At 36.6% G+C, this 72089-nt stretch overlaps 2 protein-coding genes and 1 non-coding gene across 8 annotated transcripts; 1 reads left to right on the top strand and 2 right to left on the bottom strand.

Moving 5' to 3' along the window:
- Window positions 1–13170: 13170 nt before the first annotated feature.
- EMB2753 (tetratricopeptide repeat (TPR)-containing protein) lies at window positions 13171–41658 on the top strand. Of its 6 annotated transcripts, none has more exons than XR_016056342.1 (26): window positions 13171–13297; window positions 14119–14197; window positions 17357–17439; window positions 17556–17705; window positions 18041–18156; window positions 20064–20169; window positions 21212–21283; window positions 21382–21497; window positions 21966–22098; window positions 23113–23190; window positions 23410–23463; window positions 23594–23664; window positions 26765–26819; window positions 26928–27023; window positions 30143–30271; window positions 30437–30519; window positions 30613–30843; window positions 36648–36780; window positions 36862–36978; window positions 37146–37277; window positions 38820–38876; window positions 39854–39951; window positions 40047–40105; window positions 40256–40367; window positions 40458–40558; window positions 40876–41658. XR_016056342.1 is itself a non-coding variant. In XM_006844338.4 (26 exons), exons 1-26 carry the CDS (start codon window positions 13247–13249, stop codon window positions 41070–41072), a joined length of 2706 nt encoding a protein of 901 aa, XP_006844401.1. In that variant the 5' UTR covers window positions 13171–13246; the 3' UTR covers window positions 41073–41658. The 6 variants fall into 6 exon arrangements, 4 of the variants coding, with proteins under 4 accessions (XP_006844401.1, XP_088724106.1, XP_088724105.1 ...); XM_006844338.4 differs by having other exon boundaries at window positions 36865–36978; XM_088867980.1 differs by having other exon boundaries at window positions 23594–23678; window positions 36865–36978.
- A 7470-nt stretch (window positions 41659–49128) lies between these two features.
- LOC18434265 (uncharacterized) lies at window positions 49129–65272 on the bottom strand. The gene is made up of 5 exons (XM_011625078.3): window positions 65115–65272; window positions 54760–56488; window positions 51655–51775; window positions 50660–50719; window positions 49129–50523 (listed from the first exon to the last, which is right to left on the bottom strand). The coding sequence occupies exons 2-5, from the start codon at window positions 56427–56429 to the stop codon at window positions 49411–49413; spliced, it is 2964 nt and encodes a 987-aa protein (XP_011623380.1). The 5' UTR covers window positions 56430–56488; window positions 65115–65272; the 3' UTR covers window positions 49129–49410.
- LOC148782115 (small nucleolar RNA snoR77) lies at window positions 62513–62646 on the bottom strand. The gene has a single exon (XR_016056740.1). It is a non-coding gene; the product is annotated as a small nucleolar RNA snoR77 (small nucleolar RNA).
- Window positions 65273–72089: the final 6817 nt, after the last annotated feature.

Here is a 72089-nt window from a genome sequence, read left to right as displayed (position 1 = left end):
TCAGGAGTATGTACACTATATATTTCTTGTCCTTCAGTTGTATAATAAGCTTGATATTGATTTTCTATAGAATTGAGATAAGTTTCAGGGATCATAATGTCTTTTTCTCTTAATGTAGGCTTAAGCCAGTCAAAGAAATTTATATTTTGCCTATTTTGCTTTATGAATTTATTAAATCTTTTATGCAGGGCATCTAGCAATTCTTGTGGGAACTCAGCTAAGTACCATTTTCGGATATTTTTATTTTCCTCAGATAGGTAATCATTTTTTATTGCTTCTATGTCGATTTTGAACTTTTCTTCCTTTTGGAGGGTAAGTATATTAAAGTCCAAGTTTGATTTTGTAGGTTCATTATTATTATTATCAGATGACCTTGATTCATACATTTTATAGACTGGCTTATGAATATCTCTATTTGTCCATGTGAGTCCATCTATTATAGTCTTTGAAGCAGCATTTAAAAAATCGCCGAGTCGAACCGGACTCGCCCGGTTCGACTCGGAATTCACGAAAATGGTATCGGATCGGTTCAAAAACCGAGAATCGTCCGGTTCTAGAGAGAACCGGACGATTCCGCACAATGACTCGCCGATTCACTGTGCGGAATCGGCGAGTCCGTGAAGAACACGGGTTGCACAGTGTTCTTCACGGATTTTTTCAAATTTGTCATTTTTTGATCATTTTTTTTGTTTTTTTCGGCATGTGATCTGTTTTGCAGGCTGTAAACAGCTTTATTCAGTTTTTTCAGGGATTAAATGGTGGAAAAATTGGTTGTTTTTTGATCAAGAAAAATTCGGGGTTTAGGGTTTCCGCCATTTCTGAACTTTCATGCCAAATAGGGCATGAATCTTTCAAAATTTGTAGGCATATTGATCTTAAAGCTGTGAATCAAAAGCTTTTGTTACTAATTTGTGATAATCGTTGAGAAAAACATAGTTTTTTGGAGATTGAAGGTTTCGGTTCACAAAAACAGGTAAGAACTTTGGGTTTTTTTTTTTTTCCACCATTTGATTTATTTCACGGCATATTTTGAACAAAACGAGTTCAATAATTAGGGTTTTTAATCTTTATTGTGTCTAGTATGATTTAAAATTTTCAATTTTACGTAATCTGATCAATTACAGCAAGAAATTTGATATGAACAGTGAGATGTCTGCGGAACCAAATTCCGCTGTTTTTTTTTTTTTTCCGCCTTTTGATTTTGTTTTCATGATATATTTGAAATAATGTGTTAAAAATTTAGGTTTTTGATTCCTTATATTGTTGTTTATCAGAAAATATAGCCAATTGGATGTAATTTATTCACTTGGAGGTGAATTTTTGAGTTAAAATCACTTATGTAAAACGACTCTGTGACGAACAATTTTTTTTTTTTTTTTTTTTTTGTGTGTAGCCCATGATATAATTTTTTGTAATCTATGATCGAATTTTTTGTAATCCATGATCAAAATGTTTGTTTTTTTTTCTTGTAATCCATGATCGAATTTTATTTTTTATTTTTTATTTTTGTAACCCATGATAGAATTTTTTGTAATCCATGATCGAATGTTTTGTAATCCATGATCGAAATGTTTGTTTTTTTTTTGTAATCCATGATCGAATTTTTTGTTTTTTGTTTTTTATGTAACCCATGATAGAGTTTTTTGTAATCTATGATTGAATTTTTTGTTATCCATGATGTAATTGTTTTTTTCTTTTTTTGTAATCCACGATCGAATTTTTTGTTTTTTTTTGTTTTTTTTTTTTGTAATGCATGATCGAATTTTATGTAATCCATGAACGAATTTTTTGTAATCCATGATAGAATTTTCTGTAATCCATGATCGACTCTTTTGTAATCCATGATCGAATTTTATGTAATCCATGATCGAATTTTTTGTAATCCATGATAGAATTTTCTGTAATCCATGATCGACTTTTTTGTAATCCATGATCGAAATGTTTGTTTTTTTTACTTGTAATCCATGATCGAATTTTTTGTGTTTTTTTTTTTTTTGTAACCCATGATTGAATTTTTTGTAATCCATGATCGAATTGTTTTTTTTTGTTCTTGTAATCGACGATCGAATTTTTTGTTTTTTTATGTTTTTTTTTTTTTTTGTAATCCATGATCGAATTTTATGTAATCCATGATCGAATTTTATGTAATCCATGAGCGAATTTTTTGTAATCCATGATCGAATTTTTTGTAATCCATGATCGAATTTTTAGAAAATTTATGATTTTTTTTTTTTAATCCATGATCGAACTTTTTGAAAATTTGTTACTTTTTTTTTTTAATCTATGATCGAATTTTTTGAAAGTTTGCTATACTTTTTTTTTTATTTCTTTGTATCCATGATCGAATTTTTTGAAAAATGATGATTTTTCGAAAAGATGTGAAAACCGTGATAAAGTTTTGATTATCATGATGTATTAAACATTTAAACCCAATTTTTAATTTTTATTGTTTGAGTTTGCTGTAATTTTTTTTTTTTTTTTTTCAAGATCGAATTTTTTGAAAATTGATGATTTTCCGAAAAGATGTGAAAATCGTGACAAGGTTTTAATTATCATGAGGTATTAAACCATATTTTAAATTTTTATTGTTAAAGTTTTTGTTGAAAAAATTGTATGTTGATGGATTATTTATGCAAAAAAATGTATGTTATTATATTTTCAATACAAAACTGTATTTTTTTTATCTGTTGTTCATGGATTTTTTAGTTGGAAATTTGGAATGACTGATGTTAGCCGGCTCTTTGAAGAATTGTTTTTATTATTAATTTTTTAATGCAAAAAATGTATGTTTTTGATAATTGAGTTGTAGCCATGTTTGGAGCTTGCATTTTGTATTATTCTAAATGTTTGTAATTGATATGTACGAAAATATTATTGTCCTTTTGCAATAACAAATAACAACGAATATGACTACATGAACTACCGCAACATATTATCACTACATATGGTGATTATTTTTCTGTTTGAACTGTCAGGTTAATTTAAACTTTTTACATCTTAATTTAGATCATATGTTACTAATTTTATGCTTTATTGTAGTCCATGTATGTTGATATACTTATTCCATGATAATTCTATGTTTATCCTTTTGTGTGATGTAAATTAAATGTTGAATGGCGGTTCATGCAGGGGAAGAACATATCAATATTCGCATATTCATTCAAAAACATGAAAATTCTTAATGGAGTACCTTCATTTTTTATTGAATTCCTAAAAAACAATATTTATAATGAATTTTAATAATTTTTTCAGATTTTTTTGAAGCTTTATTCTGACCGATTCACCCGATTCCGATCCGGATCGCCGATTCGCCGATCCGGATGGCCGATTCACCGATCCGGATCGGTTTTTGAAAAGCCCGATCCGGGTCACCGATCCGGTTTTTAAACCATTGCTTTGAAGTATAGACGATGTAGAATGTCTAGAGGGAGTTGTTATCCTAGATGGGGTACGAACAGGGTCTTCTATAAGGTTTATTCTTGTTCGTCTACGAGAGTTAAATTGGATTTTTATGTCACCATCTGGATATTCAATAATTTGACCAGGTTCTTTATTTATTGGGGTCCTATATTGTTGATTTTTCATTATGTAAGGACCAATTTTCAGGAAGGATTATTTGAGACCAACTTATAGATTTAGGTATAACAGTATTAGATTTTTCCATATTTGTTCGAAAAATATTGTTTGACCCTTAGTATCCATTTGCAGAGCATTAGGGCATAAGGTATTCATTACTTTATAGCATATTCTATATATTAAGCTATATTTTGTGATCCAGAGTTCATATCAAACCCCTGGGTTTTTATATTTAAGGTTAGTACTTTCATAAGATTAGGGTTGACTAAAGAGACCGAGAAATTTGGGAAACAATTGAAATATATGAGATCATTACAAAGACTAGATTCTACTATTCCTAATAAAGATTTTGAAAACTTATTATGACCGCTATATCTTAAGCACGACAAGACAGAATTATTTAGTCCAAGACGAGTTAAAAATTTTATTGCTACCTGTATTAATCCTATATGTAAATATTTATACTCTTTATTTTTATGGTGTTGAATCATTCGTTCAGATAGGAGTTGGAAGGTTTCTTGCTCATTGGTAATAGACGCACTTTGTTATACTGTTTTGATAGCATAGCTAGTTTTAAATTCAAATGTACGTTTTTTGTATATATCAGTTATGGGAACTCTTGGGATGTTCTAGTTTTGTATTTGTTTTTCAATATTGTCAATAATTATTTCCTCCTTATTTTTTATTCGCAATGTATTGTTAGATGAAGAGACCGTTCTATAGGATAACGTTCTAATAAAATTTTCCATTCCAAGATAACAGATGAATACTTCGAGTCAGTCGGAAACAGTCCATGCGCCTTCCGCAGCTCTTTCTGGCCTTTTTGGCAGTACGGGTCACGGCGACTTATGAGTTTCAACTCTCGGACTTATCTTGAATGACAAATTTTATTAAGCTTTTAGCCTTAGAACAGTATTTTCAGCTACAGTTTATCATTGTGAAATTGTTTTTCTGGCTCTGATACCAAACTACCCAAGATCTATTTTTAAGCACTTATTTTTGCAACTATTCTAAATATTTAATAAAAGATCTTAACAGTTCTAATTAATACATAAACCAATAAACACAGAAGAAGTAAACAAGGGGAAATATCAATGACAAACCAGTTAATATAAGTGGTAGTTCTAAGCTTTAAACAAACTATGAATTTAACTTGCATAAATAACTTTATTTGAGTATAGGGCAATACTTATATTACACACTTGCAGTAACTTGTAAACAGTTTCCACTCCTCTAGATAATAACTAAGTAAGGTTGATAAATTACAATCACACATATACAAAACCTCACCTTTTCCCTCAGAAAGAAGTCGGTGTGGCTAAATACACCACCCGATATACAATGTACAGGGAAGAGAAAAATACAGAGGAAAATAGAGAGAGAGTAATGGAGAAGACTCACAGTGAAGGATTTTAGCAGGATTACAGAAAACAGGGTAAAGACTGAAGTGGTCTCTTAGAGTATCAGTGACTAATGGCTTGAGAGTATAGAGTATAGATTATGGTTTAGTGTATGAAGGGTACTGATATAGCAGAAGGAAAAGGGGCTTAGAGGGTGTTGAAAGCTTTGAAAGAGAGAGTAGAAGGCTCAAAAAGTAAACAGGGAGCTCAGAAAGAACATGGTACATAAGATCTTTGACGGAAAACCAGAACAGTTCAAATATCACGTGAGGACTTTTCCTAATAAAGGATTCAGTCTTCAGAGAAGCTTCAAGAGAGAGAGTGTGGTGTTTCAGAATGAGAGCAGAGTTTTCGAGTAGCTTAGGAGAGAGAGACAATACTCTTGTATAGAGTTTTAGAGAGAAAGAAGGATAGAAGTAGAAGGCACTGGGGGAGAACAAGCTCTGCCTCCCTTCTTCTAATGAGCCTCCTTTTATAACCTTCAGATTCCAAATGGAATTAATTCCATTTCATAGGTCCATTTGCCAGCTCAGGAGATTCGGTTGTAGCACAGTGTGTGAGTCGACCAAAGTTGAGGAATAGTGACTAGGTGTTGACTGATGGCATCTGGTAATAGTAAAAAGGTGTCGGTGGCTTTTGACAGGTGGACAGTTGGTATCTGACAATAGTAAAAGCTGTCGGTGGAGTAGCATCTGGCTATAGTGAGTGTCGGTAACCTTTTGGATATTTTGTCGGTAGTGTCGGCATAATATTATTTGGTATTATTTGCTGGTGGCTTTCTATTTGGGCTACACTTTTTGGGCTTCACTTGAAATCGAGCCTTGGCTGATGAAGTTCACAGTCTTCATTTTCTTGAGCGTAATCTTCTTCATTTTGGGTAGAAGTAGACATTGCCTCTTCTTCTTCATCGAATAATTGTAATAGCTTCTTTTTTAATTCTTCTTTTGTAGCCGTTGAGTTCTGTTGTCTTATCTTGTTTATGTAGTCAACCATATTTTTGACTTCTGGTTCTGGTTTTGGGGTTGGAATTTTTCTCATTTTTATATTCTCAGGTTCTATAGATTTATTTTCGTATACGTCCCACCATTTTATATATACTTGCTTTCCTAACTTCGGAATATATTCCCAATCATGGGTATAGTTATCAGATATATAATAGGACCATTTTATGATCCAAGGTATTTGATAAGATGTCATGAAGTACATATGGAGGTCTATTTTGGTGTTATTGTTATTATATTCGGCAAATTTGGTTTGTGAGGTCTGTATTTTTTATGGCAATATCTCAGTCTCAGACGCCCATACCTGGAACCAATTCTTAACTCATCTATCATTGATATTTTTATTTGTAAAAACCAAGTATGAGAATGATTGCGATTTTGAAAAGAGAAAACTTTATGCCAGGCATCAATATATTTAGTACATCTATAATATTTGTTGTTGAACCCCTCTGCCTGTAGTTTCCTTGTCTTTATTGGATCCATTCCCCAATCCTTATATGATACTATTTTTCAGACTTGGAATTTGGATTAAGCAATCATATTTGTATTCTTTTTATAAAAGTGGACCAAAGTTATTGATCCAGTCTCTAGGAGAATAGCTTCATACCATTCCCTGGTCTTATTACTATTAGAAGGGTATAAACTATTATTTAGGTAAATATTTGCTATTTCTTCTGGAGGTTTATCCATATGGATGTCTTTTATAATTATCTCAGATATAAAGGTAGTTTCAACAAACCTGGATTTTTCTGCTCTTGGAGTATTTATTGATATTGGTTCAGGAGATGATACTATTTCTTGGGCCTGTCTTTCTATTAACTGAATCGAGGTAAAAGGGGAAGATACCAGACTTTTATATAATGATGATTATATTACTATTTCTATTTTTTCTTTCCTTTTATTCCCTGTATTGGGTAATATTCTTCTCCTGTCCTGGTCCCCCCTGCAAAAATTCACGAGTTAAAAAGTCAGGAAGGGAATTTGTATGTCCATTTATATGCTCGATGTCGAATTCAAATGAAGAGAGTATTGCTTGCCATCTTGCAAAGATTTGCTTCGAGACAAGATTTTCAACGTCTTTATTGAGGATGTCTAGCTGCTTTACAATCAGCTCGAATAATAAATTTTTGGTTAAGAAGGTCACTTTGGAATTTTGTAACACAATATACTAGGCCAAAACTTATTTTTTAACCGTGGAATAGTTTGCTAAGTTGGATTCCATGCTTTTGAAGTGAAACGAACTAATTGCTCTTTTTGTGATATTTTTTGTTTTAAAATTCCTCCTAATCCTAAATCAGATGCATCACATTGCACTATTTTGAATGCTTTAGGATTAGAGAGTGTATGACAAGGTCTACAATATAATTGAAACATCCCAAAAATCTTTGTCATTCATTTTTATCTAAAATAATATTTGGGAATTTGTCAGCAAATTCGATTGCTCTATCAATAGGAATGATACTTCCTTGAAATATATTATGACCCAAAAATCTTATTTTGGTTTGGCAGAGGTTGATCTTCCTGAAAGATACAATCAATTATGCTGCCTTTATGGCTTTTATAAAAACATTTATGTGTTTAAAATGTTGTTCTATATTTTCATAAAAGATACGAACATCATCTATGTAAACAATCATGAATTTGATATAGGGATTATATATATATATATATATATATATATATATATATATATATATATATATATATATATATATATATATATATACTACATACTACCCAAAAAGTAACAATCCATTTGCAGGTAATGTAGTACACCAATAATATATTTCACAGACAATATATTTCAAGGTATCCAAACGGACATATCCTAGCAAAATGAATATTCCCCAATGTATCATTAACAAGTTAAAAAATCGTACCTAATTTGCAAATAACAAATACCATATTGCCATTCATGTTCCGAGTTGCGCAATGAGAAAATATTAGACAGCTAAAAAGTCTTTATCTAGGCTCCACGTTGATCGATTTCCTCAAGTTCCAAAATTACCTCCTTAAAAGGAAGATAAATTTTATGCAGAAACAAAAAAAAGTTAAGATTTTATTACAAAATACATATTTTGGAATATATTATGGTGAAGTCCTTATTTTCCTTTGAGTTTTTTATTCTTATTACACCTTCAATTCCAAAGTTAGATTTTTTAATAGACCTAAACATGAGTAATGATCCTATGAGCCCCTCACATACGTGCGTTTGTGTAGGACCCCCCTCTATCACCGTTAGATCTCTGTCCATATTTCGATGACGCATCGGGGTGCCGAGTTACCTTGTAATAAATAAGACGTCACTTGGAGAGAGAGAGTGAGAGAGAGAGCTTATTTTACAAAACAAGCTCTCTCTCCCTTAAGTGCAATATTGGATTTTTATAGAGATTCTCCATTGCTTTCTTATCTGAAATTAAAAAAAAATCAAAGAGACAATAGGTTTTTGGAGTAAGCTTGCTTTTTCTCTACTTAGGAACATTAAGAGAAATGGGTTGAAGGAGTTTGGGAGGATTTCTTTAATTTTGGGGATATGGGGTGAGAGAGAAATTCAAAAGATTTGGGTTCTAGATAGAGAGAGCTCTCCCCTCTAGAAAAAACATAGAAAATCCACAAAGATTTGGGTTTTAGAGGGAGAGAGCTATCTCTCTCTAGAAAAAACATAGAAGATAGGTCTTTTGCAGTTTTGCAAGATTGGTTTTTTATAGAGATTCTATATGTTGCTTCTCTATCTGAGAGAGACAAAAACAGGAGTAAGCGGTGCTTTGTGGGTTTATTTTAGGAAGAGAGAGAGTGAGCAGGGGAGATATTTTAGGAGGTATCAAGAAATGGGTGGTTGTGGAGATAGTCACGAGCTTATTTCTCTCTCAATTACTCTTTATCTGTTTCTCTCTCTCTCTCTGAGAGAGAGATTCATGGAGGCAAAAAGTTTATTTTTTATTTATTTGCAAAGAGTTTGGGTTGGGATGGCACAAAATTTTGCCTTATTACTTTATTTTCACCATGCAAACCGGTTTATGCTTATTTCTTTACCGAGTGATTTGGCAACTGATATGTCATTGAAATAGGGACATAGATCTAAGGGTGATAGATATGCAGCTTGTGTGTGTAAGGGGCTCATAGGATCATTATTCACGTAAACATATTAAATAGTTCAAATGTGCAACTTTCAAACTGACCAAAACTTGATCCCCATGTGATTTACAGTCAGGAAGAGAAGGGAAATTAGCTTAGGAAGCAAGGTAAGATACATGTGAGTGGGAAGAAGAAGAAGGGAGAACATGGTAAGGAGAAGGCATGAGAGTTTGGTTAAAGATACAATGAGAAGAGGATAAGTCATGGTGCAGAGGAACCATGGGTGATGGAGAAGGGGACATAAGGTTGGGGGTGTGGACTTTTCCATGGGTGTCAGGGTTCATCTCCTCTATATCAAACACCCATAAAATCCTAAAGATGACATATCAAAATATCTCAACTACAAATATATTTGACCAAATTTGATTAATCTTTATAGCTCAAGATTTGATCCCTGATATTTTGGATTTGTATCAACCTGTAAATTACGCAATGTCTGCTCCTATAACATTTGTTTAATATTTGTAGTGAATCCAATCCAAAAAAATGACTTCAAAATAACTTATCAAAGTTATTATTTTCTTTTTTTACCTTAAAGTAATATGAAAAATTGGATTTTAGATGTTTTTCTAGTTTAAAGATTGCTAAGATAGCAATTTGGAGAGAGGGGGTTAGGAGTGATATAAAATGGGGGAAGTGACAATTTTGTTCGAGGAGTGGTTTTATTTCTTCCTTGGGCCATGGGTAGCTCTAGGTGCACACTCAACTCTGAGCAATGAGGCTAGGCCCTCATACCACCTGAAGGTGCAACCTAGGCACCTAAGGCATTCACTTTTAAGAAATTTAGAGGGATACAATGACTTAAGAATGACATACCAAGATTTATGCAACCGACCTTAATTACTTGGAAAAAGACTTTGACAATGATGATGAACAAAATGCATTATTTCTTCTCAGCTAAATGCACAATTTTGCCCACAAGATACAAAATGAACTAAAACTAGACAATGATTAATAATGTAAGACCATAATATCACAATCTTGTAAGTTATATATGGGTTCTATTAACTTGTGCATTGAATTGTTGTTGTGTAATAATCTAACCTTATTTAACATCACACTAAATTTCATGTCATATGTGTTTCAGGAGTATTGAACATTCATCTTAATAAAATACTTTTAAGTGTCATTGTATTTCATGTAAGAGATATACATATATATATTGAGTTTGTTATGTAGTGCTTTTGTTCTCTCAATTATGACTGATTGTTGTTACAATCTCCCATGGGACCAAATATCCATTCGACTCCCCCTAGAAAAATCTTACCTAGGAGTAGTTTTGGACCCAGATTTTAGGGATGTAACCTCAATTGAAAAAAATTCCAAACACATTTTGTATGTGCTTGAAAAAATATATCTTAAGATTAATCAGAGATCATCTGGTTTTCGGACAGCCATGTCCAAATGTTTAATAACCTTTTTTTTTTGTTTTTTGAAAACAGTCTTCTAGTGATTCTAAAGTTGATCCCTAAAACTTTATATCAAAAAAGTCCTTATGAGTAGCTCTTTTCCATCCCATGGAGTAAATTTACAATAATGCTCCTATGGGAATACTGTACGTGTGCATTTTTTTGTTTGATTGCTTATGCATACTTCGTTGAAATGAATGTACAAAATATGTGCTTCTGTTTTTTGGGTTGGGGGTTTTTCGGCCCTTTTATTATTGTTTTTTTTTTTTTGTTTTGTTTTGTAGGATGGTGCAACATACTAGTTGTGAGGGAAAGGAATATCAATATTAAATGAACTTGTTCATGTTTGCTAGACTTATGTTTCTCCTCATGAGATGAAGCACAACAATCCAATCTACAAACTGGAAAGAAGTTTGTATCAAGGATTTTTTTTTGACCTGTAATTTTGAGATCCATTTTAGAATCCCCAATGAGAATTCCCAATAAAAAAAAAAATATTTTTAGTTTCTGAACATTTAAATTTTTTGGGTAAATATCTAAACATTAAATTTGACTTTAGAAAAGTAGATGATCTCGATTCTACTACATGACACTATTTCTATATAGGCATTAACAAAGTGCATATTTAAAACATTTTATTCTCAAATTTAATTGCTAAGTTGAGGAGGCTACACCTTGTTAACAAAAATAATATAGATTAAAGGGAGTTAATAGACGATATCCACCGCTGAGAGCGTATACTCTTTTGGCTTTATAATTAGGTCTAGGGACGGCAACGGGTAGGGAACGGGACCAGAAAAAGTGACATGAACCTGGACCCAGACCCGATCGGGCCCTAATTCATTGGACCCAGACCTGAAAATATAGTATGGGACCCGAACAAGACCCAAAAATTCAAATATCTATGTACTTAATATTAAATATATTTCATAAATTAGGACGCAAAAAATAGTATCGAACCCAAACCTAAATAGTGTTCGGGTCCCATTTTTTAACCTATATATACCCAGAGTCTACCCTTTGGTTATTGAGTCGGGTTGCAGCCCCTAATTAGGTATTTGCCTGGTACCAGAAAGGCACAAACAACATTTGAGGCACACACCAATATTCTACTTGTTACTATTACCATATTTGGAGTGTTATTAGATTTTGTTCCAAACATGTCCATGGGATTCACATAAAAATCACATGCAATTCTTTTTGGCCATTTATTTTTTTGAAAATCATCATTGTACAATCATCTTTCCAATGATTGAGATTCGATAAGGCCCAATCTAATGGCCAAAAATTACTTTCACATTTCATTTTTTATTTTTTATGTTTATTTAAATATAATATTTATTTGAATTACGGGATGTAGGTTTATTTTCATTAGATAACTAAAAAAAAATGATTAACAAAATGTTTTTAAAATAACCAAAATACCCCTAATTTTATTTTGATCAATATTTTTTATTCAAAATATTATCTATTAATTTTATTCAATTCTACTTATAAAAAAGCTAGAACCCAAATTTATGCTTAATATTATTTAAAATAAAAATAAAAAATAAATTCATTTTTGGCCGTTGGATGAGGTTAGTTAAATCTGAACCATTCATCATAACCATGTGAGGGCAATACCGACCTGAAATCATTTATACAGATCTGGTTATCTCAAAGTCATCATCAACACAAGACATTGGGCTTTCATGCAAGGAAATACCCCATACAGCTTAGGGGCCAAAGGCACATTTATGGCATTAACAACTATCCACCGTTCGTCCATATCAATGGGTTGTGATGGTTAACCAATGTGCATTTTAGAAGATGTCGAGGGTTTTTGCACATCGGGAAGTTGCTATAATCCGTTGACCCACAAGGGATACATTCCATTAGATCAATAGCTTGGGCCACGACGTGGCGATGGAGAGAAAAAGTTGGACCGACCGCCAAAATAACATCATGTTTTTGACACCCACTACTCTCCATCACTGTTCAGCTTATCAATTGGACGGTGATGATATTCATATATACACATTCTTGTGATCATGAGGACCACCATGCGTAGGGTGGCAATAGGTCCTGTCCGACTGGACCTAGACCCGAACCCGAATAGTATTCAGGTCAATATTTTGGACCCAGACCTAGACCACAGACCCGACTCGACCTATCGAGTCTAAAAATTGGACCCACATCCGTATCCGTCTAGTCCCAGTTTTTTTTTTTTTTTTATCCTTTTTTACCATTATATACCCATATTATTGGTAACAAGGTCGCGACTATCGGCTATTGAATTTCAAACGGTTACTCTGATTTGTCGTTTGGTAGTCCTTAATATACCCAAAGGAACAACAGTTTACACGTACAGGTGTCGGCCGGACCAGACTTGAACCCAAATAATGTTTGAGTCTAAGTTTTTACCCGACCCGTAAGTTCAAAAAATTAGACTCATATCCAAACTCGAAGTCGGGTCTACTTGTCTGATCCCAAGTTTGGCTGGGTCCATTGCCATACGTACTCCGTTCTCTTAATTGCTAAAAACCTAGGACCCAATAGTCATTTTTCTAGTAAATGCCCCTCGTACTTATTTGTCTATAAAAGAACGCAGAGGGTATCACCTGTCATTTATCTCAGTATAAATAAGCTGATCTCGAAACCCAGTTGCTCGATAAGTATTCTGGACTCCAATCTTCCGTTTTCAAAGCCCTAATCTGTCCCCTCTCTCTCTCTGCAACTCTTCGCCATGGGAACTTCACTTCCCTCAAAAGAAGCCAATCTATTCAAGCTCATTGTTGTAAGCTCTTTATTTCATCGTTCTCTCTTATTTTCAGCATTGTTCTTCTTTCAATGCTGTCATTTGTTGTGCTTCTTCGGATTGGCTTTGAGGCATTTGGATTCATTTTTTTCTGAATTACTTGGTTTGAGCTTACTGTGGATTCAATGCCGATGAAATGGCCAGGTGTTTGTTAAATTCTGGCGTGTTTATGATTTTTGTGTAACGACAAGTTTTTGTGGTTAGCTGTAATTGGTCGAGCCAAGAAATTGAGGACGTGTGCATCGAATTTTTAGAAAAAAAAAAGAAGCAAAAACACGAACTCGACCTTTAGCATGCATGGATCATTATAAATGCATGGATCAATTTATAATGGTTACTGAACATAATGGGAATTTTAACATTTCTGTTTGGAGATAACAGAAATGGAACAGAAATTTAAAGCTTGCACAAATCGAACAGAAATTTATCCTTCATTGAAAATTCTGAGCTTATTTTTAAATGTTTGTTCTTGCAATTAATTAAAAGTACTGTTAAACAATGTTGATTGTAATGAAAGAAAGATAACGAGTTTTATTGATACTCTGATGTTCCCCAGTGGATGCTTCTCCATGGGACAAAGTTTAGGGTGCATTGTGTTTTGCAGGGGAGAGGCAGTTTCATGATAATGTATTGTGTTATCTTTGGGTATTCTTTATCATGTTGGAAATTATCTTTCCCTTGTAAATGAGTGCATTTATGTTCTTGGGGTTAGATTGAATTTTAGTGGTGTGCCTTAGAATTTATATCTAAGATGTGGTTCTTGTGGTGTTTAATTCTAAGCATTTTTTTTTTTGGTGCAGAAATCTTATGAAACCAAGCAGTACAAGAAAGGGCTGAAGGCCGCTGATTCCATTCTAAAAAAGTTCCCTGACCATGGAGGTAAGCATAAACTGTGATTTTTGTTTTCTTTTCATGTACTTCCATTTGTCATACTCTGGTTTTCGCAATCTACTTCTCTGGGTTGCATAATCTACTAATTTGTTTAGTTGGTCTGTCCTCAAAATATATCATATTTATATTATTAGGGTAGGTATTAATTTATATCATCGCTATAATTTTTTTTTTGTAGGCAAGGAAACTTTTGATGTTCTTACAATAAATAGAATAGAAGAGTACTAGTTTTAAAAAAAGATAGAATGGAAGAGTACTAGTAGGACAACTAGAAGGAATTCAAGAAATGTTACATCTGCTACAACTCTAAGAACTTTGGATTGTGGAATGCAACTCTGAACTTTCCAAAATGTATCCTGTTTAGACAATCGCCTTCCTATATTAGTGGGATCCAGGAGGGCTGCATACTACTCTAATTCTGACAAGAAGGATTTCACTTCAGCCATTGTGGAATCACAAGTCCCCAAGTGATCTGTGTGGGATATGAACATAAATCCTTGATAATTTATCAACACATGGCCAAACCCTGGTGGTTCTCTGAGGCTCTCTGCGGCATTCTTAATGCCGCTTGTTGAGGTGAGTCTTTTAGTGTCACATGGTGGCAATCAAAAGAGTCTAATCTCCCTAGGTGATTGGTGGACAGCATCACAAAGATATTCTTTTTGATTGACCTTAGAGGGTGCACGGTTCACCTCAACTACAGAGAGGCCAGTAATATGGTGGGTGAACTTGCAAAGGAGTGGGCCTTGAGTCTCTACAGATCCCCTCTGCTTCTTCTATTTGTCCACCCTTCTCATTTCTCGTACTTCTTTCTTTTTGTTTCATTCTCCCTCTCCAAGTGCTGTACATCTCTGTTTGTGTGTACTTTTGAGTACAAATATTGGTATCCAATACCCGTCAAGTGACCTTGCTCAACAGACCTCTGACCTATTGGGGGAAAAACTTGATGAAGCAACTTCTCTCCAGTTGCTTAGAAGGTTAGCCACGTGTAACCATTTGAAAACAGGAGAGTCCACTTTCCATGAAATCACCATTAAAATAGTACTATCCTCAATTCGGCAACGGTCTTCCATTCACTTCTTAAATTTGACTGTTCTTCTCACTCATACCCCACATACTCTCAAAATGGTTAGTTTCCATGTCATTGATCTCTTGTTTGCAAAGGTTCTGAACTCCATCACAAACTCAAGGTGGCAACTAAATCTGGCATTGCCTAGTGAGAACCAAGCAAACATATTGAACCAAATGATGATTCTCAGGGTCAATGAATTAGTAGATGGTCAACAGTCTCCCCATCATATTTACACATAATACTCATGTTCCGGATGCTCCAGTCTGGTTTAGTAGTTGATTGATAGTAAGAATCTCCTCCCGACAAGCTAGCAGCCTGAACGTTTTGATATTGGGAGGGGACAAGACGTTTGGAATGAATTGCAGGGAAAGGAATGTCTCTACCAGTCCCCTAGTGGCATAGAATATTATGATTTCAGTGTAAACATTACCTCTGCTGTTCTCTGAGCCACACTTCCCCTTGATAGAAAATTGCTTCCGACATTCTTATTAGAGAGAGAAGTTGGGTCCATTTCTTATCTTCGAATCCCTTTCTTGAGCCACGACCACCCATACCACTTGCCCAGCTATAATTGTAGCAGTTGTTGGGACTGAAACAGCCTATATAACTCTCATAGTGCATCCTGAAGATGGAAGTGCCCCCTCAAACATATTCCCAAATTACATCAGAGTTGTTTTTTTTTTGTTATGTTTTGTTGTTTTTGACGCAATTGCCTTTCTCATCTGGTTACTTCTTTTTTGGCGTTCCTGAAATTTTCTATAGTTTCTAGTGTATTTTACGTTCCAACTATTAATCTGATTGTACGCCTTCCTAGCTATGATCAATGCAATTGTGGTCCGACTCTCAAAAAAACTTGGAAAACTATTGAGTGATGCACTATGGTCTTGAATGAAATATAATAATAGGTTGATGGACTTTTTACTATTAATATGATATGGGTTGTGTATTCAGTATAATAGATTTTTGGTATGAGCATTTGGATGGTTTTATTTTTGCTATTATAGTCAACTATCGCCCAGGCAGTAAAATGATGATGTCGTATTTAGTAGTAGCCTTTTCTTTGTAGGGATTCTGAAAATAATTGTTATGCTAATTTAGCGATCCTTTTGGAGTACATCGATACCTAATGTAGGCATTGCAAAGAGGTATATAAACTACATAATCAATTTGTGAAGAAGTATGAAAACTGTCTATCTTATTAGTTTATACATTTAGCGCATTTTTTCTGTATTATATGACTGTTAGGCTCTAATCTCCGCCCCCCCACCCCCCCCAACACACACACACAAAAAAAAAAAAAAATTACAAAATACTCATAAGTGGGTATGTGCTGGCGGTCTTCACTACAGCATTATAGAGGACCTTTTTATGTTATTTTACATTTTAGAATAAGCCAGTCTGGAAAACAGAACATTTTATCATTAAAATGAACCAGTGACTTAACAAGTAGTGAATAACAAGTTGGATTTCTCTGCTTAGGAGTGAATGGGAGTGCAAGGGAAGGAGTTTCACTTTCTAATGCAAGTGTTCTGATGCCACTATGATCTTCCATTTTCTGTTTACATCCCTTGATTGCTTCCTTTATGCGGCTTGTCTCATTCTCAATATCTGCTATTCTTTATGTTATTTGTCAACAAAACAAACCAATAATATCCTTGTAAGTTCTTCTGTATCGAGTCCTATAAATGGAATAGTTGTTTTGTATTGATATTATTCTAATATTCATAAAATGGTTGGATTTGTTCAATATGGTTCTTGTCTGGATTCATGGGCTAAGATGATGCTGTGACTCTAGCAGTAATTCTCTGGATTCATGGGTAGCTTAAGTGATAATCAGTCTTCCTGGTATTGTGATCCACCTTGTAAAGTTACTATGATATGGGTATTATTGGCAAATATCTATGAGAGTTCTTTATTCTACTTTGTGTTTCTTGCTTTCCTGAGATTCCAAATTTGGTTAGTAGTTTTCTAATGGTCAGCAATGTTCTGGTTGCCTTTCTTTTCTCTTTTCCTGTTTCGAGGGCTAAGCCACTATCCTTCTTAACCATTACTTAACTATTTGGTCATTCTTCTAGAGACTTTGTCAATGAAGGGATTGACACTGAATTGCATGGACCGCAAACCCGAGGCTTATGAACTTGTCAGGCGTGGACTAAAGGTTCGTCATTTCCTGTTTTGTTGGGATTATTGTAATCACTGGCTGTTTATTGTTGCTGCTGATGCATCTGAGTCTGTGGCATGCATCTTTAACTTGACTTGTTTGACTTTGTGCAGAACGACTTGAAAAGTCATGTTTGTTGGCACGTGTATGGCCTTCTTTATCGGTCTGATAGGGAATACAGAGAAGCCATTAAATGTTACCGAAATGCTTTGAGGATAGACCCTGACAATATTGAAATTCTTCGTGATCTCTCTCTGCTACAGGTGAATATTTTGGTCTTCAATGCAAAGTTTACTGTAGTACTGCCTCACTGGATGTGTGGCGTGTTCCTTTTAGTGGTTCTGCTGGTTCCTCTTATTTCCTACTGACAAAGATGGTTATACTTGGAGTTTCTATTATCCATGACACTCTCTAGGTCTTGTGCATTAGCACATCGTTTTTATGCATGGCCTTCAGTTACAGTTTAAGTATATGGATAACTAGCTAACATGAAAAATTGGAGTATGAGTTACAGTATAGGGCAATTTAATTTGCTTGTTTGATATGAGCCTACATTTTACATGCGTCTTTACTTTTTCTCAATTATTATGAAATGCAGGCTCAAATGCGAGACTTGGCTGGATTTGTTGAAACGAGGCAGCAACTCTTGACTTTGAAACCTAATCATCGAATGAATTGGATTGGTTTTGCTGTTGCTCATCATTTAAACTCAAAGTGAGTTGGCTCCTTATGTGTAGCTGTGAATTGTAAGAGATCATATTTTGTGAAGTTCCATGTAATTCAAAGGCCTCTTTTGCAAGGAGAGAGTTGCAATGAATTCTATTTGTGTAGAATATGATGATGCTTGCATTTACAGATTTGATGCAAAATTGGTTTTCATATGGCTCATTGCATGGTTTCTAATTAGTATGCTTTTATGGCTTGCTTGATATATTGCCATTAATATATCTGATGTTTGCATATTCTCCCTATAATTCTTTGATAAATGAAAGTTACATGAATGAACTCCTTGGTTTCCCTGAAAAGTATGTGCTGTTCTTTGGGAACTAAATGAATTTTTGGAATCTTGTGTTAGGTAGCAAGCCACTAAGAACCGTAATCTACCTCCAAAACAAATTGCTAAAAGCCCAATTGATGTTATATAATTTAAAAACACTTCATTTGTGTTCCCAAGGCATGGGGAATACTGTATTCTATTAGTCTTTTGTTTTATTTTATTTATAATACAATGGCGGAGAGATCATCCCTGTACCAATTCTATCCTTTAAGTTTGTCAGCTGGTTAAGCTGAATTCCTGTTGATTCTCATGAATGTTACATTATGCTTCCACACAAGTCCGATCAACAGCGAGAGAGAGAGAGAGAGAGAGAGAGAGAGAGAGAGGGAGGGAGGGAGGGAGGGAGGGAGGGAAGGCGCTAATTCGATGTATGAAAACATGAACACTTGTTACTTATAAAACCAGAATCATATTGCTGCAATTTATCAATAATTGAAATGTTCTTCTTAAAGTTCGATGTATGAAAACATGAACACTTGTTACTTATAAAACCAGAATCATATTGCTGCAATTTATCAATAATTGAAATGTTCTTCTTAAAGCCACTAAAAAGAAAATCAAATCTTAAGTTGGATACTGCCTTAGTTTCATTGAAAAGAAAAATTAGGGCCTTTTTTCCTTAATCATTTTTGTCATTATTGAGGTGGACGCTTATGATTGATAGTTTGGTTACAATTGAAATACAAAAATGACATTGTATATTCTATTTCTTTTAGAGCTGGGTGGGTGAAGTAGAGATGTGCTATTGGAGTTTTATGTGATTGCCACATACCAATAAAGCTGAAGGGGAAGTTCTATAGGATTGCTGTGAGACCAGATTTGCTTTATAGGACATAATATTGGGTGGTCAAGAAACAACACACCTATTATGTAACTGAGATGAGGATGTTGAAATGAATGAATGGCAATACAAGAAGGGATATAATTTGAAATGCATACATTTGGGAGAACTTAGGCGTGATTCCAATAGGCGATAATATGAGAGAAAGTAGACTTAGGTGGACTGGCCATGTGCAATGTAGATCTAGTACATTACCTATTAGGAGGTGCGAGTTGGTTCAAGTGGAAGGCTAAAAAAGGGCAAAGGGTAGCCTAAAAGGACATGGTTGGAAGTAGTGAGAAAAGATATTGGGACTAATGGCCTCATTGAGGGTACAACCCTAGATATAGCATAATAGCGGACTAGGACTCGTGTAGCCAAAAGCCAAATAGTTGGGAAAAGGTTCTGATAATGATGATGATATTCTTATTCTTTTACTTTGGGGCTGTCAATAACTGAATTAGCTCATGAAAAATTTGAATAGCTCCCTTCTTTTTCATCATATAGAAAATCATGTGTATGATTCATTTTCAATTCTCTTTCCCTTATCAATTTGCTACTTTTTCTCAATGTATGAGTTTAGTTTTTCCTAATAATTTATTTTGTTTAAAGTAGATATTGACCCCTTAATTGATGCTCATGGTCTTCAGTTTGAATTGGGCATGGGTTGTCTGTTTTTATAGTTTATTGTAGATGATTGCTTTTGCTAAATTACTCTTATGTATATGATTTTCTTTTGTCTAGTGCATCAAAAGCTGTAGAAATTTTGGAGGCATACGAAGGGACATTAGAGGATGATTATCCCCCAGATAATGAACGTTGTGAACATGGAGAAATGCTTTTGTACAAAGTAAATTTTCTTTCTTTTCTCTATTTTGATGATTTAGTGACATAATAGTGCTTGCAGATGCATTTCTAGTGCTTGTGCTATGCATATTTTTCACCAATAAAAAATGGTTAAATGCATGTTTATCTCTCATTTTGAAGTATAATAATGGATATCTTTTTATCTAGGAATATTAATTTCTTATCAGTCCCCACTCTTTCTTTTTGTTAGATGACAAATCCTAAGGTTGGGCACCCACATTGTTTAAAAAAGCAGACCGCCCAGCGCTTGGGCGGCCTCCTAGGTGGATTTTCCTGGGCGCCCACCTGAACCTGCCTAGGCGGCCGCCCAGGGCCTACGCCCCACCCAGGGGCGGAACTGCATCTCCTTGAGGGTATTTTCATTGTTTTAATACTAAAGAGGCAAAATTGTGGGTTTTAGGTTCATTTGAAACCTAAAACCCATTAGAGGCTATTTTAGAGAGAGAAAACCCAAAAAAAAAAAAATTCTACTGGGCCGCCCAGTTTCTGGGTGCCCGCATGGGTGCCCGCCTAGGTGCTGGGCAGCCTAGACCCCCCCGACCGCCTAGGAGCTGCCTAGCACTTATTGAAATACTGGGTACCCAAGAATATAATTTGAAGAGTAGCTACAGTTCTTTTGCATCATTTAATCTTTCCAATGGGTGAAGCCTATGAAAGTTCTAAAATCGGCAGAAGCATTTTCCTGCTAGATCCCCTGTATTCATGTATAACAATTAAGAACCTAATGTCAAGATGCTTGGGCAACCATGGGGCATAACCTTGAAAGTACATGGAAAAGAATGACGTGGAGAAGGTTGAATCATAACATCGAAGAAGAGTATTAGATGAAACTATGGATGCATTGAAGTTTTCTTGCTTGTAATGTGAAAGTCCTCATCAGAAGGCTTGGTGAAATTGTGAATTGTATGATTCACATAAGGGACTTCTCCTTTTGTTATGCTTTCATGTTAACGTGTGTCCTGCATAGCATTTAGCCAATTCCAACCTCTCCTGTATGACCTTACCTAAGCTTGTCTTTTGTGTAGATTTCTCTTTTAGAAGAATGTGGGGTTTTTGAGAGAGCACTTGAAGAGTTGCAGAAGAAAGAGGCTAAAGTTGTAAGCAATGTTTTGGCTATCCATGGAAGTTGTGTAGTTTTCAGTCAAGTATTGGATTTTGCTGGTACTTGGATATGTACTTATTAGTATGTTTCCAGGTTGATAAGTTGGCGTACAAGGAGCAGCTTGTCTCCTTACGGATAAAGCTTGGACATTTGGCTGACGGGGAGAAAATTTATAGGGCTTTGCTTGCTATGAATCCTGACAATTACCGGTAGTTATTTTAATTTGAAGTTCATGTTTAATAGACTTCTTGCACTTGCTGAAGAGTTTTTTCAGAGTTTTCTCCTCTCTATAGAATGTGGGCATGTGTAATGCTTCCCAGCATGCTATATGTCTTGTTGAGGTGCTCTTATCATGCTTGTGTTCGTTTTTTATTGCATGACCATGCTTTTTAGCACCATTGAATTGAAGATTGAGATGAGATTTTGATAATTTCCCTGAGGAGTCTCTTGGAACTGATAAATCAAATCAATATAGTGATCTGTATGTTCCCTGTTTGGTCTGTGTGGCCCACACTCGCAGTCATTACTGTACTGCCCCAAAATCATTGATGCGTGCAAAAATCTCATGCTTCATATTTCATTAAGTGATACAGTATTCTATTTCTCCTTCAAAGAGAAAAAACCAAAAAGTTTCACGTATTAATGATTTGCTCCTTTGGAAATTTTCTTGTATATAGATATTATGAAGGGCTCCAAAAATGCTTAGGCCTTCATCGGGATGATGGGGAGTACACATCTGATGAAGTCAATCACATGTGTGACTTATACAAATCTTTGAGGGAGCAGTATACATGGTCATCTGCTGTGAAGGTATATTACTCTTGACTAATTCAAGGGGTATCTTCCAACTTAAATCTCTCATTTATGTTTGGGTTTCAGCGGGTCTCACTTATGTCGCGCTTATCACATATTCCATCGTATTTTGTTTGAGATCATTGTGCTGCCCACTGTATGCCGTTAAGCATAAGTTGAACAACATTTGTAAATAAAATATGCTTGAGTAATTTGTTGTACGCTTCTGCAAAAATTATTTTGACATTCCTACTTTCTTGGCCATGTACAGAACTTTGTTTTTTGTTGCTGCCATGTCCCGCGGGCCCAATGTTGCTATTGGGTTCCAAGGGAAGCCCGCGGCATCTGCAACTTTCTTTCCCTTTATTTTTCTCGGTCTTCTTGAGTTTGTCTTTTTGCGCTGTAGCATAGTCCTCATCTGTGTACTTTCTTGTACTTTCTTTTCTCATAAAGTTAATTGCCTATTAGCAGAAACCTTTTATCTCTGATCTCCAATGTTTGGATTGATATTGTTATGAACTGTAGTGTCAATGGCTTTTTTGTTTCTGGGTGATACACTATTATACAGTATCGATTAGAAAGGAGGGAAAAAATCATTTTATGCGGTGGATCTTTGGTGTAAGAGCAATAAGCTGAGAATTTTTTATGCTCATATTACTGTTGTAACTGAGGATGATTATATGTTCTTAATTTTGTTGAAATTGGGGAAGGTCTGTCCACCTTGCTCTTTATGAGTTTTATCAGGAGGGTTTACTTGGTTTTTTATTCATATTATTTTCTGGATTCCTTTATACCATGCATTCTTTGTTTTTTGTAGTTCATTAATCTGATGCATTTGCCAATTGCCTCTTTGCTTCACTGAAGTCATCTTTCTACGACTTTAATTTAATGTTTGGTTTAGCACACCATAAATGCAAATATCTTTGGAGTTAACCTTTACCTCAGATTAAGAAAAATGGCAAATACCTATATTCGATTAGTATTGCTAAGAGGAACTAACATGCGGTAGAATTTGATTCACTTTCTGCTCAGCGAATCCCTCTTGATTTTCTAAAAGGTGAAAAGTTCTGTGAGGAAGCAGAGAACTATATTAAGCCTCTCTTGACTAAGGTATCCAGTCCTTTTTTTTGATCCTTTCTTGCTTGTCTTGGTGACTCTGCAGCACTCTATTTCTTGCATTTCTATTTAAATGGCTGATGCTATCTCTTATTATGTACAGACTTTTATTACACTTAGGATGCCACTAATCTGGAAAAAAAAGATTTATTGTTAGAATTGGAATTTTATTCAGTCTCCAAACTAACGACGATTTCTCTTGCTGGGCACTAGGGTGTTCCATCCTTGTTCTCTGATCTAAGCCCTTTGTATGATCATCCTGGCAAGGTAGGCTCCTCAATTTCATTGTAAAGTTTTGTGTGTTTTACTTCTTGTACAGGTATTTCTGGTGTATGTTGGTAAATGCAGCATGTCTTTTTGTTTCTCTTTTATGAAATCATGCCATATGGTGATACAGGCTGATATTCTTGAACAATTAATTCTTGAGCTGGAGAATTCAATCCGAACCACTGGAAGTTTCCCTGGGAGGTAATTCATGAAGTGTAAGCTTTGCATACTGGAATTCCTTCTTTACATCTGATAGGATCTTTGATATAAATTTTCTGGGTTTGAGTATTTTCTTGCTGAAAGCATGCATCAGGTTATGTCTTGTGCGACATGCATGATGCTACAACTGGAAGTTCGGTGTTCCTTTGCTTCTGCTTTTCCTTTTGCTGAATTGTTCTGCTTATGATTTACGGGTGCCGAGGTTCTCAAAATGCTCTCCTTGTGAGGAGTTTTAGACAAGGGAAACGTCAAATGCCTCGGCTATGGTGTCATAAAGGTGATAGAAGTTGAATGCCACCTTAGGTTTGATAAGATTGCCCAGAAGCAACTGGAACATTCTTGGTAAAAAGATATTATGTTCCTGATATGAGAGAGGAGTTGTATTGTTTGAAAGGACAAAGACGGGATGATACAAGTTAAGACAGTTATAATGGCTGCAGTAATAACTGAGATGATGGAATTACTTTTAAGAAAAGACAACAAAAGGTTAATGAATATCTTTCTCCCTGGAGTTGCGTGCAAAAGGGGAAGTTGCAATCAAATAACTCTAGAAAGCTTATACCAGGTATCTTACTGGGGTTGGTCTGAAAGTTTGAGGAGCAATTACAAGCATGAACTTCAAGATTTTCCCATGGGAGGCTTCTTTAGGCCTAGATGATCCGATGTTCCATCATGATATGGTTCTGATATAGGATTATATGTGTGTGGTAATAATTGTTGCATGAAGATTAAACTGTACATATGCTTAATCCTACACAATTAAATGTTTCTTTAAGGGAAATGCTGTTGACCCCCATATTTTAGCCATCCCCACCCAAAAGTTTTGGTCTAGATATAGGATTATATGTGTGGTAATAATTGTTCCATCAAGATTAAACTGTACATATACTTAATCCTACACATTTAAATGTTTCCTTAAGGGAAATGCTGTTGACCCCCATATTTTAGCTATCTCCACGCAAAAGTTTTGGTCTAGATACTGGCCTGCAAAATGTTTGCATTGTTCTTACTGACTTTTTGATGTAAAGAGCACCTGGTCTGTAGGCTGCCAACAGCCACATCTTGTGGTGTGTGTGTGTGTGTGTGTGTGTGTGTGTGTGTGTCTGTGTGTCTGTGTCTGTGTCTGTGTCTGTGTCTGTGTCTGTGTGTGTGTGTGTGTCATGTCACCTATTCTAAAAACATCTTATGCGTTGCTCAATGATATATTTCCGCACTTCATTCAAACATTAAATATTCTAAATAGGAATTCTTGTAAAAGTCCTGAATAATTTCGTTATTTAAAAAGTCCCCATTTTTTATACTTCACACTTACGTGATATTTTCTGTATTTATTTTTTTTTTTCCGAAATGTCCCAATTTCCGAAATGTCCCAATTCGAAACTTCACTGTTTTGGCAGTTCAAGTTCCGAACTGATCTTTCACTAAATGACAAGTTCTAAACCGAATAATTTAAATCTTTTATACTGAGTGATTGGTTTGGAACTTGACTTCAAGTTCCAAACTGGTTTTCCGTTCATTTTTACCATTAAAAAAAGGCATCTTTTACTACTGAGGGACCAAACTGTAAATTTAGTCCTTTGGATAAAATACATATTTGGATTTTGAGTATGTTATTATTATTTTTCCTTTGAAATAACATCCAGTAATTCTAAATGGATCCCATAATATAAATTAAAAAAACACATTTTATCTGAGGGAGCCTTTAGGACCACCCAATAATAAAATGTATGGTCCTACAATGTGACATTTTTCACTTGCTCTCTCATATTAAATGTATTATTTTTTTTTTAATTTAACATTTTGAGTTCCATTCCAAAATTACCTGATGGTCATTCTCAAAAAGAAAAAGTTTCTTATAGGTGTTCTATGTGAGGGACTAATTTTACAAAGTGCTTCCTCAGTAGCACACTATCACTCATTTCAAAACTATAAAAACTCATTCACTCTGAAAAAAGAAAAGAAGTTAAGCAACCTGGTTAGTTCTGAATTGTATCATTTGTCTTTTTAGTGAAAGAGCAGTTTGGAATTTCAGCATGCAATATAAGAAATGGGGGATTTTTTAAAATATTGCGAAATTTTGGGATATTTACAAATATTTCCCTTGTAAATATAAACTCTTGGGGTGCATGTATTGGAAAAAACTGTTGAACCCTGTCTTTAATGAAAGTATAAAGAAAGACATTTATGCAAAATGCATAAACAGATTTGGGATACAAGTCCGAGGCGATGTATGCATAGTCTGGATTTTATGTTTTTGATGCCATTGGTTTGAGTGTTTGGCAATACTGGTGATTTTCTTATTTTGCCATTTCATTTACATCGTAAATACAGTGTTTCAAAAAGCGCTAGGCAAGGTCCTAAGCGGCCTGGGGGGTCCAAGCCACCCAGCGCCTAGGCGGGTGCCTAGAACCTGGGCGGCCTAGTCGAATCCAAAAAGGATGCCCATTTGAATAAAAAATAGATATATAGTATAAAAAATAAAAATTAGGTATTGAGGGCACTTACTTTGAGTTTGATTGCTCAATCTTTAAACTTCCACCTCAAAGATTCTTCTAAGGACTCAAAATCTTTTAAAAAACCCCCAATAGATTTATAAAACATCAAAAATTAAATCTACTATCAATGGGTGATGTTTCGATCAATTTTTGTCAATTTTGAGAAACCCTTCGATTCTAAAGAAATCACCAAAACTAGTTTTTTGGAGGCTTTCTCTCTCTAAAATGGGTTCCAATAAGTTTTAGGTTTCAAATGAACTTAAAACCATCCTTCTAACCTTTTATATTTTTTTAAAAAATTAACAAAAAAAAAATTTTCCGCCTTTGGGTGGGGCGCAGACCTTGGACGGCCTCCCTGGGCTGGGCGCCCACCTAGGCGGCCACCCAGAATGGCCACCTAGGCCTAGGCGATACGCCCAGGCCTTCTGGACGGCCTAGGCGTTGGCTGTCTGCTTTTTGAATCACTGTGTAAATATCATTTTTGCTTGTTGTATGGTATTTCTTTGCAATTCGCATGTGGCTACAAGTTTTTTTAGGAACATCAATCAAAAAGAAATTTTAAGGAAAACCGTATGTCTGAACTACAGGGATCAAAAGGAACCGCCTTCAACACTCATGTGGACTTTGTTTCTCATGGCTCAGGTTCTAAATTCTGTTTAATCTTGGATGAAATTCCCCTTGCTCTTGTTAAATGAGTCATCTCTGTAAAATTTCCTCCAGATTGTAACTTTTTTGCACATTGTAATGCAGCATTACGATAGAAGGGGTCAGTATGATCTTGCACTAGCTAAAATTGATGATGCTATTGCTCATACGCCAACTGTGATTGATCTCTACACTGTGAAGGTTTGACGATTCTGTCTGCTGTATAGCTCTTCTAAGTTAATCTCTTGTAACATTATTAGTTTATTCTGGGACCTCTTCTGGATGCTGAGCATTTTTCAAGTATTTCTGTCATGATTGGTGCAATTTATTTGGTTATTTGTAACTGTCGTTTCTTTCTATGTGTCCATGAGAGCGTATTGATTTCAATGTCTGTTCAATAAGTTGCATGTACGCATCATCAAATTCCTGTTATTTAAAATAGCAGGAATTTGATGATGCGTACGTGGGACTTATTGAACAGATTATGAAATCAATACACTCCATTATATTAAATATGAATTTGTGTTTCTGTATGTGATACTTGAGTCAGATTAAGTTCAAGTAATTTAAATTTAAACTTGATTTTCTAGTTTGGTTAACTTATTAACAAAAGGTGAGATCTTTTACTTGATCTTGTTTCCTAGAAGTATGAGATGCTTATGAACCTCTTGTTGATGATAATGACCTGTTCATTAGTCTTTAGTGGGGGCAATGATACACCTTGAATTTCTACCCAGGTTGACCATAACAGAGCTGACACTGGGATATTTCCTGATTTCTGTACTGATGTCATTACTCTTGATAGGAATTTTCAGTATCTATAATTAGTGTAAATATTACCATAACATGCTTTACTCTCTATTATTGATCTTCAAGGTGATATTTGACATTTGTGTGCATCTGACCATTTCCTTCTCTCATGTCCTCAGAAGTGCCAATTGGGTGGCCAATATGTTAACTAATGATGGTGTGAGCCGAGACAGTCTATATATAGAGGGGGTCAGGTACTAGGGATGCTATCTTTTCATCCCCGGATGTGGATTCCACGTTTGTACTTTTCACAATTCCGCCAATAATTTTTGTTGCTATTATAAAAGGAAATTTAAAATGTACCTAAGAGATGAACCGTTTAACATTTTACCCATTTCTTTTGATCTAATTTCAAAAAGCCCATCAAAATACACATGATCATGAGTTGAAATAGTTGAAAAAGGGGCTTAAATAGTTGATTAGTTGGGTGCATTTTGACAACCCAATAAAGTAAATTCTGTACTCACTATCTTCACAACTTTTGAAATTTGAGTTACTCATGGAAAAATCTGTCACTGAGTCCCGAATCTCTGCCTGCTTAGCTGCCATTAACCTTCTAAAGTCTAAACCCTCTCTTTTCACCTATGAAACACTTCTTTGCCTAATTTGTGGTCCTTCCTGCTTCTTAAGCACACAGCCCCTTGACTTTCTCACAACCTTGATAAACAACGCTGTTATATTGCTTGCCTTACTGCACCTATTTCTTCAGTCCCCCCAGCTTTCTTTCGTCGCCATCATATTTCCTGGCAGCTCTGATGCATTTGGCAAATTTCTCATCCAAAATACCTCCTTCCCTGGATCGTGCTATGATCATGATAGGTATCCTCCAGCTGCCTCCTATTGTATTAGTTTACTATATCGTCTATCTCCATACTCTTTCCCTTTCCGCATCTTGGTTCTTTGTGTCTCTTGGTCTCTTACATTTGTAGCTCAATCAGCCAACTTTCAACTCAGGATGTCAACACCTCAAGTCAACACCTCAAGTCCTCAACCTTGTTGACTGTACTCTTTCTTTTGGCTTGAATGTGGACTCTCCAAATCATCGTCATCATCGTTCAAGCCTTATTATCCCAATGATTTGGGGTTGGTTTTCATGATAAGATGTGACAAAATTTTACGCTGATTGCCTACCTAATGCAACCCACCTCCTTTACCTAAGCTTGGGATGGGTTATAACTTCTCTTTCCATATCAACGTGAAAATTTTCCCCATTGCCCAGGAACACATTCTTTATTGAGTTCTTTTTGTTGGGGTATGTAAGTGCTTGGTTTGCATGTGGGGACAAACTTCAAGGATCAAACATGTGACCTTTTGCTAACAAATCGATGGTGGCTGTCTCTGGGATAAGGCCTAAGAATGCTCTTCTTATTTTCTCTATAAAGTGAAGGATCATTAATAATACTAACTTTTGAGTTTTTTTGTCTTATGGGAACTCTAACTATATTCTGATCTAATGACTCTTCGTCTCAGCAAGTGGTGAAATTAAAATACTACATGTGGAAGAAGTATGGATAAGGGCACTCAATTTGGGTATAACAGATGTCTTCTTAGCTTCATTGGAACTTTATATTTGAATGGAACTCAGACCAAATATAATCATATTTCTTGTCTATTCGTTTCATGAGGCAGTTTTGGTTCTTCAAAGGAGCTTCGTAAGAGTCAACAAATTCGTTTGTGTGGCAAAAATCTTGTGCCTTCCATGATGATGTTGAACAATCATAAAATTCACTTGATGTTACTGCATAAGTCTCATCATGTTTCCTATTCATGCCAGTTACATATTTCATTTGAAACATGGATCTATATTTTTACTGATATCTCGTGGCATCTGTGTCCCAAACGGAGAACCTACATTTGTAATATAAATCCAACATTGTACAGGTAATCTTCATTTACTGAAGTCTGTCAAGATTGCATTAGACTGTACCCCGTGCACTTCTTCCCCACTTGCTGTAATTATCTTCAAAGCCAAAGATGCCTGTAGCAAATATGCAACCCATTCTAGTTTGCCCGTGGTATGCCTCAATTGCAGCTTGTGTTGACATTAATCGCACCCTTAGATAAAAATTGTTTATGTTTTTTTCTCTTTGAATGACAAATCTGTTCTCTTGGCCATTTGGGGCCATTGCATGGGTGTTATGGCCACTGTATACCTGCCTTTAATTTGGATTCCTCAGCTGTTGAAGATTGTTTATCTTTTCATGATGTATCATACTCAGCCATCAATTTATTTGGATGTGGTTGAAAGTTTAATTATCTATCGCACTTGTTGTTTTAAGCTTTTAAATTTTAGGTGTCTCTCTCGGTATACTTGGGTACCATGTGATCGTATATTCTTAGATTCTGTTATGTTGCTGTATATTAAGGTGTTCAACAGATTATTATGTTTGCATTGTGTTTTTATGGTGGCATTATGGAATAAATGTCTTGACGTATATGTATCATGTGATTGTTTGGGTGAGATTACATGACTCTTTGTCATTTCTTGACATGAGTTCTTTTGATCACAGGGTAGAATATTGAAACATGCAGGTGATCTGGTAGCTGCTGCAGCTATGGCAGACGAAGCTCGGTCTATGGATCTGGCAGACAGATTCATTAACAGCGAATGTGTAAAGCGCATGCTTCAGGCTGATCAGGTCTGATTTTAAAGCCCTACATTTATAGTTATCTTATGGTCTATCTTCATTGAAACACTTATAGTTTGTGCTCAAAGCATTAATTTACTCCGGTACTTCTATGTGAGTGAATGCAACTTATTTGGAAATCTGAGATTTTTTCGGGTGTTGCTATCCGTTTTATAGGTGACTTTGGCAGAGAAGACAGCTGTGTTATTCACAAAGGATGGGGACCAGCATAACAACCTTCATGATATGCAATGCATGTGGTAGGCACTTTGATCATTGCCTTCATTATTTTGTATGAGTGGTTATATTTGAACAGGTTTCCTCAATTTGTCTGTGTGCCCTTCCATGTGAAGGTATGAACTGGCTTCTGCTGAAAGCTACTTTCGTCAAGGTGATCTAGGGCGGGCCTTGAAGAAATTCTTAGCAGTTGAAAGACACTATCTTGATATGACCGAGGACCAATTTGACTTTCACTCCTATTGCTTACGGAAGATGACATTGCGTGCTTATGTAGAAATGCTAAAATTTCAAGATCGGCTACACTCGCATAGCTATTTCCACAGAGCCGCAGTTGGAGTTATCAGGTACCCTTGATATTTGGGTTGATAATGAGATTTGGCTTCTTTTTTTACCACAGTTGCACACTTGCACTTTCCCATTGAAAGCCCTATACCTATTTTCTGTCCTAAAATAATCTCGGATATTTTATTTGTATATTTTTGGGTGGCAAAGTGCTCTTTACAGTTTCTTTATGAGGGATTTACATGTACACCTTTTAATTTCTATTGGATTTATTTGGTTTAACTAAAATATTTTTGTTTGTAGGATAAATAATGGTTCTTCTTGTCTTTCTATGACAGATGTTTATTGATTGCTCTTCCTTATGCATGGTTTTAGATGTATGTGAGTTCATTGTTAATCGAGATTGATTTGATTAAATGACATCTTCTTTGTGCACCAAAAGAAAGACTTATTGTTATACGTCATTTTTGACATACTTGTATTCCTGAGTCGCATAAAGAGTGAGCCAGTAACAACCTGGTCCTGGCAGTACCCAAGACATTACCAAACTATGGGAACACTGCAAAGTAAGCCTAAAAGTGGGCAACCTTGAAAAGTGCACTAGAACGAATTCAAAAGGCATGAAAATGGTAGTTTGGGATGCCCGAAGGATGCTCACAAAGTTTCGTTATATTCCGATAAGTTTTGATAGGATCAGGACGAAACTCGATTCTCAAATCCAGCTCCTATCATGTTAAAAAGAGACCTTATAAGTACGGGCTTCGAAACAATACCAGACCACCGCCATTAGATCCGGAACATCGAAAAACCCCCAGGGACTGAATTTGGGCTCAATCGGACCATCCAGGACCATTTTGGGCCCAAATTACCATAAAAGGGCGGGTTTTACATTATTGCGATGCGGCCTAGGTGAACCAGTTTCCATTCATGAAAACTGTGTTTTCACCTCTCGGGATAATTTTCAAATATTCAAAACGCGTTCGTTTTGAGTTGAAACACGCTCAAATTTGGACACGAGCTATGTCTCGACGACCCTGTCGTTTTGACATATGGCATGCGTCATGATGTGACCCGAGACGGGAGGATTTTTAGAGAGAGGATGAGTCCAAAGACATGAAAATCAGAATTTTGATAGAAGACATCTCGTACTTCGTAAAATCATAACTTGAGATCCGGGTGTCAGATCTTCTCAATTATAAGCCCGTTGCGACCGCATCGTGAAAGGCTACAATTTAGTATAATGCTTGCACTCAATTGAAGGCCGAATAACGCGAATTTCAATGTTGAAAATGACAAGATTTTTCCGGTCACCGGAATCACACTTTTTGGCGACTTCCCGAATTGGGGATGTGCACAAATGAAGATCAAATCGGGCGAAATTTGGTGCGGAATGATGATGACAATGTTCTCATTTACTCGTGATCAAAATGAAGACTTGGAACATCATGGATCGCATTGCATTGGTGGTTGAAGATTATGGACTTGGCCAGATTTTTGCCCCCCAGGAAAAGTCCGTTTCAAGAAGATCAAAAGGCATCAAAATATTCGTGATAGATCAAACATCGATTCTACGATGATTGATCGCCTGAGTCACCGCCGCAAGGGTCCGAAAAAGCTCCCGAAGTCTATCAATGGTGAGAGACCCCTCAAGGAGGGATGGTTTTGCCATGTGCTCAAAGATCAAAGGGGTATTTTGGTCATTATGTCCAAAAATGGGATTTTATTTTAATTAATGTAATATATAATTTTCAGCAATTTGGCTTAGTTTTGAGCATTCCATCCCATGTTTGGGGGTTGCTCTATATAAACAAGGTTAGGTCAATTGTAGAAGGGCTGGATCATTCGTGAATGAAATTGAGGCATTAGCTTGTGTTCACTTGGCTTTGCTTCTAACTCTTGGATTCAGTGGTGAGGAGAGAAAACTTTTAGAGAGAGAAATTACCCCTAGCCCATACACCCTAGCCTACACTATCGTCCTTGCACCTAAGCCTAGACCCTAGACCGACAAGTCCAAACACACTAACCTCGACCCGTGGCTAACTAGTCTCTTTCTCTCGTGTGCAAGTAAAGAGGCTAAGGTTGGGCACCTAAACTAGGTCACTCCCCAAGCCCACTCTCTCTCCTTTCCTTCTTCTCTTTCCTCATTTTTTCTCTTTCTACCTCATCTTTCTCGCGCAGCAACCTAGATCCGTAGCAAACCTATGGCCTTGTCTCTCTCTGCGCCCTTCTTTCCTTTACCGCTCATTAAGTCTCGGAGCTGCAGCACCTGCAGCCCCGTCTCTCTCTGCGCCCTTCTCTCCTTTGTCACGCGTTAAGTCTCGGAGCCGCAGCACCTGTTGCCCCGTCTCTCTTTGCGTTCTTCTTTCCTTTGCCGCACGTTAAGTCCCAGAGCCGCAGCACCTGCGGCCCCGTCTCTCTCCGTGCCTTCTCTTTGTTGCCACGCGTTAAGTTTTGGAGCCGCAGCACCTGTGGCCCCTTCTCTCTCTAAGCTCTTCTCTCCTTTGCTTTGTGCTAGAAGCATCTAGCGGCTCCGTCTTTCAGTCGTCTCCACCCTCTTACTCCTCTTGAGCTTACACCTGTATTCACGTCTTCGTGCAGATACGGTTAATTCCACTTGCATGTCGGAAACCTCTCCTGTCAATCGAGCGTTTGACTTAGTGTTGTGAAGAACTGTCTTAAGAGTTCTAACTCTTATATTACTGCTTTAACTTCCATTCCGTGTAGTCGAGTAGAGTTGCGAGAGACATAGGTGCTCTTGCCCTCGCTTATTCGGCTAGGGTCATCCTGGGTTAGCATCCTATAGGGTTCTAAGTCTTTCGACTGCTTTGGTCATTGAGTCTCAAAACACCTGAGTGATCAAGAGCTTCCGCCACCTTTCTTTCTATGTCCTATATTTGCTAGCCAACCCCCACTCGAGTGAACCATCATAGAGGAGTGCCATTTAAACTCGTATTGCAAGTTTTGAAACAAAAGAATGAGATGACGTGTTGAAGTTTGAGGAGAGTTCGTGTCCAAACCGTGCTGGCAGACAGCCGGAGGGCTTCGTAACTATTCTAAGAGGGCGACCTCCCGGGCGTATCCTCGAACCCAAAACGATAAGGTAGGCATCTGAATGTATCTTTGTCGATAAAATCTCTCTTGTTGTTGGTTCCTATCCGCACTTTAAAAGAGCACACGCGCACACGTAAGTGAAGCGCGTGGGCCCCTTTTGCGGTTGTTTGAGAGAGTTTTATCCCAATCCGAGAAAACCAGGCCCCAGTATCTTTATTGAAGATGACTTAAACTGAAAAGTTGTACTTCTTTATATCTTTACTCTCCATTTGGACATCCACTTCTTGCAAAACACGGTTCTTTCCTATAGTGACAAAAAGAAAATAAACCACTTTGCTGCTATCAACAAAAACTAGGATATTGCTACAGGTCATTGTGGCCATTTAAGAGTTTCTATTTCCAGGACTACCGGTAAGGCAGGTAACGATAAGCTCTGATATGGCTCACTGGATGTCAAAACGGTGCCTTAGGTTGTTGCTTCTGTTGCATTTCTAGCATGAATATTCATCATCCCAACCATTATTATTCTTATTAGCAATGCACCATTTTTGCATTAGCATTCTTTTCATGCAGTGGGAGAAGGAAAATGGCAAGTCTTGGGAAACGAATTGGGCAAGATAGCTGAAAAGGTTTTGAGAGCTTGGCAAGAGCTTGGGTTACCCTCAAATATTGATAGGGCCTCATGGGAAGCTGAATGGTTGCTTGAGGATGCTGATAGTGTGATGCTTTGGCTGGATGTCAAAGGGGGATGGGGACACGAGGAAAATAGTAATGTATATGAGTTAGGGTAAGGAGGGTTGTTTGAATTGCTTTGGGTCCTTGAGGGACATTTTATTCCAGCTCTGGGGTGATAAATGTAATATTCTGAGTCGCTTGCTTGTTTATGCTTTGATGCTCAGACTAGCTGGCAGCTGTTGTTGATTCTCAGTGGTAGGGGCTGTGAGTGGCATTTCTGACATGTTGAGGATTCAATTAGGAAATTCAGCGTGGCTTTTACAATGCTGACTTAATGTAACTTGGAACATTGCCACTTGTTATGGCAATGAATTGACTTAAGGGGAGTCTTTACTAGGTTCATTGGAGGAAGGAGAAGGAAATCTCACGAGTCATCTGAGATAATGGTGATTGGACACATTTTTTTGTGGAGTAAGTTGATAATCTGGCTAATTGAGATGGTAGTACTAGTGAAAGCCGTTGTGGAGAGCTGAGGATCTCTGGAGGCTGGGGATTACTGGAAGAAATAATGTCGTGTATTGGAAGGCCTAGGTGGTGCCCCGCCTAGGCCTAGTGGGCCCTTCTGAATGATGGCCTCCTAGATGATGCCTAGTGTCTTACCCTAGGTGCTTACCTAGGGATGCTTTGTGTGTGCGCACACGCATGCCCGCGTGTTGTTGTGCTCTGTGTGCATTGTGCATGAGGGAGGGAGGAGGGAGGGAGAGCGTTCCTGAATTTGACTCTTCCTGCTCCAGCAAAGAGATCTTGATTTTAAAATTTTGGGATCTTGATCTACCTTGAAGACCAAGATAATGACCAAACTGATGATTTTCTTTATTTATAGCCATATGAAACTGCAATTTTTGCTGGCTTTGGGAGCAAGAACCTCAAAAGATTGGGGTTGAGATTACAAAAGGTTGGGACCAAGATACCCAAAAGGTTGGGGTTTTGATCTCTAACATTTAGTGTTATCAATCCTTAACATATGGGTTATACAAACAATTCTCTAAACCATAGGGATCTTTTGGTTTTCATTATGCCCCGCTCCCGATTCCAACAACTATGAGAGAGCGAGATGGAGATTATGTTGTCTCTTTATTCATTATTGTGTTTTATGTTTGTTTGTATTTCCTCTCTCTCTCCAACCATTCTCTATTGAAGCCGTTCTCTCTCTTGAGAATTGGGTGGGTGGGGGGGTTTTGGGTGATATTATTATCTCTCTCTTCATACAAGCTTCTGATCTCTCTCTCTCTCTCTTAACCACTCCTGCTCTTTCATTAATCATTCCCCCCCCCCCCGCCCCCCCGTCCTCTGTTTTGCTCTTGTCCCTTCTTTTGTTTGGGGCACTCAAGTATGTGGCACCAACCTAGGAGCACCTTATGTCTTTATAGTGGGCAGTGGACAATGGGAAAAGTGTAAATTATGGAAGTTGGCAGTGGAAAGTAAACAAACCAGCTTGGTTGTAGAAGAAATAAGAGTGCACTGGAGGCATGGGTGAGGGGCATCAAGTTTTTTCAAGAACTTTGTAGAGGGAAAAGAGGGGGTAATTGCATATTTGGGTTTGACCTTGTAGATCTTGAAGAGGTTTGTGCTCAAAGAGGGAGTTTGACAAGGAGTTTCCCCATCCTCACTGCATCAAACTGGGGCAGGATATGGGTTGCCTTGTTTCTTTTGTTTCCTTATTTTCCTTACTTCTCATTATCTAACATCATTAGGACATTCTAACGAATTGTGTCAATTGAGTTATCAAACTGGATCATCTCAGCCATCAAACTAGTATAGATACAGTCAATCACTTTCCCATGGTCAGACTTTTGTTGTGAATTATTGTATCAAAAAATTGGAAGCTGTTGCTGAAATTTAGATGTTGTCGTGAACAGAAATTACAAAACAATTTTGGAGTTGAATATTATCCATTGGTGTGCATCTTCTCCTGCTTGCCTGTGAATGATGCCTAATATCTCATATGCTTAGTTTTGCAGTATATTGTGCACAATTCTGGCAAGCTTCTTTGCGGTAGCATATCAGTCCTGATGATTATTACTCTAGTGTCACTCATATGCTTCTGACTTCTTTTCAACTTCATTTCTTTGGAGAACAGGTGCTACATGAAATTGTTTGATTCCCCTTCAAAATCATCATTGGAAGAAGATGATGAGATGTCTAAAATGCTTCCGTCTCAGAAGAAGAAGTTCAGACAGAAGCAGAGGAAGGCAGAGGCTCGTGCCAAGAAAGTATACAAAAATTTCCTTTCCATTATTTTATTTCGTAACTTCCTTTTATGATAGGTGAGCTTAACAGTTTTTCTTACTTAGTAGGAAGCTGAAGAGAAACCTGAAGAGGAAACTGGAGCTACTGGTTCAGGTAAAAGTGGTAAACGCCATCACGCCAAGCCAGTTGATCTGGATCCAAATGGGGAGAAATTGTTGCAGGTGAGATATACAGATAGTCTTGAAGTGTTTTTTTGTAAGCACTTAATTGCTCTTCCGTGCTTATGCTAGAACAGTGATTCCACAGCTTATATGATTAAGAAATAAGAATCGGTTGAAATCATTCTCATATGGCTTACGTTCCATTATATGAATATGCATGATTGCAGGTTGAGGATCCATTAGCAAAAGCTACAGAGTACTTGAAGTTGCTTCAGAAGAACTCGTCAAATTCTGTAGATACACATTTACTTTCCTTTGAACATAACATGCGAAAGCAGAAGATCTTACTTGCTTTTCAGGTGAATGTTTTTTAAACGATTCTTTAGACATTGTCAGAGTAGTTAGACATATCTTCAACTGCCCGTTCATTTCATTGTTTGAAAACATGACACCAGATTCGGGACTGGCCTGAGAACACAGCTTGGCCACTTTCTCTGTCTTTAAATAAAGTTTAAGGTTTGACTATCTTACTTGTTATTTTAGTTTTAATAGCTCATCCATGAGTCGACTTGGTTCTGGCTGGTCAACTAGGCTTGGTAGCACGCTTAGTCTTAAGCCAAGTCTGAATTTCGAGATTTGGTTTTGTTATCGTGCAGAAATGCGGATGCACCCTTTCTGCTAGCTAAATTTAAAGATTACAAATGCATATGGTTGAAGAAGTTTATCAATTACTCACAAACAAGTTCTTTAAGACTATGGGTTGTAGCAGCTAATATGTGTAATTAATTAGTGAAAATGCTACTTTATTTTAATGAAAGCTCTGTAAGGAATGCTACTGTAGACATAATTCTGATTTAAGAACTAGAGGATTTTAAAGTTGTTTCCCTGTGGTTTCAGCTTTAAAATGATGCTGTTATCTCTTAGAAGTTTTTGAGTTGCACATATTCAGTATCACTTGATGTTACATTATCACCATAACCTTGGCTGAACTTTTTCTTGACCTGACTTCAACTACTGGAAAGTTAAATGATTAGTCTATCTCAGATTGTGGGTGATGATTCATTGATATTAAAAGTTTGTGCCTTATCCATGTCTGATACTAAGAAATACATTTAAAATGATGACATCATGTCCCTGGTTGTATCTGGTCCATCTTAGATCATGGAGGCTTGATGTTTTTTTGGGTTTGGAAAAAGTTCATTTGAGTCTGATGGTTTAAAGACTTGTACTCGGTAACTGAACTGGGCACTGCCTAAACTGAGTTGACTCACTGAGTTAAACAGTCCACTTAGGAACAGCTCTGGTGCGATTTTCAAATATTTGTGAAACGTTTCTTAAACAAAAAAAGAAAAAGCTTTACTGATGGGGTTTAAACCCAAGTCGTCTCCAAGTGAGCCACGTTCTTACCACATTGGGTAACTTAGTTAATACATCAGATAATTCAAAATTGTATATAAGCTAAAAAAACTCAGGCTTGCTAGGTGTTCATCATGTGTAATACTCACCTTTGGGATGTGCTAATTTGATTGATTGAGCCTTTTTGAATGTGAAATGTGTTTTTGTTCACTGTTTGTGACAATGGTGTTGCTGCATAGGAACACCTTTTGGCAAAAAGAGGTGATAATCAGACCGGCATATCTTCTGTCTTCTGGCAGTAAACTTGGAATCTATGATGAGGGTTTCAGTGCATGCTTCAGAGTGTTTTCTGTTACTAAGCATTTGTGACTTCAATATTAGCTAATTGATTTCTTGTCTGTGTAATTGTAGGCCATTATGAATTTGCAAGTTCCATTACGACATAACATTGTTGAAACATAATAATACATTCTCACAGTAAAGAAAATATTGACAATTTTGGTGAGGGTAATCTGGAGTTTCTTAACGTGTACTTTTCTTTCCAGGCTGTGAAGCAGTTGCTTAGATTGAATGCAGATGATCCTGATGCTCATCGTTGTTTGGTATGTTCTATGTAGCCATTGCACTGCAGTTTTAGCTGTGATTCTGACTTGAACTTTTTCTTGTGAATGACATAGCTACTAAGTTCACTACAGTCCTTCACTATATATTTTGTTTTGGTTTGAATGTGAAGATTCTAATTAATGGGATTCTTTTATGGTGGACAAAGTTCATATATTATTGTTAAATTGCATTATCGAGCTGCAAAGGAGTGACTTAGTGGGAAGTTGTTATGTGCTTATGACATTTTGGCTTTTTAAATTAAATTCATGACGTGGGTTAGGGAAATTAGAGATTTGTGAACCTTAAAGGCATAAATCATGTCTTTTTTTTCCCTTTTTTAAAACTTTCAATGATGGAGACAGTGACTGATCGATATAATGGATAGGTCAAAATTGGAAAAAGGAAGAGGATAATTTGGTGCCAGATCTGGAAAATATACACATGTTAACATTTAACCAAGAATTATATGCCTCACTTTTGACTACTACTGTACTACGTATAGTTTTCGGTTTATACAGTAGATATCCATCTATGCTTACATGTAGAACTGATACTTTTTACTGTTTTTAGTTAATTGATATTGATATTCTTAACAAGCGAATTCTCAATTCCTCAGGCTCCTTTTAAGAGCCTCACATCTCGAGGCATTCCTCTACCATGTTCACGGTGCATCTATTCATAGCGGTTACTCTTTCCATCTTTTCTTAGAGAAGCATGTTCGTTTTATTACTGCTAGTGTTTCCTAGCACTAACAACTACAATATAGATCAATTCAAGATTATGATAAAGAAGTTTTCTTTCCCACCCCTTGGATGGCTCAAGACCCAACTTATTTTAACTAGATGTTTATGCTCTGTTTTTTGTTATTGAACTTGAAAGCAAGATTACATTACCTTATACTCTGTATGCTTCTATTTTAGGATGATTTAAAACCATGATGGTCATCTTATTCTTTTTGAGTTCTTATTCATTGCAGATCCGATTTTTCAACAAAGTTGACAGTTTCGCCACACCGGAGACTGAGTCAGAGAAACTTATCTGGAGCGTTCTGGAGGCAGAAAGGCCTGTGATAAGGTTTTTAAACCATTTTCGACGTGAGGTTTCTCTTTTTGCATTATACCCTTCTATAAATTTTTTAATGATAATATTTTATGCATTGCCAATGCCAGCATTTTGCATGGGAAGTCCCTTATGGAGGCAAACGATTCTTTCCTCGAGCAGCACAAAGGTTAGCATCTCCCTCTCTTGATAGATCTCTTAATTATGTGTTCATCAGAATGTGTTATTTGAAGGTGCGTCTTACTTTGATTGTTTAGGGCCTCAGCCTTATACGTACCACACCCTTTTTCCTATAACTAATTGTGTGGACTTTGTGAAGATTCTTTGATGCATCGAGCTGCAGCAGCTGAAATGCTTTATATTCTTGCCCCTGAAAAAAAGTCTGAAGCAATCAAGCTTATTGAAGAGTCGAGTAATAACTTGGTCACAAGGTGATGTTTTCTTAAATAAACTAAATCCATATATTTTTCTTCCTACTACTTGGGAATTTCTCTGACATCTCGGTGATGGCAACCATGCAGCAATGGTGCCTTGGGACCAGTAAGAGAATGGAAGCTTAAAGATTGTGTCTCTGTACATAATTTGCTTGGAACAGTATTTGCAGATTCTGATGCTGCTTCTAGTAAGTGAATTTGTGAACTATTTCTGTGGACTGCTTGTATGATTCAGGAACCTGGCATTTTTTTTGTAAGGGAAGGGCAGCGGTCAGCAACACTGGCTTCTTAGTGCATTGCTTATGTTTTGTACGTGTTTAGTAACAATAATTTGCAACAAAATTTTGGAATGAACTTGAGAATTTGTTTATTTTCAATCATATGGGTTTCCTCTAGAATGTTAAAATTTGCAGTACTAAATCCACTATCCTTGAACTGCAATCTTATAATACCTTGGCTTGCATCTGTCATATTATTTGACCTAACAAACTAGTTTTTGATGAAGGGTGGAGAACACGATGTGCTGAATACTTCCCTTATTCAACATATTTCGGTGGGGCTCGTAGCTCAGCTGTCTCCCAACCTGCCATTGATAAGATGTGCAGTGCACCAGAAAATGGTGGAATCAACCATAAGGCCAAGATTGAAGTAGCCAATACCTTGAATGGGAGTTCAATAGCCCTCGAAAACCTGAGTATTTGATTGCTTAATTATGTATTTTCAGCTAACCCCATCTCGAGTTATCAGATTTCAAAATTACAAGCACACAGAGAGGATCTGCAAAGATGAAGCAGTTTGAAGGACTCGGAAAAAGAGGGACAAAGACGGAAGGGACATTTATAAAGCGGCGGATCATGAGGAAGACATCATCGAAGCAGCGGATTCTTTTTAAGGCTAAATTGCTCAGCTTCACTTGTGTTTTTAGACTGTATAATTGAAGTGAGAATATTTTTCTTTTTTCTTGTTTTCTGAGTCTCATTTCAGGGAATCCCTTTTTGTTCTTTCTTTTTTGGGGTAAATCCTATTCTGATTGTGTATAATTTGAGAGAAACACTGCACAAATTGGTTATGATATTTTGAGAGGAGTATGAGCTCTATGCAGCCCCTTTTTTGGTCTTAGCATTTTGGTTCTAGTAGGGCTTTTGAGATGTAGTCTTCTTTTAGAACTTGGCAGCCTTTGCTGCTGATTCTGATGTGAGGTATAGATAGTATGTCCATGTACATTGCACCAAGGTCGCTTGGGGCATTTTTTCCCATATGGGTCTATAGTACTCTTGTCTGTGGTTCAGATTCTGTCTCATTTGAATGTATGGCTTGGATTCTGAGAGGTACATGCTACCTATGATCAGCATTTTCAATTTGAAAATGTTATACTCGACACATGCATCATGGTGCTTGTAATGTCTACACCTGTTTGCCTTTAAAATTCTTGACTTCTTCTCCCCCACCCCAGTTGTCTCATTTTCTGTACTTTACAGAAAATATATTTACTTAAAAAATAAGGGGCAAGCTTTCTATGCTTCCCCATAAAACTTATATGCTTGCCCCTATCCAACTGTCCAATGGATGGTTGAGATGGCTCCAATCACAATCTCTACATTGTTTTATTTTTAATTTTAATTTTTAATTTTTATTTTTCAAACCATTTTGACACTAAAGTTGGGGCATCCACTCACTTAAAGTGGCACCTAGAAAAAAATTATAAAAAATTATTATCAATACAATGGCCAAAATGCCCTTTGAAACTTCAAAGGGTATTTTGGTCATTATATTTTTTGGAAAAATTGTTTGTAATTTTATTTTAGGTGGGTCCCATTGAGATGATGGTATGTACAAAATTTTATATTCAAATAATTTGTAGAAAATAACTAAAACTAAAATAATATGAGGCATCGGATCAAAATCAAACGGTCAGTCGTGCACTTGATCTAGGACGATTGGATTGGGGAAGCATGGATCTTTTATGCCATAGGGGAAGTGTAGAATTTTTCCAAAATAATTTACCAAAAAATGAAGTAGAAGTTGGCCACTCTCATTTGGTTTAAAAAGTTGGAACCTTTGGTTCTAGGAAATGGAGAGGTATATAATGAGACCATGGTCCGAGGAGGTGATATTCAATTTTGGCTGGCCTGTTGCTTGGTCTCAAAGTAGCTAGGAAATATTTACCAATACAATTCAAATTAATTTTGCATCTGATGGTTATTAGTTATTGTGATCGATTACAAGTCAAATTTCGCATTTGAGGGCTATTAGTTATTGTGATCCTGTACCAAAGGTCATCTTGTAGTGTACATTCTCTTTAGAAATTTTGTCTTTTTTCCCAAAGTCTGTTGCGCAGGCGTTTTGTTTCTTTTCGATGTCTCACGTGTGTATACCACACACATACACGATAAGTGGATTGGGAAGATCATTTGGTTAATGGGTTTATGCTATCTTCGAGTAGCTGCCGCAATTGCTGTCTGATCCGTGTAGATTAAGGGTCAACATTCATCGTTTATGGCATATGGACTATCATGGTATCTAATCATGTTCGCTCGTCATGCTTTCGCACTCCAGCATCGATAGGGATCTCGAGAGTTGCCTTCACTTTTGGCGTTCCTTTGTAGATCTCCGGATTTCACCCCTACACGTGAAATTCCGGTCTCCTCTGTCTCACTCAAGAATATTAGGCAGATGATATATGGAATGTTGAGTGCCAGTGTTTGATAAAATCAGACTTGCAAACTTGCTGGGTTTTTTTTTTTCTGTTTTTTTTTAAACTTCTAAGAACATGTTTGCTTATTTCAGGGAGTCTGTTGCATCAAGTATTTTTTATTTTGAACAATTGTTTCTTACGGGCTGAACCACATTTCTATAATATGCAGTCCTGAGGTATAAAGCATCTATCTTAAAGATCTAAAAACTATTGTAACTAACGGTCCAAATGTTTTATTAATATAACTATTATTTTTAGTTTTCAATTTCTTTTTTTTTTTTTTTTTTTTCATATTCATGATTTTCATTTTAAAGATTATATATTCTCTAAATATTAGGATCAAATTATATTTAAAAGGTATGTTTATTGTCAAGCCCGCATTTCTATAGTATGCGGGCTGGTCGCATGCTAACCGCGTCCTTTCATTTTTTGAACAAGAAAAATATGAGTTTCCAAAGATCTATGGTCGCTTCCAACTAGAGTGGGGTAGTCTTGTAAACCAATAGAAGAAAAGACCTCACTGCTAAGTAGCTGGAGTGGACCAAACTCCTAACTCATTGCAGCTCTTAAATGAAGGAGCAAGAACTGCAGCAGTTCATTGCAGTTGAACGGTCCATCAACTATGAAAAGTTGCGAAACCAGTCATAGCTTTGAGTTCCAGCTCACCACTAATGAAGGGAAAGTTCATTTCTCTTGGGGCAAGTTTGGGTAGTCTAGGAATTGGGCTTGGGCTTGGGCTTGAGCGATTAGCGGCTGATGTTTTGCATCAATACATCTTAAGTTCGATTCCTACTACTGAACTATATAACATTTGAGATTTCTCCCCCTCAAAAACCTGTCAGAAAATGCTTTCTAGACTTGAAAACTCTTATGAGTTCATGCAATATAGTTCTGCCCCTGATCATAGAATTTAGAGTTCCAAAAAAATTTGGCTGACTTGAGGGGAAACACTTTACATGGGGCACCCTTTCTTCAACTTAGAGATAATTTTATTCGGAAAAAGTTTAAAACTGTGAGGCCCTAAACTATCAAATTATGGCGCATCTTAGACAATCACTACAAAGATATCGGTTCGATTTTGAAAAACGCTCAATTCTATCATCTTGACCTCAAGATGTATGGACGCGGGAAGAAATAAATTTCAAGCCTTGGAAATAGCGCATCTTGTAATGTATTATCTAGACCGTCAATTTTTAAAATTTTCAAGTGTTCATCTCTAAACTATTTTTGAATATTTAAATTTTATAATTAAAGATGAAAAATAAATCTTTAGGCCATCACAAATATTTCTGATACGGCAACAATCTATTTAAAGGTACGCCTTGCTTTGATATGCTAAACAGTATGCGACAAGTACCAATGCCCTATTTCGCATGAAATGCATGGTCTACTTTTATGTATAATTTGTATTTAGCATGTGTATTTGGATACACACGCTTGTATCCAAATATTGTGATCCGTGGTCCGTGCCTTCGAGAACCTGTATTTGAAGTTTTTGCTTTTTGGCTTTTAACTTGAGACTATTCCATTAACGTATAGTAAATTTACACTGTATCATCAGTATACACAAAACTCTCCAAAGTGTTAAGAAGATCAAAATCTATTAACTACCAAAATTGGTTTGGAGATACCTTTTTTTTGGTGTTAATGTGTTTTGCTGCATTTTGAGTTACATCGAGTTGCAGCAAGGCTAAGATGTGTGTGTGCACTGATTTTAGTTATGGTGTTCAACAATTATAAGATAATATAATCCAAGTTTAAATCTTACTGCTAAACTAACTAATCGTTTTTGCGGAATTTAAAAAGAAGAAGAAGGAGGGTAAGTCAGCTTCTTGGGGCTTTAAACAATCTCCCTCACCAAAACAAGTGTGGGTTTGTATACATCGATACCATTTATCTTTGATATAAAGAGGTCACAATTATTTATAATCCTAGGATAACTTATGTCATGAAGTTCAAGAAAATTGAGTTTGGTCAATGAAATAAATGCAACCACCCAATCTCACATTTGATAGTCAAGATTAATTATGACCATTTTGTACCAAAGATAAATGGTCTAAATGTATAATTTTCCAACAAGTACATCCACCAATAAGCAAAAAGAGTCAAAATCCTAAGGAATACAGTCCAAAAGGGAGTTACAAAATTAGGGTTCAATGAATAGCCAAAGCAGGTTCCTTAGATCATTCATTTTTATAATAAAAACATTTCAAGATGCAATTCTGTCCCGGTGAGTTCGATACAATTGGCATTACTAAAATGAGTTAAGAACTTCGAGTTGCACCCTTGAAGATCATAGTTGTTTTCTGATCTTGCTGTCAAATTGATGGAACGGTCAATAAAACTCAATTTGATACAATTTGACTAAGAAGTCAACAGACCAAAATTACGGATCTAAAATTTGGCGCGTTGAAGTTCCCTGTTTTCTATCAGTGAGGATTAAAATTTAAACGAGAAGATAGAATTTTCTTCACTTGCAGGATGGGGCACAAACATAGTCAATTTGAATCAATGAACCCATGTTCATGACACAAGACAACAAGAAAACAAGCAGAAATCATAGCATGGCTTCAAATAGTATTCCAATCTCCAATAGACAATGGGGTGGGTTATGGGTCACAACCAACAATTGTTAACAACCACAGTGTATAACCCAACCTTTTTATGTATATACAGGCCACAAAATCAAGAAAAAACGGCAATTTCGCATCAAAGTATGAATACCAAGAAACATGGTACATCAGCATGGGAAGAATCAATATGAAGTACAGCAAATTCAGGCTTCACTTCTTTTTTTTTTTTTTTTTTTTTTTGTAATTTCATAATTCACGAATTATTAAAAAAAAATTAAAAAACTTAAGAAAAGAAAATACAACAGCTACACATACATCAACGGAATGGTGGTGAAATATATAATATATAAAAAACAATGGAGCATCCCATACCTAGTTCAGAATATAATCAAAGCTCTCTGTGTGAATGAGAGAGGGCTCTATTGCTGCTGCTTCTGCGGGCTCTGCTACTGCTGCTTCTGCATGAGGGAGAGCGAGAGGGTTGGGTTGTGAAGAAAGAGAGAGGGGCTTCTGCATTAGAGATAAAATATGTGAGGAGAGAATGGCTACCCTTTTTTCAAAAGGTATAAAAATCAAATTTCTCATATGACTTGAAATTTCTTCAGACTTGAGGGGCATGATACTCATCTAGAATGGTGAAGACTTTGCTAAATGTGAATTCCAATTCGACCGTCCATTTACCGATCACTTTGAATGAAAACATAGTACCTGTACCATTTCGTAAGTCCTAAATATGTTTTATGTTTTTGTTATTAGGTACATGTCTAGTGGCTTTTGATTCGACCCATTATTTTGTGGTGCCCATGCAACACTTACTCTGAAGATCATGGCTACAAATGTTACCTAGGCTATATTGGCTTGAGCCAACTACCTCATTTAAACTCTACAAAATTTCAGTATATGGCAGGCTTTGCCACAAAAATAGCATCTCATAGATTTCTTACCATGTATTTCGACTTATGCATCAAAGTATTTTTATAGTTTTTTCAAGAGGGTGGTAGTTTATCTATTATTACACCGAAATGAAAGGACCCTCATCAAATTTAATATCATTGTTGAGTAGAGATCAAACAAAGGATCAGTAAAAACATTCGGGATATGCCCTTGTATATATAATCATTTTCATTCCATGTGGAGTTTCTTTGGCAGTTTGATTACCGATGGATATGCCCTTGTATATATAATCATTTTCATTCCATGTGGAGTTTCTTTGGCAGTTTGATTACCGATGGATTGTTCATTGGTAGTCCACCGCAGTGAATCTTGGTTTTTTCAAAACATAATCTACTTTTAAGGTCCTTAACAAGAATTGAACACTAGACCTCCACCTTCTAAAGTTTACGCCATCAAAATGTTTTAGTTTGACAAAATCATAGATCATAGCTTTAAGCGAGTTTCAGGTAGCCACATCGTGATTTTAAATCAAGCCTTATCATTTCGAAATTGTTGAATAAATAGGTCGATCAGACCAAAATTGCAATCTCAAAAGTTGGTGTGTTGAAGTCTCCTACTTTTTTTTCATTCAAAAAAAAAAAAAAAGGGAAAAGAAAAGAAAGTACTTTCTGTTACTGAGACTTAAAATTTCGGCTAGAAGAAATATTTTTATTCAATTGCTTTTACTCACTATCTTTCATCTTTATATGTAAGATAAAATATTTAATTATCACCTTAAATGATGTGTGCAAACGAGGAATGAAACGTGTAGGTTAAGGGATAGAAGTTATCTATGAAAAAATGGAAGTTCCAAAATAATATTAAAATATAAAGTGAAAAAATTTTAGTTTAAAATAAATAAATTAGTATATATGAGAAAAAAAAAAAAAAAAAAAAAAAAGTTCATAGCTTGTTCACTGTGGTGAAAAAGGCCACTGCAGTGAAATACCTCTCAACAGTTGTTTCATGCGGGCTGGACCGCATTTCTATAATGTACGGTCCATAGGTATAAAACATCTATCTTAAAGATGAATGCAAATAGGTGGTCCATCTAAAAAAAATTCTAACGGTCCAAATACTCTCTTAATATAATTATTATTTTTAATTTTCAATTTTTTTTTTCCCATATTCATGATGTCCATGTTAAAAATTATATAATATTTAAAAATTAGGATTAAATTATATTTAAAAAATATATTTATTGCCAAGCCCGCATCTTTACAATATTCGGGCTGGCGGCATGCTAACCGCATCCAAAACCTATTCACCAAAGTGAAAACAGTTATCTTATGAGCCCATAACGTTTTTTAAAAAAATGGTTCAACATCTTAAGAAGTATATAAAGTTGTTTTAATTTAGGGTGCGGTATGTATAGAGCCGAGGCTCTAAACAATCAAAGTAGAGCGCACCTTCAAATAGTATCGAGAAATGTGGTTTCAATACTGGATATCTTTGTGACAGCCTTAAGATATATTTTCATCTTTAATTATAAATTTTAAAGCTTAAAAAATAGTGTAGATAAAGCCGATATATGAAAACTTAAATTTTTTGAAAATTGACCGTCCAAAAATGCATTAGAAGATGCACTATTTTCAAAATTTGAAATCCATTTTTTTCTCATGTCTATGCATCTTGATGTCGAGATGATCAATTTGAAGATATTTGAGCATCAAAACAACCTCTTCTAATAAATTTTTTGAGGTGGGCTCTAATTTGATTGTTTAAAGCCTCGGTTCTATATAAACTTTTTCCTTTAGTTTATGGATGTAGCCCATTAGAGTGAACCATGTATATTTATGTGCTGATGGTGCTTAAATTGGATGTTGTAGTATATTGGTTTTAATTTCTCTTGATTTTTTTTTAGTTTTTTCAAATTTATGACATCATACACGACTCTTGGGTATTTGAATTTCTAGAAATCGATTTGCCAGGGATTGGTTAAGACTTGTAGCGAGGGATTCACGGCAACAAAGATAATCGAGCTAACAACCTCAATGATCAAAACAAGATGGATTTTGAGGGGGTGAACTCACGGTAACAAGTGTGTCCGTGGCACTTCCCACCTTAGTCCATAACTACAAATGGAACTCCACATGTACCTCTATAGGCCATCTAATGAGAGAGATATAGCTATAAATACCTCTATATGCGGAGGATTCCTAGCAAACAGATGTTCTCGTGGAAAAATAGAGTAAACATAGGAGTGACAACGGGTCGAGTCGGATTTGGGTAAGGACAACCCAGACCCCGTTGCTGAGTCGGGTCCGGGTGAGGACAACCTAGACCCGACCTTAAGTATCATATAGACTCTAACCTCCCCCAGTTGAGGTCCAAGTCATTTGGAACCGGACCGGACTCGGATCCAAACCCAGACCCAGACCCAGACCCAAGTCTAGAAATGAAAAAATAAAATTGGTAGATCCAGTCAAACCTGACTCGGACCCAACTCCAACCCAGAACCAGACGACCCGACCTAAACAAACTGGCGCAATTATTCATCGAGCAGAAAAGAGTCCAACGTTACTAGTGAGAGAGATCAAACGACATGGTCCAATCGTACGTTCAACGAGAGAGTATGATGTTACTTGAGGTTAATATTATTTGCTTTACATAAACAAGCTCCAACGTTACAATGAATTCTAAAACAAAGCAACTAGAAATTAAACTAATGTTTAAGTAAGGGGGAAGCAACTCCATTATAACCAGAGAGATTGCAAAAGACCATGTTACACTACAAAATCTCCTAAAATCTTCAAACCAAGGAAATAGCACCATCCATGTTGCTTACCCTTTTATCCCCATTATAGCTCTTGATCAGAAAAGTCACACATGGAACTGTTTAAGCCCCTTGGCTTCTTGAAACATTGAGCCTCCAGTCCCTTGCCTGTTGGCCATGGGGCGACCCACCAAAATGCATTTGTTGTTGCATCATTGTTTTATCAGGGATTCTCATTTCATGTGGCCCACGAAATCCTACACCTGCAGGATCCACCCCTTGGCTCACTTGCCAATGAGGCTGCAAAGGTGGTTGCAAGGGCACTTGCCCCAATTGCGGCGGATGCACCACCAACTGTGGCGGGAAGTGTTGTGGCATTTGTTGCACAAAGTGGGGTCGAAGCACAGACATTTGTGGCGGCGGATGGGGTATTGAATGTATTCCAATTTGGGGTGGAGGCACTGCTAAATTTGGAGGTGTCACTAAAGGCCGGCTATCGACCACCACCCCACTTGGTGGCTTCCATTCGGGTATGTCATCCTCATCATTCCAAGCCTGGATCTTTATATTAGGCGGAAGGCTAGGGCTTGAGGTGGGACCCTTGGTTTGCCCATACTTGTGTATCAACTCACGCACGTGCTCACTTGCAAATGGTTGAGTTTGAGAATTCGACACCCTAGGAGAAATTGGTTGCATAGGCTTATGCATATGGTCCATTTTCGAACTTCCATGATTGGAGTTAGGAGTTGGGAATTGTGATCCCACCGTTTTGGGGCCTCCAACAAAATTAAATTCAGGCAGGTCGTCCTCGTTTCGTGGTAGGCCTCGAGGGGGGCCAAAGCCTGGGGGTATGTCATCGATGGGTTCATCAGGCAGTTGATGGCTAGGGTTTATGTAGTTAATAGTAATACTTGTAACGTGTTGTTGTGAAAGGTGTGATTTAGTGCTGGTGTTATCTTTATCAGGCCTTTTAGAGACATCATGCTTCTTTAACAAGTTGCCGTGCTTGTGTGAGTGCTTTGGTGATATGGTTGTAGTTACAAGACTCTTTCTCCAAATAACAATGCCAATAAGGCCTTCATTTGTGCTATTACTCAGTGGCTCAATGTAGTCTTTGGGCACTTGCCGACCTAACATCTCAAGTGTACGAGCGTGAGGTGGGCAGAAGTAGAGCTCAACACCCGGAGCTGGCTCTGCAAAGCCCACCCTCTCATCCGCAATATATGACTCCACCACCTACCCAGAAAGGATTCATAAAACCAAAAATAATATCAATCTCTTAATGGAGAAAAGCAGAAAAAGAAGACGGCCAGCAATTAAAGATACACAAGGACGCCTTATTGTCAACATTTAAAATAAAAAAATTTCCTACCTCACGTAGATCTGACACGCCACTATCAGAGGAACCCTCCTTCCAACAGAAAAGCACAACCTACATTGTATTCAAGAATGTTATGCAACAAGAATAGATGACTTGAGAACGTACATTCGGTTCAATGATTAACTATAAGAATATTACGTATGTGTATTCATTGAATGATTCATGATCTTATGCGCAGCATTTTGTCATACACCATTTTGAGAAATGTGTTTTGCGGGAGCCCAGATTCCATGAGCATGAGAAGAATACATTGGAAATGGATAAACGGTGATGCATAAAGGCGAGGTGAAGGTATTATCCTGTTCATAAATCATGCTAACTATGCACTGGCCCCATGTCTGATATTAATGGTCTTTTTATGTCTTCAAATGAGGGGTGCATCAGATCTTGCCGTTACCCAAGCACATATGACAATATGAAGTAGGGAAAATTATAACGGGCCATGCTGTTCTCAACTCGAATGGAACTCAATTTTACTTCTTTACATGTGCTGGTTTGGCAGGACAACTTGACTCACAAGATAACACCAAAAGCTTTAGCTATCTTTATTGTACATTTTTCGGCTTAGGGACAGTGACAAGCACCATTTAGCCAGGAATTCTATCCAAAATGAACTATTCTTCAAGGCCCAAACTCCTTAATCCAATAATTCCTCTGTGACCATCACAGTATCATGAAACAAGCATCTTGTAAGTTAAGGGGCGCAATAATTATTTTAAAAAATTAGCCGCTGCTTCACTAAACATCTGTTAAGTTGTATGGAATTGCTTGATTATTTTCTAATGTAAGTATATAAGAATGCTAATTATATAGCATTTCCCCATTTTGGCTGCAAATAGCCATTTTGGACTCAGGATCTTCCATAACAGAGCAATATAAGGAAATCAAGCTCTAGAATCAGAACCATGTATAGATTATCATGAAATCAACATGGTATAGAATAAAGCAAATACCTTAACATAGCTGAACACATCAATATGTCTTACCATGATAGCACGGCTTCGAGAAAGACGAAGCTCTTGAAGGAATTTCTCAAATGCATCCACTCTCACTCTTCCCTTAATCTCGAGGAAGCTAGGCCAATCTTCTGCTGATGTTTTCTCGCCACTATAACAATAAAATATATAAAATCCTTGTGAAACTCATGCAGGCAATCGCTTAAGCAGAATAACACAATATTGTCTCAAATTCACATGGATATCAAACATAATAAATAAGAAAAAACATATAATTAAAACTCTCAAACCACCTCAAGAAATCACTAAGGTGGTCAATATCAACCCATTTACCAACAAAATGATCACTTTAATGTGATCATTTCATTCAGGTACCTCCTTAAGTATTTTGTCAAAAGGTATGCAAATACCCACCTTCCGGGTTCGAAATCCTCACCAAGCAGACTAACAAACCACCATGCTTGTTCCAGGCTACAAACTTGGAACAATAAATTCTAATTACAAAAAGATATGCCAGGTTTGGAAGCCGAACCTAGCAGGGCTATTTATGTCATTTGCATCATACCAGTTAAGTGGTGCCAATTCCCTATACATCCCTGCTTGTTTATAATTCGTAGCAAATAATAGAGGCAATAAAATGATGTTTTAAGAGTGACCTCTTTGTTGATAAAATTGGTTCATTTTACCACCTACTTCATGTTTTAATGTAATGCATTTTTTCTTGTGTATCTTTAGTTCTCAAATCTAAATTAGTTAATCATCACTTTCAACGGCTTGGTGGGAACAATTTCGTGGGTAAATTCCCAACCTTGGGAGTTTTGATATCTGTATTCTAAGCCTAAGCCAAACTAGCCATGGGTGAGAGGAATTGGAGTGTCTTCCAACACATCCACACTGATGAGCGAAATAGGTTGGAGCAAAAACGGCTAAATAACTAGGTTTTGTACAGTACAACTTGAGCTTGAAAAAGAAGTAATAAACTCTTGTTTATTTTATTTTTCATTATGTATCAATTAATTAAACTCTTGATTATTTTATTTTTCATTATGTATCAATTAATTACAAAGTTCTAGTGTTATTTATGTTTATGTTTAAATCTTTCAATTTCTATATTCTAGGACCCACAGAAAACCAATGCCCTTAGACCCAATTGACTTGGAAAGGATCGATATTGTGGAAGAGTGCTTTGTCGAAAAAGAGAGGCCTGCTCTTGAACGTACTGAAAAGCATCTAGACTATTAGATGGAGATAGAACCACAACTAGAAGGTAAAATTTAAAATTAATAATGTCGTGTTTGAAGTTTTTATACACTCTAAGAATGTAAATTTGTATCTTACTTAATAATTACCGAACTTTCTCGTAGGTGTAGACAATGATGATTTAAGGGTCAACACTAAGGAGCCCGATGATGAGCAAGGAGATGGAAATGAAGTTGATGAAGGAGACCACTAATTATTTTTGACACTTTTATTATGTCACTTACGTTTTATAATATTCTAATCATACCAAGGTCTTTAAGGCCTATGGGTTGCAGATTGTGGAGTTGTGGACTTGTGGTGTACTTATGATTGTGGTTTCTTTTTTTTTCTTGAATATGAACTTATGATTGTGGTTCATGACTAATGTTTTCAATATTATAATTGAGCTTTTCATTTCGTGTCTTCTTTACAAAGTTGAGTTATTGTATTATTAAGGAGTATTTCTTTATTTCTTGAAGAGTAATATTTGTTTTTAATATTCTTTGAATTTTCCTTAATTTTTTGGATTTTCACATTTTCCATAATTTTCTCTATTTTCCCCCAAATTTTCCTTATTTTACGTTTTTATTCATTATTTAATTTCTTATACCGGTCCCAATGGTGAACCAGTCCGGTTTGGCCGGTCCAACTGACTTGGTGCCCTCACCAGTTTGGTCAGTGTCCGGTCCTAACAAAATTGGTGTAGATGACTCAGGACCCACCCATGTCTTGAAAAAACTCAGCCAATCAAACCCCAGTGACGTCCCTGTTGAGTTTGTCTGTTTTAAAAAAAAATTCAGCCGGCAGATGTATGTACGTGTGTTCAATATACATGCACACAAATACAAAAATACATCTATATGTGAACATTAAAATGGATGGAAATCACAACTTGCAACTTCAGAAGGGTCATAATACAGAGGATACTAAGTATAAATTTTCTAATATTTTGCTAGTAAAAAAGGATTTGCAATTAAGTCCCCCTTTTCTGGTATGTGATTCAAATAAAGGACAAAACACCATCCAATTTATGGTTCCCATGGGAACTCTCAAGAAGATGGTACATGTCAGAAGTTAGACATTAACATGAATAGGTGCTTCCTAGAAAATTCCTATTTAAAAGTTGACCAGCTCCTGCTTCCAATTTCCTTGGACTTTCTTAAGTTATTGAAGCAAACTACTTTTTGAGCACTCTTATCTATTTCTTACCAAGACCATTTTCTTTTTTCTCTTTTTTTTGTTGAGAAAAAACAATTTTCTTTTTTATTTATTATTAGAGTACCTCTTTTTTGTTCATTTCTTGTTACAAAGTAACCAACCGAAGCCTCGACTTAGAAATCTACTAAGCATCACTTAAATCATATTTATCACTGGCCATATCTATATGCTATATCTAGAAGGATATTGGGTAGGTCAGTCTCCACTGATGATATTGATATGTTTAAGCACCAGAAGCATCGACTCATCCAGTATGAACCACCATAGAGCCAATGGGTAATCGCATGTAAGCATTTCTATGTATGTATTTATGCAGATACATATGTAACAAGATGTTAACATGAGACAGCATGTGTATATTTGTGTAGGTGTACCTATCTTCAAAAGAATACACATGAATTTGACATGACAAAGTACAACATAATTTTAATATATTATAAGGGGCCATCACTTCGTGTGACGGTAAAAGGCTTGGATAGCCAGTGCAAGAGTGTGGGTTCAATTCCTGAGAGTGGCCACTTTGTGCATAAAAAGCCAAAGGTTAGGACCGTTTCCATCTCACCCCTCCTGGGACCCTGCTTAGGCGGGACCAGCACCGGGTTACAGCCCTTTATAAGTTCCTAAAGGAAAGAAACAAAATTCCTACCAACCGAAGAGATTGAAGAAAACAACACAAACCTCTTGAAATAGGCATTGGCAGTGATTGTAGCAGATATATTCAACTGAAGTAGGCCCTCCCAAACCTGCACTCTCTTAGCTGCAATATCAGACTTATGATGAACATCACGAATTTTCAAAAGGCTATCAGTCCTTTTATAGGACACATTTATGTTTTGGGTTTTCTCGGAACCAGTATCTGCATCTTGAGTACCAAGGTTGTAAGTGATCTTCTCTGCACCTGAAGCAGGTGGTTTCTTTTCCAAAATTGTTGGCACATCTACAGTTTCCTTAGAATCAACTGAACCCATATATTCATCAAGAGAAACAATAGCAGGCAGAGATTCTTGGTCCACTGTTTCCTTCCCATTAAACTCTTCAACAAGTTCCTTATTCTTTGAATCGGTTGAAGTTTTTGGTTCAGCTCTCTCGGTTTCATTTTCACCATCCCCTTCAGTTTCTTTGGCTTTAGATGTTGACCTATCGGAAATCAAACTTTCCCCAAGACCAACCTCCACTGAAACAGAGTCATCTCGTTCCATTTCCACTTGGAATTCTCCTTTATGATTTTTTTTCACCAGTCGTCTTATATCAACATCTGAATCCTGCAAAACCACCATGTGAGCAAGCTCTTCTGCTTTGGCTATTCTCCATTGAGAAAGCTCCTCTGAAGCAAGCTCCTCTGCCGACATGGAGCACAGCCGTTCAGGGGCAATTTCACCAGACGTCACACGCTCTCTCAATTCTGGATTATTACGATCTTTTAAATTGAACAAAAGAGACCTCCCTTTCTCTTTATACTTCTTATTAACACCACCAAATAATTTAAAAAGCTCCTCCTCAATTTTAATGGCAAGGACGTGTGCTGGTTCAAGGTGTGGCTCCCTACCATTCCTAGTACTAGTAGTTTCTGTGCGGTCCAGTCTAGGTTTTTTGCAAGCAGGACCACTATTCTCTTCAGCCCTCTCTATCTCTACAACAGACTCAACATTGTGACCAAATGCTTCCAAGTTCTCATCATTTATCATACTGATTATGGAACCTTCTTGAGAAGCATGTTTTGGGGTAAATTCTTCCAGATGAGTAATGGTGGGTTTCAACATATCACCTCCAATTCGATTGATTATATTGTCATACGTGAAATTTAAACTTTTGTCCATGTCATTATCAGAGACAATTTTATTGCTGGCCAGATGTTCAGAAAGCTTATAGGAATCATCAAAACGATGATTCAATACAGTAGTTTGTGGTTCAGCATTATGAGAATCCACATTTATTAGCATAGGAGCACTGGCACCCTGAGTATGAAGAATCTTGTCCAAGTCTATCGGTTCCTTTTGCTGTTGAGGAATCACGGTCGCATCCATGGATTGTGGTTCAGTAAGTTGGGGTTCCACATTTATTAATGATGGTGCAGTGGTAGCCTCAATATGAACATTATTGTCCACATCTGTTGGTTCCTTTTGGTCCTGAGGAAGTATGGCCATTTCAGGAGGCTTTGGTTCATTAAGTCTGTGGTCCATATTTGCTGATAATGGGGCATTGGCTGCCTCACTATGAAGACTGTAGTTCATATCTGTTGGTTTCTTTTGCTGAAGAGGAACCATGGCCAGAGCTGTAGCAAGTGATTCCCTTAGCTTGGCCCTAGTTGAGTCAAGTGACTCCATGGTGCTTCGAGGGGATGGTAACATTTGGAAAGTTGTGTTGACAGCAATTGGAGTAATCTCACGTTACTGGAAAGATAAGTTGGCTATCGAAAACAGAATGAAAGAAAAAAAGAAGAAGTTAGATGTGAATGCATAAAAAAGAAAAGAAAATATAAAAAAAGAAAAAAAGAAAAAAGAAAATGCAAATATATGTCATTCGTCACAAAAAGGACAAAAGAACAAACAGGCAAGAGTGAAAACAAACATATGTTCAGGTATACAGTTACTGAGAATATAGAGGTGTACAGCACACAATATGCAGATGGAAAATCAGGAGTCAACAAGCAGCAGCCAGGTAAAGGTGAACACAAGGGGGGTACCAGTACAAAAAATTCAACAAAGCTGAATCTGTAGTTCTTAATCATCTTTACCAACCTCTAATTGTCTCCGGTATGTCACAAGACACAACCACAGCCATTCTATGTACTATCCCAAAATTTTGGAGATCTACTTTCTAAATTATGTAAGTTTTATACCAAAACTTTGGAGAGAGAGAGAGAGAGATCTCATAATAACAGGACAGGTTTCCTGATTTCTTACTTTTCTTTTTTTACATGGATTAAAACAATATTATGGTGGGCCTTTCGGATTTTTATATTTTTTGTTTAAGACAGCACCAATTTTTTCTTAGGATTATGTATTCAGTGTTTCATTTTTGTACATTTCTATATTCCTTTCTATAGAAGTGCAATGCTTATGAACTATTTTTCTTGTACGCATGTTCTAATTATTTCTAAGAAACTACTAACAAAGAGTTCAGTGGCATATCCAGAGAAAATATTTAATTCAGGAAATACAATAACAAACTATTAAATCCTCAGAAATATATGCTTGAGTCCAAAAATCCCTGGTAATCAATGTAACATGGTAATACAATATATATTGGTATTATCACGATCAGATTGGTCACTGAACGTGAGGGTCACACCACCCGGTTCGACCAAATTTCTTAAAACTACAAAGAGAAAATATGAATAGCACTTCAAAAATAAAAATATATTATAGAAAAAGTAGCCCAATCTTTGTGTGGCTGGTGTAAGGTCAATATAAACCAGTCGGACTAGCCAAAACATGTGTTTTGATTAGTTTGGTTTGAATAGCTTTTTTACCATACCCGATTTTTACTTTGGACTAGATCGGCCAAGCAAGTGGTTGATCAAATAAGCCGGTTTGACTAGGTCTTGATAACTATGGTAGATAAAGTCCGTGTTATCAGATGTAGCTGCATAAAGCATTATGCAGCTGCTTCAATGTGGTGCAGTCCTTGGCTGCACCGCACATAGATCCCTTGATGGGCTTACAAGATGCATCCGCTTAGGCGGCGGTGCATAGCCTGCATATTTGGCCCCAGCTCAGGGGCAGAAAGAATGCCCATAGTAGGGAGAAAAAAGTTGCCACCCGCTCCCTCCCTTCCTTTCTTTCTTACAATCTTAATTTTTTTGGGGAAAATATTTATAAACGATGTAGAAAAGTTCTCACAAGAAGTGAGTCTCAGACATCCCACATGCTGGGTGCTTTGTAACAAAAAGAAAATCTAGAGCAAAAATGGTATTCGGAAGCCCACAAGACAAGTGCTCAATCATTAAGAGATAAATATAAAAGTGTTGCATCCCACAGATCAGGTGCTCAGCACACAGAAGTCACCTTGCAGGTTGGCAGTTGACAAGCCAGGACCTCATGGCTCAGCCATAAAATGGTCCATAAATACAAACTCAAAAATGCATGTGGTAAAAGAAGGGAGAGAATTGAGAAGAGAAGGAAGTAGGAGTAAGGGGAGGGAGCGAAAAACAAGAAAAGAGCTCAAGGGGTGGGGGGTAGAAGGGAGGGAGAGAGAGAGACGAAAGAAGGGAAAATTGAGACGAAGAAAGATGAGAAGAGTGAAAAAAAAAAGAAGACAAAATAAGAGTAAAGAGAAAGCGAGAGTTTATTTATTTATTAATTTTTTAAGAGGGGGTGGGGGGGGGTAGGAGATTCTAGGAATAGGAGCAGGTGCTTGATAGTGATTTGCAGAGAGGGAAAAGGAGAAAACAGAGGACTGAGTGAAGCGAGTAAAAAGAAGTGCATTGTAAAGGAAAAGCAGAAAAGACCTAGTCAGGAGGGTGACATAGAGAATATCAAAGAGAGACAAGGGAAGAAGTAGGGGAACAAGAAGAAGAAGTACACAGAGGGAGTGAGGGAGGGAAGGAGGGAGGGAGATAGAGAGAGATCCATGTTGGACACAAAAAGCTGAGGTGAGGACCAGAAAACAAACAGAGAGGGACTTGGCTTTACTGAACTGAAGGGATGTTAGCAGTAGTGCCCTACCTAGGTAGAGCATCTATCGCCGTATTCACCTCTCACCAGATATGATCAAGGTTTCAAAAAAAGCTAGGCGGCACTGGGGCAGCTTTCCTGGTGCCCAGAACTCGGGCGCCCTGTAGTTTTTTTCACTTTGGGGGTTTTCATATATTGAGGTCTTTTTTTTTTCACTTTGGGGGTTAAAAATAAACCCCATAACGTTTTTATACAACTTTGGGGGTCAAAATGACCCCTTTTGCCCTTTTGGGTGATTAAAAAAAACGAAAAAAGGCCTTATGGCCCTGAGCGCCCTCCCAAGTACATCCGCCCGTGTAGGGCCGTCTGGGTCTTTTTGTCCAGGCCGCCTAGGCGCCATGCGGTCTGTTTTTTAAAACATTGGATATGATGAAAGCCAGTTTTAGAGACCTGCAAATATTGAAAACCTTGTAATTGGTTAAGAAATTGAAAGCCAGCTTTAGAGACCTGCAAAGAAATGTTGCCCTTCCAATTGGTTAAGAAATCAAATCTTGAGAAGTGCTTGAGGAGCTTATGATAAAGACACCATGAAAATGGTTAGGTTGCCGAGCTGATCCAAGATGTATGGGATATACTCCTTATTCTTATGTGAAAAGAGGGGGACATTGGTTTTTTCCAGGGGTGGGTATATTCTATGCATGCGAAAGCTCCCAAGCCCAACGGATAATTTTTTGCAAAATGTGTTTGAAAAGTCTGTCGTTTGGCCTCCTGCGTGGGCTGCTCAGGCGGCTGGGAGGCCCCACTGCATTGGACTGAGCCAATGCAGCCCACTGTGGGACGGTAACCCTGGGCAGCCGACTAGTTTCCTAGGGAACCGCTTGGGCAGCAACGCCTGCGCCGCTCAAGGCCCTTTTGGTGAGTGCCAAAATTGCCCTTGCTAAAAGGGCCAAAAATGTCATTTTCCCCATTTGAAAGGGTGAAGATAGTATTTGCGGTGCATGTTGGCCCTCCAAACCCTGGACAACTACTCCTTTGCCTCAAAAGCAAAATTTTCATCTCAAAATAAAAAAAATTTAAGGATTGAATTTAAATTCAAACTATTCAGTTTCTTGCGAAATTGAGAGGCGCTCGACCCCAAATTTTTTCAGGATTGAAGAGGTTGCAAAAGAAAGCTTTTGGCGACCAAAAGTGGCCGATTCAAGCCTACTTCGATTGGTTTTCAAAAGGTAAGTAAATTTAATTGTTCATGTTTAGGGCTTCATATTTTTGTGAGTATTGTGTTATGTTATATTTTTTAACATTTTCTTGTTTTTATTTGTGAGGTTTAGCTTTACATAATGATGAAACTTCGTAAGTGTTTCTTTTTTTTTGGTTTGCTACTTTTGTGATTATAATATATTTTTGGCTATGTTTCTATTTGATAATGTACATTTGAAATTTTATAATACATTTTTTGCTATATTTGGCTTTGTTTCTAATTTATGATGCAAATTTCAGATTTGAAAACCAACCCCCCAACTCCACCCTCCCTCTTTTTTCTTTCGCCCTTCCAAACGCAGTGGCCACACAGGTCAATAGACTGCTGCTCCCATCTTCTTGAACATTGATCGACAATTTTCTACTATGTAATAGTCAAAAGGTAGTACAAGATAATTTTTACCTAAGAGAACAACAGAACATGTACAATCCCAATGTCTCACAAAGCTTTCACCTTCACATGGACATCTATTCACCTTAATGAAGTTTCTTTCTCTCTCTCTCTCTCTCTCTCTCTCTCTCTCTCCACCTCTCTCTCTATACATAACCACTTTATTTATATAGAAAGGAACCCCAAAAGGGACTAACATTAGGGCCTCCTTATCTTCTTATCATCATTATCATCAAAGCCTGAACCTAACAATTTGGGGTCGGCTATAGAAATCCTGTTCCACCATTCTGCTCTGTCAAGGGCCATGCCCTCCTTATCTTCTTATAACAAAAGATTAACATAATCCACTCATATTTGTAGTTAACAATTAAAAAAAAACAACAACATAATCCTCTCATATCAAAATATTTAATTTAGTTAATATGAAAAGATACCAGTTCCTAAAGATATGGATTCATATCCCCACAAAATAAGCAGAAAATCTGACAAACTTGGAAACCCAAAATGACCTCAACTTGAGGTTGGTTGGAAATGCAAGACATCCCCCCAGTAAGTCTCCACCTCAAAGATTGCCTTCAACCATCTTCTCCATGCCCCCCAAGGGCACTTGCCTTGGCAACACATTAATCAAATCCAAATGTAGCTAGAACTTTTATAATGGAATCACTTGCATTAACATATCCTCAACATTCTTCTTGGTACCAATCTTCAGTAATAAGGTATCACTCACCCTCAGCTATTCACAGATAAAAATAGTGCCTAACATCATTATGGTTTGTTCTCACATGATAGATTTGGTTCTTTGCTAAATCTATTGTGCTCTAACTATCAAAATAAATAATAGTTCCATCTTGGTGTAAGTCTAGATCACTTACGAGACATTTAAGCCAAGCGATTTCTTTTATTGCTTGCTAACAAACCATGTATTCTGGTTTCAGTCCGATAAAAGGCAACCATAGGATATAACATCGATCTCCAATCATCATCATGATTAACATAATGGGTAATTTTGAATTGATTACAGGAGAAGAACAAATGTTCTGACCATACAGTCATCCAAACCAAGACCATGTAAGTAGTAAGAGACTAGAACAAAGAATTCATTATTTGCAAAAACATAATAAAATCCCAAGGACCAAATAATCTTCTTTCTTTGATTTTTTTTGCCTACTCAATATGGGGAAGTCAATTTCAGTTTTATCAAAGAAGAAGTTAAATAATGAAGAAAACTAATTAATTTCAGCTTCATAAGAAATAGATTATAGAGAACTAATTATAGAGACAGAGATATCCAGACCGTGAGTGATGAAGGAACATGGCAGCTTTTGGAGGAAAGATTAAGCAAAACCAAAACCCTAACCTCAAGCACACTACAAGATTGAGAGAGAGAGAGAGAGAGAGAGAGAGAGAGAGAGAGAGAGAGAGAGAGAGAGAGAGAGAGAGAGAGAGAGAGAGAGAGAGAAGAGAGCAGGGATGTTGGGATTGGAGAAAATAGTGCATTTTGGGCTAAGGTTTGAGATGAAGAGAGAGGGGTTTGGGTCATGGTGTTAGATGGTTGGAAAGGCCTTCGGTTTAGGGTTTTAGATGGGGAGAGATAGAACTTTCGGTTAGGGAAGGAGATAAACCTGCAGAGAGAGAGCACTCCTTGTTGAGAGAGAGAGAGAGAGAGAGAGAGAGAGAGAGAGAGAGAGAGAGAGAGAGAGAGAGAGAGAGAGAGAGAGAGAGAGAGAGAGAGTCTGGCTAGGGAAGGAGAAATCCTTAAGAAAGACTTTTGAGAAATAGAGGGCCCAACAAATATGGACAAGTTTATACTTGCTAGTAAAGATAGGTTTTTCTAGATTAGATAACGTTACATGTAAAACAAAGGGTAAGTCCATCTTAAATAAATTTGTACGGAATTCTACCGAACAGCTAACAGGGCTTTACAATGATTCTTTAGTTATTGGACATATGCCACAACACACTTGGTTGCTAAATGCTAATTCATCTTTTAAGCACATGATTAGTACAATAAATAATCTGTTGTATTTTATTAAATGTAATGAAAGGACCAGATCGTTTCATTTTGCATGTTAATTACATTAGATAATAGAGGCAGAAACTACCTATGTTACTCTCTAACATCTACTCAAAAGAGGGAAAGATAAAACAATCATTTACAGTGTGTACTTAACTTAGGCTTACTAGCCAAGCTTCAAAGAAGAATACTATTCTTCTCAGCAAGTCAGAAGAGCAAAAGATTTTTATTTATGGGCAAATTAACACCTTCATATGCGGTTAAATCAAGCATAGAGGCTGCCTGAAAAATTGCCCAAGTTAACATAAAATTTACTACAAAATTTTTGAGTTTCAGCAGACATTGAGTTATCTAACCATATCAAGAATCAGGCAATGGAGATCAAGATATATGAGATAAAAAACAAAGGAGAAAAGAGAAGTGGTAAACATTAAACACCGACCAATAGTGCAAAGGAACAAGGAAATGTAAACCCTAATGATATGATGAAAGCCATGAAGTGCGATGAAAAACACGAAATCAACCCCACAAATGCAAAGCAGCTAATAAACCCTAGAAGTCTCAAATCACATATACATTAGGACAAATACCAAATTAAAGTTCCTACTATCACAAACACGAATTCATGTTATTCTATGTATTTCTATAAAACTTATACTTTTTTTTTTATATTTATTGTGCATATCAAAATTCATGTGGAATTATCATCCTATCAAGGCCCATACCAATCGGACCCCCAAAGTGCCTTGAGTCTGCAACCTGCACTTGGTAACCTTGATAAATTTAGTAATCAGCACACCGTAGGTAGCTAATTCTCCTTTGAGCATGACGCTCGAAAACTAAAGATGCTGATTGCGAGGCAAACTCAGGTAACTATTATCTGATATTTTAAACTATTGAGGTTGAATAAAGGAAAAGCCTGTCTCCTGCCACTCCTTATATTCAGCACTCACTCCTAAAGTAAAGGGATTAGGTATATTCCATGCAGATCGTCACATTGCCAACATGGGGGTGGTTTAGTTTAGGCGTTTTGCTACTCTAGTTTCCTTCATGAAAAAAATTGATGAGATTTTATTCTTTGGTATTTTATAATTTATTGACAAATAACATCTATTTGATGAGTAAAGCCATAGAACAGAGCTCCTACAACATAGAAAGAGTGATGGAAAGATCCTCATATTAACAAATTCATAACTTCAGGTTGACCATTGCTACATTAGGCTAGGTAATGGCGTCGCGTTTTGGAAGGGTCCTTAAGCACTCAGATATTCCGATTTGGGGTTTGGATGGGTTTTTGGGTTTCTTGATCCATTATGATCAACCCGTTATCAATGAAATCATGAATAACATTCTCAAAGCATTTGCAAATGTCTGTGTTGTGATCTGGTTGCCAGCCTTATCACTTCCCCTTATGGTTGTATCCCTAGTACAACTTGATGTGAACTTTTCTTCTTGAATATCAATGAAAGACAATAATAAAAAAACACAAACAATTGCACAAGATTGACAAAACTCATCATTGTTTCTGAAATGGCTACCACCATGCGAGAAATTCAAAGCATCCCTAATATGATGAAGTTTATTAAGGGAGAAGATCAATTGAATACTCTAGAAATTCGGTATAATTCGAAAAGTCAGTACAATTGACAAATATGATGAAGTTTATTGAAGTTCATAGTTTGTATTTAGCTCAAAACCCAGAGGATAAAAGATCCCCTGTTCGGGGGATTTTTTTTTCTTGGGGTGGTGGGGGGGGGGGGGGGGGGGGGCGGGGGGGGGGAACCAAAACGATCGGGTTTTAGTTTGTTCTTATATCCCAAGCTTCTGCAAATGGTCGGGTAAATATATAACTAAAGAAGATACATAAAATCTCCTATTTATTTGGCTGAAGCGTTCTGAAATTTTTGCACAAATAGAGACAGGTAAAGACTGAAGGTACTTGCTAAGAAAGACAACCAGCAAAATATCTAGAGCCATTGAAATATTATTCCAGTGGAAGAAATTACAAAGAATTTCTTTGTCTTGCATGTCTTGAGATATTTCAACCGAAGAATCCACAAGCAGCACAATCCCAATTCTATGAATCAATTACGTAAACAAAAGGTGAGATAAGGTTTATAGAAGGGGAAGTTTCATAGAAACAATTGCAAGAGGGAGGCAAGGGGAGTGTAGTTTTAAGTAAAAACGCAGGTGTTTATGCACTGTTTTGGGAAAGATTTAGGGGTTTGATAGTAATGTATGAGTTTGGGCATTTAGATTAAGATATATGGGCGCCATTTAAAAAGATATAAACAGGAAGAGTAAGAACCCACAAAACGGAAAAAGAAAAAAAGAAAAAAGAAAAAAGAAAATCAGCAGGGTCTAGGCATAATCAACATCAGAACTAAACCTGAATAAACACTATTAGAACAATACCAGCAATAAAATGATACACAGAAATCAATACAAAACTGTAAACACAAGTCAAAATAAAAGATAAAGCCCCAGAGAAAATTAATTGCAGAAACCATAACCACGTCCAACAATCGACAAAATTAGAAACCACTCTCTCTGAATTAATGAACAAACCAAAGTAAAGAACAACAAACCAAACTAAAGAACGCATGTCAACAGAACCCTAAAATATCAATACCAGCTTCTATTGAAACGCAGAGAAAACTTCACCAAAACTGCAAATCCTAGAAGCAATAGAGGCGCAAGTCCTATTACTCAAAGAACCAGTTACTATATAAGTACAGCAAAACAAACGCACCTGATTAGGGCTTCCATACGACTGGAAGATACACAGAAGGCTTCTAGTTCGGATCAAATTTAGGGTTTTTCATGGAACTTGGGACCTCAAAAACCCTAGCTTATAACTGACACCTGCTGGCGCTGTACACCATGAAAATTTTGCGACTCGGAAATGATAAAAGTGTGAGAAAGGTTAGGCTGAAAAAGACAATATATCGGCATTTATATGTACGGACGAATTTTACTTAATAATACAAGGGTCTGAAACAAATTACGGGAGTGCCCTTAACCTATACTGTGCTACTGCGGGTGCACTTGCCCCCCATAGTTAAGACCCGGTTTCTATGCAGCCAAGCCCGTGTATGTAGAAATGCGAGCCTCTTAATAAATCTATTTTTGAAATGGATTTTTGGACTTAATTTTTAAGGACATGCGATTTCTAACATGGAGATCATGAATATGAAAAAATAAATAAAAATTAAAAACTAAAAATAATAATTCTAATAAGAAAACATTTGGGCTTATAGTTTCTATTGTTTTTAAATGGGATACCTACTTGCATTCATCTTTAAGATAGATGATTTATACTTTTTAGACAGCATATGTAGATATGCAGTCCATCCCGTATGAAACAATTTTCGTATCGTTAAAACTACAATCTGAAAATCTAAGATCCGCCTTATAATCGTCATGTGGGTATTTGTAGAAGAACACAATTTCTATGAGTCCATATAGAAATGAGTCACCTCCTAAAAAGTTTATTTTTGAGATAGATTTTTGGACTTAAGTTTTAAGGACATGTAATCTCTAACATGGAGATCATGAATATGAAAATAAAGAAAATTAAAAAAATTAGAAATAATAATTCTAATACGAAAACATTTGGACAGTTAGTTTCAATTGTTTTAAAATGAACTGCCTATTTGCATTCATTTTTAAGATGATGTATACCTTGAGGACTGCAAATGTAGAAATGTGGTCCTTGCCGCATGAAACAATTTTCCAAATCTAAAGTCCACCTTATAAGTTTCATGTGGCTATTTGTCAAACAAAGTAAAATATTTTTTCTAAATACCAGTAAATTGAATCCTCTCTTATATCTTAAAAGGAATTGTCTACTATGAGACTGTTTATATTTATTACAATGTCACAACTACGTCTAATCGTTAGATGTCAAATTGGATGGCTGAGTTATGTCATGAAGTTCAAGTAATGTTTTTAATTTTAAATCTAATCAATAATACTCTTACAACTACCCGATTTGAAATTTGATAGACAAGAGTAATTGTGACATCCTTATGCAAAAAGTAAATAACCTCTTTGTATACTTTTCCGTCCTAAAATCTTTAAACATAATATTTTTGGGAAATGCTCCATCTTTTACATTTTTCATTGCCAAGCCAAAGAAATGACTAAACTCACCTAAAATTTTCATTTCAATCCGAGTGGAGAGTTCAGCCCAAAGCTTTGCAACTTCTACATCATCATTGCTTGCAATTTCTAAAGACTAACATTCATGCTACCAAATTCCCTAACATCGCTTCAAATCTCGCATTTGTGACCCCTTTCTTCTCTTAATACATTGATATTATAACTAGATTGATTAAGAAAATGATTTAGTTGATTTTGAGTTGCATGCATCTCAAGTCATAGTTCATTTAAAAATTGAGCCATCTCTCGTACAATTTGCAAGGGGATCATCATTTTCTCCTATATCATCAACCTCAGCCAGCTCCTCTCCTTCCGCACCACCCCAGCTATATGAATATTATTAGCACCTAATGCAGGCAATGCACCAGGTGCCCTGGCTTGGCCTGACCCACAAGGTGTGGCTTGAGGGCCGCGTTAGGGTCCAGGCCACAACAAGGCCGGTCGTGTTCAGCCTGCCCCTGCCTTGATAAGGCTCGGGCTACGATCAGGGCCGGCCCATGCCCGGCTAGGGCATGGAAACAATAAGAATGGAACCCAAGGTATGGGATTATTGTTGGCAAAAAAAACGAAAAACAAAAATAACCTTCAGTATGGGATTGCAGTTAACTAAACTACAAAAACCCAAAAAAAGGAAAGAGTGGCCCATCCAATTTGTTATGTTGTATACAATAGTTAAAAAATAAAACTAAAAAATAAAAGAAAAGATGAAATCAATCAAACTTCTGTATGCAGAAAGAAAGCAATAAAATGCTTAAGCAAATCCATATATTCGAAGTTCACTATGAATTCCTAGCTGCCTAAATCTTTAATTTTCGCTAAATCCTTCTCTTACTCTTTATAATGATGCTTTGTGTTTATATGATAAAAAGATTTTTTGTTAGATCATTTAACTCTAACTATTATTTTAAGATATATGGTCAAGTTGAAGGATTATTCTTTTAGAGAATATATTAAACCTTTTTTTTAATGGAACATATTGGAGGTAATTTTTTATGGAAATTCAGTTAAAGCAGGATTCTCAATTTATTTTCACTTTTGATGTGCTTATCTCTAAACCAAAATTCAAAGATATTAAATAATTGAAGAGATAAAGTTGTAGAAAAGAAGTTTTTTTTGAAAATATATATTTTTTAAAAAAGGTAAAATACGGATTTATATTGATTACATTAACATATAAAAATTTTTGAAGATCTTTTGAAAAAATTCGGAGCTCTTAACGAATTTTAAAAAATCAAAGAGTTTTGGAAAAAGTCATGTTTTAAACATCTAACAATGTGTAATACATGAGAGTACTAACAAAAGCGTGATAAGGTTGAGGATCGAAACAAAGCTTGCCTTCTTCATGCCTTCCCATTATGTTGGCATCCAGAGGGCGGTAACCAGTTGCTTTGATTTAAATTAAACTTAGAAATAATCTTTTCAGTATAGTCCTTTCATGGAACAAATGTTTCATCCTTCACATTTTCCACTTCCAAGCCACTGAAGTGACTAACCTCGCCCAAATTTCATTTGGAATGGAGAGTTCAACTGAAAGCTCTGCAATGTCTCCATTATCATTGCCTATGATTATATTGTCATGACATATAAAAGAATATTTGCATGTTGTCTTCCTTGCTGCTTAACAAATAAGCTAGAATTAGTATTAGAGGCAAAATAACAACAAAAATAGAATTACTAGACAATCTTGCCATACTGTTCTTTATACTCGAAATCTTTGGTGGTGAACCGGTCTCCACCTTGGTTTCAGCGTAAACTCGTTGAATGAATTGGAAAAGAATATGGTCCAGTAAAATTACAATCCGGGTGAGAGTTAGGCCACAAGACCTTCCCTCGCTAGGATTGCTGGCAGAGCAGGCTTCCAATCTATTTTAATCAAAAGTTAGAGAGAGATTTAGAACTTGGGTAAGGAAAAGGGGAAGGTTCTTGTAAAAGCCTTAGGAATAGAGGAGAGCAAGTAAATGGAAGGAAAATAAAGGAAGAAAGGGGAATAAATGCCTTAAACGTGACATGTTAGGTGAGTGTGACCATTAAACCCCTTTTGACTACTTGTAAAGTGAAATGATATAGTGGAACATGAATTCAGTGGGAGTATGGTCCCTCATGGACCATACTAAGCAAACGATGTTTTTTTATATCGAACTGAGTTTGACAAGCTAGGCCAGTCGATTGGGAAAAACGCATATTACCTAGGTATAGAAAACTATCAAATAATGGTTCTAATAGGTCATTTCTTGATGATGTCGGAGTACGCCGGGATGAGTGAGTCGATAGACTGTGTGATCATTGTGTGTGATGGTGGCCTTCAGATATGAAGGCTAAAGCTTCATCTGCGAGTCATCACAAGGCATGCATATATGATAACTTTTTGGAAAAGCGAACACCTTTAAGTGTGAAGCTTATACATGTGCGAGAGATACCACTATGCGTCATAGAAGCTGTGATCGCATCACTTTTAGGTGACCTTGGTAGATCCTAGGGGATAACATGAAATCCACAAACTGGGATTATGACCCTTTGGCTTATTGACTGAACTTTGGTGACCTATAATGAGCCCCTGCTTAGATTGTGGGTCATGAGAAATACAGAGTCGGTTTGAAGAAGCAAGTATGGACTGTAGGTCACAGTTGAAGGTGGAGTGCCCCAATATTTATTTATTTAATTCCTAGATCATATGGATATTTTTCTCATCTAATGAATTTAATTATGTTTTTTTTAGTGATATATGATTTTTAGAATTATTATTTGAATTTTTCTAAATCTCTGGATATTTTATTTATCAAATTAGGATTTATAAAAATGAAGATATTGATTTTAATATTCAAATTTGATTTTATGGATTTCTAAAAATCATATAATTAATTTTAATAATTTTAATATTGCATGAAAGGTCCAATATGTTAATGGGCCCACCATTGCATGTGGGTGGGGCCCATGAAGTACCACCTAGGGTGGCACACTCCACCTTAATGAAACTTTCCTTGTGTTAGTTAAAGTTTTGGCTTGAAGAGAAAGCTTTGAAGTGTTTTGGAAAGATTTTGCCTTAAGGAAGTTTTTATAGGATTTTTGAAAAGCATGAGAAGGCTTGTACATAATTTTGGTAAGCCTTATGTTATGGATGAAATTATTTTATTTAATTTATATTGATGAAAAAATGGTTTAAGAATGGGGGATAAAGGTTCTAACGCATTCCATAATATTGATGGCCCATCTATGGAATGGAGGGCTCAAATCTCTCACCCCATAAGTCACCCAAGATCAATGTTTCATATTCAATCTCACAAGAAGAGACAAACCCTAAAAAACCCTAATCTTGTTCAAAGCCCATAAAAAGATATTGTCTCTACCCAAAATCTCTACACCTTATCTCTTATACCTAATTCCCATCTCTCTCTCATATTCCATAAAGGGGGTACGCCCAACTTCGATTTATATATCTCTCTCTTAAGAAAGTTTCTCTCTCTTATCTTTGATATCTCTCTTATGGTGGTTCTCTCAACTCTCTCATGATCTTTCATCTCTCATTGCAGTTTTAGACAATAGGGTTGTGGTAGAAAATAGAGGTATTTCTCTCAAACTAGGTTGCTGATGGGATTCATATAAGGGTTTGATATTTGTGATAAAAGAGTTCATAGTTCCATTAGAGGGTTTGGCCTAAATTTGCTTTCCCAGTTAAGATTGAAGGTTGATCATTGATCTCGCTCCATCGAATAGTGGTGACTCGGTGTAGGGTGTAATAAGCCCGGTTGAGGTAATCTCTGGCACTATTATATTGTCTTTATATTTCCAAACATAAGAATTGTGGATATTTTCTCTGTTTTGAAGAAAATTGGTTTAATGGCATCAAGGTTTTTAAAATCTTGGATTTGTTAGTTTTATTTTCTTTGAAGTAAGAGTTATTGTAATAAGACTACTTGTAAGTGATCTTTGCCAAAAGAAAAGAAAAGGGGTAAAAATAAGAAAAATAAAAAACATATATCCCCCGGCAAGATCACAGTAGTCTTTCTTTCAGGGCCCTTAGACCTGCTGCCGGCTTAGAGTCGGTGGTTGCACGGCTTTTACCAGTCCTTTGGGGTTTTGCCAAGCAAAGTAAATATGGACGGAAGGGGGCCTGAAAAGTTGGATTACTCGGACTGTCTTCTGTTTGGATAGAGTTTAGTCTAGGTCTTAAGGTTTAGGAATTGGGGTTCGGGTTTGATTTTGGGTTGAATAGGGTCCGGGGTGAAAGCGGCAAAGCTTCGACCTTTTTGGGTGAAAAGTCAAATCTTTTGGCCCTAAGAGAGGCTTCTCATTTATAGGCAAACAAGCCTTGAAATCATTGTTGAGGAGTGAAATTGAATCTGGGCCGTTCAGATACTGATGCAATTGGCAATTCCTCCAACGAGTTTTCCATAGGCTTCACTATAACATTAATTATGGTCCACGTAATTAATGCTTTAGCAAAACGTGATCTTGTAGTACAATGCATTTTTTGAGGGGAATGTCAGAGATCCAACGACATTGGTAATGGTGTTGGCGCCATTTGGACTTTCGTTCTCTAAAAACTTCCACATGTGCTCTGAGCATTTTTCCATATGGTGACCGGCCAATCAGGTTTTGACAGAGCTTGGAATGGTGTTGGCGTATTTGCCACCTGCGTCTTAGTCAACGATCGTTGGGCATGCAGATGATGATGTCAGATTGATGTCATGCTTCATTCGACGAATCCGAAGGCAACTGGGCTAACAAGGTTGTCAGCATCGTTTATGTATTGACACCTAATGTGTCAGTCGATACATCCAGGTCGTCGTTGGTTGTTATGATGCGGAAATCATCAAAGCTGAAAACATGCCTACTCCTTTGGATAAACATAAATATCATCCATGTCATTTAATAATGGGTGCGGTTTGATAGAGCCTAGGCTCTAAACAATGAAATTAGAGCCTACCTTCAAATAGTGTCGAGAAATGTGGTTTTACTACTAGAAATCTTTGTGATAGCCTTAAGATATATTTTCATAGTTATTTATAAAGTTCAAAGCTTCAAAAATAGTGTAGATGGATTGATCTATGAAAACTTGAAAATCTTGAAAATTGACGGTATAAAAATACCTTACAAAATACACTATTTCCAAAACTTGAAATCTATTGTTTTCTTATGTCCATGCATCTTGTTGTCGAGATGATCAATTTGAAGACATTTGAGAATCAAAACAACCACTTTTAGTGAACTTTTTGAGGTAGGCTCAAATTTGATTGTTTAGAGCCTCGGCTCTATATAAACTTTTCCCTTTAGTTATAGATTCCAAAACCAGCATTTCCCCTTCTCTTCCTTCATATGAACCAACTACTTAATGGGTATAGATGCGTGTTTGATTGCAACGGGTGTTTACCATGGTCTAGTCCAAAGTCATTGTGGTCATGGGCGTTTACTTTCAACTTGTACTAGTGTGAGATGGACCAGCACAAAGGCTGCTAACACTTACGAAAGGTTTGCAACCTATAACTACTAATCACCTATTAGTTCAATAACTTCCCATTACACACATTAAAACAAATAACTTTTAGAAAACACACTTTAATAATTT

Source organism: Amborella trichopoda, chromosome 5, assembly GCF_054954075.1.
Source record: "Amborella trichopoda isolate Santa Cruz 75 chromosome 5, AtrichopodaSantaCruz75HAP2 v2.0, whole genome shotgun sequence".
Taxonomy (NCBI): domain Eukaryota; kingdom Viridiplantae; phylum Streptophyta; class Magnoliopsida; order Amborellales; family Amborellaceae; genus Amborella; species Amborella trichopoda.
The sequence above is the reverse complement of the archived record's forward strand: the minus strand, read 5'-3'. Positions and strand labels throughout refer to the sequence as shown.

What these genes read in the sequence shown, in the direction of transcription:
- EMB2753 (XM_006844338.4), top strand. Translation starts at nt 13,247, where the DNA reads ATGGGAACTTCACTTCCCTCAAAAGAAGCCAATCTATTCAAGCTCATT. An exon ending in ATCTATTCAAGCTCATTGTT is followed by an intron (nt 13,298 to 14,118) that starts GTAAGCTCTTTA and finishes TTTTTGGTGCAG; the next exon opens with AAATCTTATGAAACCAAGCA. An exon ending in TTAAGCCTCTCTTGACTAAG is followed by an intron (nt 23,191 to 23,409) that starts GTATCCAGTCCT and finishes GCTGGGCACTAG; the next exon opens with GGTGTTCCATCCTTGTTCTC.
- LOC18434265 (XM_011625078.3), bottom strand. Translation starts at nt 56,429, where the DNA reads ATGTTACCATCCCCTCGAAGCACCATGGAGTCACTTGACTCAACTAGG. An exon ending in CTCGAAGCCGTGCTATCATG is followed by an intron (nt 50,720 to 51,654) that starts GTAAGACATATT and finishes AATACAATGTAG; the next exon opens with GTTGTGCTTTTCTGTTGGAA. An exon ending in GCGTGTCAGATCTACGTGAG is followed by an intron (nt 50,524 to 50,659) that starts GTAGGAAATTTT and finishes CTTTCTGGGTAG; the next exon opens with GTGGTGGAGTCATATATTGC.